The sequence below is a fragment of the Pseudoliparis swirei genome, chromosome 18 (genome assembly GCF_029220125.1).
Source record: "Pseudoliparis swirei isolate HS2019 ecotype Mariana Trench chromosome 18, NWPU_hadal_v1, whole genome shotgun sequence".
NCBI classification, from domain to species: Eukaryota; Metazoa; Chordata; class Actinopteri; order Perciformes; family Liparidae; genus Pseudoliparis; species Pseudoliparis swirei.
This window is the reverse complement of record NC_079405.1, coordinates 1,395,888-1,467,976: the sequence shown is the minus strand read 5'-3', so window position 1 is coordinate 1,467,976 and position 72,089 is coordinate 1,395,888. Positions and strand designations below refer to the sequence as shown.

The 72,089-nt window shown below is 49.8% G+C and overlaps 2 protein-coding genes and 1 pseudogene across 2 annotated transcripts; all 3 read left to right on the top strand.

Moving 5' to 3' along the window:
- The first annotated feature begins 16,477 nt into the window (after positions 1-16,477).
- On the top strand, positions 16,478-18,214 carry LOC130208051 (uncharacterized). The gene has a single exon (XM_056436934.1). It carries the CDS (start codon positions 16,502-16,504, stop codon positions 17,861-17,863), a length of 1,362 nt encoding a protein of 453 aa, XP_056292909.1. The 5' UTR covers positions 16,478-16,501; the 3' UTR covers positions 17,864-18,214.
- Positions 18,215-21,141: 2,927 nt separating this feature from the next.
- Positions 21,142-48,656, top strand: matn4 (matrilin 4). The gene is made up of 16 exons (XM_056436933.1): positions 21,142-21,326; positions 37,376-37,490; positions 38,289-38,464; positions 38,547-38,705; positions 39,108-39,339; positions 39,991-40,113; positions 40,581-40,703; positions 40,759-40,881; positions 40,966-41,088; positions 44,529-44,651; positions 44,751-44,848; positions 45,928-46,059; positions 46,227-46,410; positions 46,481-46,633; positions 47,040-47,144; positions 47,717-48,656. The coding sequence occupies exons 1-16, from the start codon at positions 21,147-21,149 to the stop codon at positions 47,773-47,775; spliced, it is 2,208 nt and encodes a 735-aa protein (XP_056292908.1). The 5' UTR covers positions 21,142-21,146; the 3' UTR covers positions 47,776-48,656.
- Positions 48,657-66,877: 18,221 nt separating this feature from the next.
- LOC130207833 (odorant receptor 131-2-like) overlaps positions 66,878-72,089 on the top strand; it is a 6,437-nt pseudogene continuing 1,225 nt past the window's right edge.

The window sequence follows — 72,089 nt, the reverse complement described above, 5'->3', positions numbered from 1 at the left end:
ACACACACACACACACACACACACACACACACACACACACACACACACACACACACACACACACACACACACACACAGACACACACACACACACACACACACACACAGACACAGACACACACACACACACAGACACACACACACACACACACAGACACACACACACACACAGACACACACACACACACACACACACACACACACACACACACACACACACACACACACACACACACACACACCATAATACAATCAATCAGTTTGTTTGAGACCTCCACCTCCACCTCTCTCTCTCTCTGCTCCACCCCCTCTCTCACCTCCAGCCCCGTGATGACAGGGAACGGCGTGACGGGGTTCTGGATGCAGGACGCTCCCTGCTTGAAGGTGAACTCCACGGCCTCCACCCCGATGATGGTCCAGCAGGACCCGTCGTTCAGCACCACTCCCTCGTGCTGGACGGGCCTGAGGAGGACGAGGACGGAGGAGACGTTTGACCGAAGGAGCCGAGGATGCGAAGCGAGGGCCGAGGCCACGGGAGGAGGAGTCTCACCTGGTGCAGGATGATGGCGTCGTTGGACAGACACAGGTAGGCCCGCGGGTCGTCTCTGAACTGGAAGGCACACTTGTGGAGCTGAGACACCGGCTCGTCCACCTCCAGGATGGCCTGCTGCTTGCTCACCTTCCGGATCACCTGGACCAGAACCAGCGGCTGAGAAACCCGATCGTCTTATTACGCAGGAGGGTCCTACGTCGGGGAGCGAAGCATGGAACACGACAGTAGGGAGCGAGTGAAAGAAGTAAACACGAACAGTAGGGAGCGGTTAGCGTAAACACGCATAGTAGGGAGCGAAGAAGCGAAACACTAACAGTAGAGCGAGTTAGCGTAAACACTAACAGTAGGGAGCAGAGTGAACACTAACAGTAGGAGCGAACAACACAGTAGGGAGCGAAGAAGCAACACGTAGGAGCAGTTAGCGTAAACACTAACAGTAGGGAGCGAAAGAAGGAACACCTAACAGTAGGGAGCGAGTTAGCGTAAACACGTAACAGTAGGGAGCGAGTTAGAAACACTAACAGTAGGAGTTGTTAGCGTAAACACGAACAGTAGGGAGCGAAGATGAACACGCAACAGTAGGAGCGAGTTAGGAAACACTTAACAGTAGGGAGCGAAGTTAGCGTAAACACCAACAGTAGGGGAGTTAGCGCAAACATTTACAGTAGGGATGGCGTAAACACGAGTAGGGAGCGAGAAGCGTAAACACAACAGTAGGGAGCGAGTTAGCGTAAACACTACAGTAGGGAGCGAGAAGCTGAAACACTCACAGTAGGGAGCGAGTTAAGTAAACACGAACAGTAGGGAGCGAGTTAGCTTAAACACTTAACAGTAGGGGAGCGAGTTAGCGTAAACGAACAGTAGGAGCGAGTTAGCAAACACGTGGCAGTAGGAGCGAGTTAGCTTAAACACGCAGTAGGGAGCAGTTAGCTTAAACACGAACAGTAGGGAGCGAGTTAGCGAAACATTACAGTGAGCGAGTTAGCGTAAACACGCACAGTAGAGCGAGTTAGCGTGAACACCTAACAGTAGGGAGCGAGCTGCACGTAAACACGAACAGATGAAACAGTAGGGAGCGAAGAGCAAACACGCACAGTAGGGAGCGAGCGAAAGTAGCGTAAACACGCACAGTAGGGAGCGAGTTAGCGTAAACACGAACAGTAGGGAGCGAAGCGTAAACACGTGCAGTAGGGAGCGGTTAGCGTAAACACCAACAGTAGGGAGCGAGTTAGCGTAAACACGAACAGTAGGGGAGCGAGAAGCGAAACACGTAACAGTAGGGAGCGAGTTGAAGCGAACACGAACAGTAGGGAGCGAGTTAAGCGTAAACACTAACAGTAGGGAGCGAGTTAGTAAACACTAACAGTAGGGAGCGAGCAGCAGGGAGCGAAAACACTAACAGTAGGGTACGAGTTAGCGTAAACACGAACAGTAGGGAGCGAGTTAGCATAAACACGCAGGTAGGGAGCGAGCTAGCGTAAACACGAACAGTAGGGAGCGAGTTAGCGTAAACACGTACAGTAGGGAGCGAGTTAGCGTAAACACGAACAGTAGGGAGCGAGTTAGCGTAAACACGAACAGTAGGGAGCGAGTTAGCGTAAACACGTACAGTAGGGAGCGAGTTAGCGTAAACACGTACAGTAGGGAGCGAGTTAGCGTAAACACGAACAGTAGGGAGCGAGTTACGAAACACAGGGAGCGAGTTAGCGAAACACGCAACAGTAGGAGCGAGTTAGCGAAAACACGAACAGTAGGGAGCGAGTTAATGCAAACACGCAACAGCAGGGAGCGAGTTAGCGAAACAGCAGTAGGGAGCGAGTTGGCTAACACGCAACAGTAGGAGTGAGTTAGCATAAACACGCAACAGTAGGGAGCGAGTTAGCGTAAACACGCACAGTAGGGAGCGAGTTAGCGTAAACACGCACAGTAGGGAGCGAGTAAACACATACAGCAGGGAGCGAGTTGGCGTAAACACGCACAGTAGGGAGCGAGTTAGCGTAAACACGAACAGTAGGGAGTTGTTAGCGTGAAACACCGAACAGTAGGGAGCGAGTTAGCGAAACACGCACAGTAGGGAGCGAGTTAGCGAAACACGCACAGTAGGGAGCGAGTTAGCGTAAACACGCAACAGTAGGGAGCGAAGAAGCGAACACTACAGTAGGGAGCGAGTTAGTAAACACGGTAAACACGTACAGTAGGGAGCGAGATGGGGAGCGAAAACACGAACAGTAGGGAGAGTTAGCGTAAACACGTACAGTAGGGAGCGAGTTAGCGTAAACACGTACAGTAGGGAGCGAGTTAGCGTAAACACGTACAGTAGGGAGCGAGTTAGCTTAAACACGTACAGTAGGGAGCGAGTTAGCGTAAACACGTACAGTAGGGAGCGAGTTAGCGTAAACACGAACAGTAGGGAGCGAGTTAGCGTAAACACGAACAGTAGGGAGTTAGCGTAAACACATACAGTAGGGAGCGCGAGTTAAGTAAACACGTACAGTAGGGAGCGAGTTAGCGTAAACACGTACAGTAGGGAGCGAGTTAGCGTAAACACGTACAGTAGGGAGCGAGTTAGCGTAAACACGTACAGTAGGGAGCGAGTTAGCGTAAACACGTACAGTAGGGAGCGAGTAGCGGAAACACGTACAGCAGGGAGCGAGTTAGCGTAAACACGAACAGTAGGGAGCGAGTTAAGCGTAAACCACACAGTAGGGACGGTTAGCGTAAACACGCAGACAGTAGGGAGTTAAGAAGCGAAACACGCACAGTAGGAGCGAGTTAGCGTAAACACGAACAGTAGGGAGCGAGTTAGCGAAACACGTACAGTAGGGAGCCAGTTAGGCGTAAACACGACAGTAGGGGAGCGAGTTAGCGTAAAAACACGTTAGTAGGGAGCGAGTTAGCGTAAACACGAACAGTAGGGAGCGAGTTAGCGTAAACACGTGCAGTAGGAGCGAGAAGCAAACACGCAACAGTTAGCGTAAACACGAACAGTAGGGAGCGAGTTAGCGTAAACACGTGCAGTAGGGAGCGAGTTAAGCGTAAACACGAACAGTAGGGGAGGCGAGTTAGCAAACCACGTACAGTAGGGAGCGAGTTAAGCGTAAACACGTACAGTAGGGAGCGAGTTAGCAAACACGACAGTAGGGGCAGCGAGTTAAGCGTAAACACGACAGTAGGGAGCGAGTTAGCGTAAACACGAACAGTAGGGAGGCGAGTTAAGCGTAAACACGAACAGTAGGGGAGGCGAGTTAAGCGTAAACAAACAGTAGGGAGCGGTTAAGAAACACGCATTACAGTAGGGAGCGAGTTAAGCGAAACACGCACAGTAGGGGAGCGAGTTAAGCGTAAACACGACAGTAGGGGAGCGCACGCAGTAGGGAGCGTAAACACGTACAGTAGGAGCGGTTAGCGTAAACACGCACAGTAGGGGAGCGAGTTATGCAGTAGGGAGCGAGTTAGGCGTAAACACGAACAGTAGGGAGCGAGTTAGCGTAAACACCTACAGTAGCGAGTTAGCATAAACACGAACAGTAGGGGAGCGCGAGTTAGCGAAACACCGAACAGTAGGGAGCGAGTTAGCGTAAACACGAACAGTAGGGGGCGAGTTAGCGAAACACGCAGTAGGGAGCGAGTTAGCGAAACACGCACAGTAGGGGAGCGTAAACACGGGGGCGGTTAGCGAAACACGTACAGTAGGGGCGAGTTAAGCGTAAACACGTACAGTAGGGAGCGAGTTAAGCGTAAACACGCAGTAGGGGAGCGAGTTAGCTAAACACGAACAGTAGGGAGCGAGTTAGCGAAACACGAACAGTAGGGAGCGAGTTAGCGAAACACGAGACAGTAGGGAGCGGTTAGCGAAACCCAACAGTAGGGAGCGAGTTAGCGAAACACGTACAGTAGGGGCGAGTTAGGCGTAAACACGCTACAGTAGGGAGCGAGTTAGCGTAAACGCATAACAGTGCAGGGAGCGAGTTAGCGTAAACACGTACAGTAGGGAGCGAGTTAAGCGTAACACGTGCAGTAGGAGGCGGTTGTGCGTAGCGCACAGTAGGGAGCGAGTTAGCGTAAAACACGAACAGTAGGGAGCGAGTTGCGTAAAACACGACAGTAGGGAGCGAGTTAAGCGTAAACACGCACAGTAGGGGAGCGAGTTGGCGTAAACACGCACAGCAGTAGGGAGCGAGTTAGCGAAAACACGTAACAGTAGGGAGCGAGTTAGCGAAACACTACAGTAGGGAGGCGAGTTAGCGTAAACACGACAGTAGGGAGCGAGTTAGTAAACACCAACAGTAGGGGAGCGAGTTAGCGTAAACACGAACAGTAGGGAGCGAGTTAGGCGTAAACACGCACAGTAGGGAGCGAGTTAATAAACACGTACAGTAGGGATGAAACACGCACAGTAGAGTTAAACGCAGTAGGGAGCGAGTTAAAAACACAGGGGAGTTTAGTTAGCAGCAAACACCAACAGCAGTGGGGAGCGAGTTAGCAAAACACAACAGCAGGGAGCGAGTTAGCGTAAACACCCACAGTAGGGGAGCGAGTTAGCTGAAACACGACACAGTAGGGAGCGAGAAGCAAATGGAGCGAGCACAGTAGGGAGCGAGTTAAGCGTAAACACGCACAGCAGGGGAGCGAGTTAGCGAAACACGCACAGTAGGGAGGCGAAACAATGTAAACACGCACAGTAGGGAGCGGTTAGCGTAAACACGCACAGCAGGGAGCGAGTTAGCGTAAACACGCACAGTAGGAGCGAGTTAGCGTAAACACGACAGTAGGGAGCAGTTAGCGTAAACACGTACAGTAGGGAGCGAGTTAGCGTAAACACGCACAGCAGAGCCAGTTAGCGAAAACACGACAGTAGGGGAGCCGAGTAGCGAAACACCCACAGCAGGGAGCGAAAGTGTTAAACACCCAACAGTAGGGAGCGAGTTAGCGTAAACACGACAGTAGGGAGCGGTTAAGCGTGAAACACGAACAGTAGGGAGCGTTAAGCGAAACACGCACAGCAGGGAGCGAGTTAAACACACTTGCAGTAGGGAGCGAGTTAAGCGTAAACACGCACAGTGAGGGAGGCGAGTTAGCGTGAAACACGCACAGTAGGGAGCGGTTAAGTAAACACGACAGTAGGGAGCGAGTTAGCGTAAAACACGAACAGTAGGGAGCGAGTTAGCGTAAACACCACAGTAGGGAGCGAGTTAGCGTAAACACTGCACAGCAGGGAGCGGTTAAGCGTAAACACGCACAGTAGGGAGCGAGTTAGGCGTAAACACACGAACAGTAGGGAGCGAGTTAGGCCGCAAAACACGTACAGTAGGGAGCGAGTTAGCGCAAACACGCACAGTAGGGGAGCGCAGTTAGCGAACACGCAACAGTAGGGATGAGTTAGCGAAACACGACAGTAGGGAGCGAGTTAGTGGTAAACACGCACAGTAGGGGAGCGAGTTAAGCGTAAACACGACAGTAGGGAGCGAGTTAGCGTAAACACGTAACAGTAGGGAGGCGAGTTAAGCGTGAAACACGTGCAGCAGGGGAGGGCGAGTTAGCGTAAACACGCACAGTAGGGAGCGAGTTAGCGTAAACACGCAACAGTAGGGAGAAGTTAAGCGTAAACACGTACAGTAGGGAGCGAGAAGCGTAAACACGTACAGTAGGGAGCGGTTAGCAAACACGCATAGTAGGGAGCGAGTTAGCGTAAACACGCACAGTAGGGAGCGAGTTAGCAAACACGCACAGTAGGGAGTAAACACGCACAGTAGAGCGAGTTAGCGTAAACACGCATTACAGTGAGGAGCGAGTTAGCGTAAACACGCAACAGTAGGGAGCGAGTTAGCAAACACGCAACAGTGGGAGCGAGTTAGCTAAACACGTACAGTGGGGAGCGAGTTAGCGAAACACGCACAGTAGGGAGCGAGTTAGCGAAACACAGCAGTAGGGAGCGAGTTAGGCGTAAACACGACAGTAGGGAGCGAGTTAGCGTGAAACACGCACAGTAGGGAGCGAGGTTAGCGTAAAACACGCAACAGTGGGGAGGGAGTTAGCGTAAACACATTACAGTAGGGAGCGAGTTAGCGAAACACGCAGTAGGGAGCGAGTTGGGTGGAGCGCGAACAGTAGGGAGGCGAGTTAGCGTAAACACAGACAGTAGGGGAGCGATTAGCGCAAACACGAACAGCAGGGAGCGAGTTAGCGAAACACGACAGTAGGGAGGCGAGTTAAGGCGAAACACAGCACAGTAGGGAGCGAGTTAAGCGTAAACACGACAGTAGCGAGTTAGCGTAAACACGCACAGTAGGGAGCGTTAAGCGAAAACACAACAGTAGGGAGCCAGTTAGCGTAAACACGCACAGCAGGGGAGCGAGTTAGCAAACACGCATACAGTAGGGAGCGAGTTAGCGTAAACACGCACAGTAGGGAGCGAGTTGAAGCGTAAACACTTACAGTAGGGAGCGAGTTATAAACACGCATGCAGTAGAGCGAGTTAGCGTAACACAGTACAGGTAGGGAGGCGAGTTAAGGTAGCGAGTTAGCGAAACACAACAGTAGGGAGCGAGTTAGCAAACACGACAGTAGGAGCGAGTTAGCAACAACACGCAACAGTAGGGAGCCAGTTAGCGAAACACGCATTGCAGTAGGGAGCGAGTTAGGCGTAAACACGAACAGTAGGGAGGCGAGTTAGCGCAAACACGCAACAGTAGGGGAGCGAGTTAGCGTAAAACACGCACACAGTAGAGCGAGTTAGCGAAACACGCAACAGTAGGGAGCGAGTTAGCGTAAACACGCACAGTAGGGAGCCAGTTAGCGTAAACACGCACAGTAGGAGCGAGTTAGCGTAAACACCTACAGTAGGGAGCCAGTTAAGCGAAACACGCACAGTAGGGAGCGAGTTAGCGTAAACACGCACAGTAGGGAGCGAGTTAGCGAACACATACAGTAGGGAGCGAAAGCACGTAAACACGCACAGTAGAGGAGCGAGTTAGCATTAAACACGCACAGCAGGGAGCGAGTTAGCTAAACACATTACAGTAGGGAGCGAGTTAGCGCAAACACGCAACAGTAGGGGAGCGAGTTAGCGTAAACACACAGCAGGGAGCGAGTTAGCGTAAACACCGCATTGCAGGGAGGCGAGTTAGCTTAAACACGACAGTAGGGAAGAGCGTAAACACACACAGTAGGGAGCGAGTTAAGGCGTAAACACGTACAGTAGAGCGAGTTAGCGTAAACACGACAACAGGGAGCAAGTTAGCGTAAACACGCAGTAGGGGCGAGTTAAGCGTAAACACGCACAGTAGGGAGCGGTTAAGCGTAAAACACGACAGTAGGGAGCGAGTTAGCGTAAACACCCAACAGTAGGGGAGCAGTTAGCGAAAACACGCAGCAGGGAGCCAGCGCAAACACGCACAGTAGGGAGGCGTTAGCGTAAACACGCATGCAGGGGAGCTTTAGGCGTAAACACGACAGCAGGGAGCAGTTAGCGTAAACACGTAACAGTAGGGAGCGAGTTAGCGTAACACGCGAGTTAGCGTAACACGAACAGGTGCAGGGAGCGAGTTAAGCGTAAACACCAACAGTAGGGAGCGAAGCGTAAAACACGCAGTAAGGGAGCGAGTTAGCGAAACACGACAGTAGGGAGCGAGTTGGCGTAAACACGTATACAGTAGGAGCGAGTTAGCGTAAGCAAACACGCACAGTAGGAGGCGAGTTAAGCGTAAACACGCACAGTAGGCGAGCAAACACACAGTAGGGGAGCGAGTTAGCGTAACACCTACGAACAGTAGGGAGCGAGTTAGCTAAACACGACAGTAGGGAGCGAGTTAGCGAAACACGCAACAGTAGGGGGCGGTTAAGCGTAAACCATTACGATGAGGGAGCGAGTTAGCGTAAACACGTACAGTAGGGAGCGAGTTAGCGTAAACACGTACAGTAGGGAGCGAGTTAGCGAAACAACAGTACAGTAGAGCGAGTTAGCGAAACACGCATTGCAGTAGGGAGGCGAGTTAGCGAAACACCCACAGTAGGGAGCGAGTTAGCGAAACACGAACAGTAGGGAGCGTTAGCTAAACACGACAGCAGGGAGCGAGTTAGCGTAAACACACGACAGTAGGGAGCGAGTTAGCGTAAACACGCACAGTAGAGGAGCGAGTTAGCGTAAACACGCACAGTAGGGGAGCGAGTTAGCGTGAAACACGCACATGCAGGAGCGGTTAGCGTAAACACGCACAGCAGGGAGCGAGTTAGCGTAAACACGCACAGTAGGGAGCAGTTAGCGTAAACACGCACAGTAGGGAGCGAAGCGCGTAACAGTAGGGAGCGAGAGTTAGCGTAAACACGCATACAGGAGCGCAATGTAAACACGCAGTAGGGAGCGAAACTAGCGTAAAACACGCAACAGTAGGGAGCGAAGTTAAGCGTAAACACGCACAGTAGGGGAGCGAGTTAAGCAAACACGCATAGTAGGGAGCGAGTTAGCGTAAACACGCACAGTAGGGAGCGAGTTAGCGAAACACGAACAGTAGGGGAGTTAAGCGTAAACACGCACAGTAGGGGAGCGAGTTAGCGTAAAACGCGCAGTAGCGAGTTGGGCCAATGAAACACCACAGTAGGAGTTAGAAGGAACACGCACAGTAGGGAGCGAGTTAGCGTAAACACGTACAGTAGGGAGCGAGTTAGCGTAAACACGAACAGTAGGGAGCGAGTTAGCTTAAACACGTACAGTAGGGAGCGAGTTAGCGTAAACACGAACAGTAGGGAGCGAGTTAGCGTAAACACGTACAGTAGGGAGCGAGTTAGCGTAAACACGTACAGTAGGGAGCGAGTTAGCGTAAACACGAACAGTAGGGGAGCGAGTTAAGCGTAAACACGTGCAGTGGAGCGAGTTAAGCGTGAAACACAGCACAGTAGGGAGAAAAGCGAGTTAGCAAACACGCAGTGGGGAGGCGAGGTTAGCGAAACACGTGCAGTAGGGAGCGAGTTAGCAGAACACGACAGCAGGGAGCGAGTTAGCGTAAACACGTACAGTAGGGAGCGAGTTAGCGTAAACACGAACAGTAGGGAGCGAGTTAGCGTAAACACGTACAGTAAGGAGCGAAGAAGCGTAAACACAGTAGGGAGTTAGGCGTAAACACGTACAGTAGGGAGCGGTTAAACAGCTTAAACACGCAGTAGTGAGCGAGTTAGCTTAAACACGAACAGTAGGGGGCGAGTTAGCGAAACACGCAGTAGGAGCGAGTTTGCGTAAACACGCACAGTGGGGAGCGTTAGCGAAACACGTAACAGTAGGGGAGCGGTTAGCTTAAACACGAACAGTAGGGAGCGAGTTAGCGTAAACACGTACAGTAGGGAGCGAGTTAGCGTAAACACGTACAGTAGGGAGCGAGTTAGCGTAAACACGAACAGTAGGGAGCGAGTTAGCGTAAACACGTACAGTAGGGAGCGAGTTAGCGTAAACACGTACAGTAGGGAGCGAGTTAGCGTAAACACGCACAACAGTAGGAGCGAGTTAGCGTAAACACGAACTAAACACGTACAGTAGGGAGCGAGTTAAGCGTAAACACGCATACAGTAGGGAGCCAGTTAGCGAAACACGACAGTAGGGAAGCGAGTTAAGAAACACGCATTGGGAGGAGTTAGCGTAAACACGCACAGTAGGGAGCGAAGAAGCGTAAACACGACAGTAGGGAGCGTTAAGCCAAAACATCGCATAGTAGGGAGTTTGTGTTACGTAAACACGCACAGTAGGAGCGAGTGCGAAACACGCACAGCAGGGAGCCAGTTAGCGTAAACACGACAGCAGGGAGCGAGTTAAGCTAAACAAACAGTAGGGGCAGCGAATGTTAGCAGGGTTGAAAACACGCTAACAGTAGGGAGCGGAAGAGCGTGAACACGCACAGCAGGGGAGCTTGTTAATGAAACACGCACAGTAGGGAGCTTACTAAACACCCAACAGTAGGGGAGCGGTTAGCGTAAAACACGCACAGTAGGGAGCGAGTTAAGCGAAACACGCATAGTAGGGAGCGAGTTAGCAAACACGATACAGTAGGGAGCGAGTTAAGCGAAACACGAACAGTAGGGAGCGAGTTAGCGAAACACACAGTAGGGGAGCGAGTTAGCTAGGAGTTAGCTAAACACGCACAGTAGGGAGCCAGCTAGCGAAACACCAGTAGGGAGCGCTAAACACGCACAGTAGGGAGCGAGTTAAGGAAACACGCACAGCAGGGAGCGAGTTAGCAAACACGCACAGTAGGGAGCGAGTTAGCGTAAACACGCAACAGTGCAGGGAGCGATGTTAGCAAACACGCACAGTAGGGAGCTTGTTAGCGTAAACACGCACAGCAGGGAGCAGTTAGCGTAAACACGACAGTAGGGAGCGAGTTAGCTAAAACACCACAGTAGGGAGTTAGTTAGCGAAGGCGAGTTCGTAACACGCACAGTAGGGAGCGAGTTAATGTAAAAACACGCATTGCAGGGAGCGAGTTAGCGAAAACACGCACAGCAGGGAGCGAGTTAGCTAAACACGCATAGTAGGGAGCGAGTTAGCCGAAACACCCACAGTAGGGAGCGAGTTAGCCGAAACACGCACAGTAGGGAGCGAGGAAGTAAACACGCACAGCAGGGGAGCGAGTTAGCGAAACACGTAGCAGTTGGGAGCGAGTTAGCGTTAAACACGCAACAGTAGGGAGCGAGTTAGCGAAACACGCACAGTAGGGAGTTACGTAACAGACAGTAGGGAGCGAAAGAAGCGAAACACCTAACAGCAGGGAGCGAAAGTTAGCGAAACACGCACAGCAGGCAGGGAGCGAGTTACGAAACACCTAACAGTAGGGAGCGAGTTAGCAAACACCCATAGCAGCGAGTTAGCCGCAAACACGCACAGCAGGGAGCCGTTAGTAAACACGCAGTAGGGAGGCGTAAAACACAGTTATAAACACGCAGTAGGGAGCGAGTTAGCGAAACACTAACAGTAGGGAGCGAAATTAAGCGTAAAACACAGTTAGCTGAAACACGCACAGTAGGGAGCTTAGCGAAACACGCACAGCAGGAGCGAGTTAAGTGAACACGTACAGTAGGAGCGAAGTTAGCTTAAACACGCATAGTAGGGAGCGAGTTGAAACACCTAACAGAAGGAGCGTTAGCAAACACGCACAGTAGGGAGCGAGTTAGCGTAAACACGCACAGCTTAAACACGCACAGTAGGGAGCCAGTTAGGAAACACTAACAGTAGGGAGCGAGTTAGCTTAAACACCCACAGTAGGGAGCGCAGTTAGCGAAACACGCACAGCAGGGAGCGAGTTAGCGATAGGGGAGCGAGTTAAGCTTAAACACGCATTGGGTAGGGGAGCGAGTTAAGCGTGAAACACGCACAGTAGGAGCGAGTTAGCGTAAAACACGACAGTAGGGAGCGCAGAATGCGAAACACTAACAGTAGGGAGCGAAAGTTAGCGAAACACGCAACAGTAGGGAGCGAGTTAGCGTAAACACGACAGTAGGGAGCCAGTTAATGCAAACACAACAGTAGGGAGCCAGTTTAGCGTAAACACGCAACAGTAGGGAGCCAGTTAGCGAAACACGCACAGTAGGGAGCGAGTTAGCGTAAACACGCACAGTAGTGGCGAGTTAGCGTAAACACGCACAGTAGGGAGCGAGTTAGCAAAACACGCATTGCAGGGAGCGCAGTTGAAGCCAGTAAACACCAACAGAGTAGGGGAGCGAAGTTAGCGAACGACGCACAGTAGGGAGCGAGTTAGCTTTTAAACACGCATTGGCAGGGTGTAGGGAGCGAGTTAATGTAAACACGCACAGTAGGGAGCCAGTTAGCGAAACACGAACAGCAGGGAGCGAGTTAGCTTAAACACGCACAGCAGGGAGCCAGTTAGCAAACACACCATGGGTAGGCGAGTTAGCGTAAACACTATTGGCAGGGAGGTTAGCCGAAACACGAACAGTAGAGCGAGTTATGCAAACACGCACAGTAGGGGAGCGAGTTAGCGAACACGCAACAGTAGGGTTGTTAGCGAACACGCTTACAGTGGGAGGGCTTGTTAGCCGCAAACACGCATTGCAGTGGGGGAGCCAGTTAGCGTGGAAACACGCACAGCAGTTAGCAGTAAACACGCAAGGGAGCGAGTTACGCAAACACGCAACAGTAGGAGCGCAGTTACGTAAACACGCAACAGTAGGGAGCGAAACATGTACAGCAGGGAGTTTAGGAAAATTATTGTAGCAGGGAGCTTGTGTTAGCGAAACACGCATTACAGTAGGGCAGCGAGTTAGCCGAAAACACCAACAGCAGGGAGCCGAGCTAATGGAAACACGCAACAGTAGGGAGCGAGTTAGCCGCAAACACGCATTACAGTAGAGCGATTAGCGAAAACACGCATAGCAGGGAGCGAGTTAATGTGAAACACGCACAGCAGGGAGCGAATAGCTTAAACACGTACAGTAGGGAGCGAGTTAGCGAAACACGACAGTAGGGAGTTTGTTAGCGAACACGCATAGGGGATGAAGTTAGCGAAACACTATTGTAGTAGGGAGCGAGTTAAGAAACACGAACAGTAGGGAGCGAAAGAAGCGCAAACACGGCAGTAGGGAGCGAGTTAGCGTAAACACGCACAGTAGGGAGCGAGTTAAATAAACACGCACAGTGGGGAGGCGAGTTAGCTCAAACGCACAGCAGTGGGGAGCAGGTTAAGCGTTAAACACGTGCAGTGGGGATGAGGTTAGGCGTGAAAACACCAACAGTGGGGAGCGAGTTAGCGTAAAAACACGGACAGTGAGGAGGCGAGGTTAAGTAAAACACGAGACAGTGGGGAATGAGTTAAGCGTAAACACAGACAGTGGGGAGCGAGTTAGCGTAAACACGCACAGTAGGGGAGCAAGTTAGCGAAACACGAACAGTGGGGAGCGCAGTTAAACAAACCTGCGTGCAGTGGGGAGCGAGTTAGGCGTGAAACCGCACAGTGGGGAGGCGAGGTTAGCGTGAAACACGTACAGTGGGAGCGAGGAATGCAAACACGCACAGTGAGGGAGGCGAGTTAGCGTAAACACAAACAGTAGGGAGCGTTAAACACCAAACAGTGGGGCGAGGTTAAATGAAACCACGTGCAGTGGGGAGCGGGTTAGCGCGATGCAACACCAACAGTGAGGGGCGAGGTTAGTAAAACCACGAGTTAGGGAGCGTGGCAAACACTAACAGTGGGGACGAGTTAAGCGAACACCAACAGTGAGGGGACGAGTTAAACCTAATTACAGTGAGGAGCGAGTTAGCTTAAACACGCAGACAGCAGGGGAGGCGAGTTAAGGCGTAAACCTGCATTACAGTGGGCGCGAAAGTTAGGCGGTAAAGCAACACGCATTACAGTGGAGGGAGTTAAGAAAACACACAGACAGTAGGGGAGCGAGTTAGCGTGAAACACGAACAGCAGGGGAGCGAGTTAGCTAAACACCTGCAGTGGGGAGAGTTAAGCGTAAACCACGGTACAGTAGGGAGCGAGTTAGGCTAAACACGTGCAGTGAGGAGCGAGGTTAGCGTAAACCACAAACAGTAGAGCGAGTTAGCCGCGAAACACAGGTAGAGCGAGTTAGCGTACAACAGGAAGACAGTTAGCAAAACACGAACAGTGGTAGGGAGCGAGTTAAGCGTAAACACGTACAGTGGGGCAGAGTTAAGCCAAAACACGCACAGTAGGGGAGCGCAGTTAGCGTAAACACGCATTGCAGGGAGATAGCCGTAAAACACATTGGTGAGGGTCGAGTTAGCGAAACACGATTGCAGAGGGAGCTAGGCGTGAAACGAACAGTAGGGAGGCGAGGTTAGCGTAAACACGACAGTAGGGAGGCGAGGTTAAGCGTAAACACGACACAGTAGGGAACCGAGTTAAGCAAACACGACAGTAGGGGAGGCGAGGGGTTAAGCGTAAACACTAACAGTGGGAGCGAGTTAAGCAAACACATTGGCAGTGGGGAGGCGAGTTAAGTAAACACTAACAGTAGGGAGCGAGTTGAAATACGCAACAGTAGGAGCGAGTTAGCGTAAACACGATGGTAGGGAGCGATTAAGCGTAAACACGCAGCAGGGAGCGAGTGGGGAGGCAGAGTTAGCGTAAACCACTAACAGTGGGAGGCGAGCGTAAACCACAACAGTGGGAGCAGTTAGCGAAAACCACGTGCAGTGGGAGCGAGAGCGTGCAAACCGCAACAGTAGGGGAGGCGAGTTAGGCGTAAACACGTACAGTAGGGAGAGGTTAGCCCAAACACAACAGTAGGGGAGCGAGTTAGCGAAACACGCACAGCAGGGAACGAGTTAAGCGTAAACCACGTACAGTGGGAGCGAGTTAAGCGTGAAACCGCGTACAGTGGGCAGCGAAGTTAAAGCAGCAGGCCACGAGTAGGGAGGCGGAGTTAGCGTAAACACGCACAGTAGGGGCGGTTAAAGCGTAAACCACAACAGCAGGGAGGCGGAGTTAAGCGTAAACACGTGCAGTGAGGGAGCGAGTTAGCTTAAACACGCACAGTACAGTAGGGAAGCGGAGTTAAGCGTAAACACGTACAGGGGAGCGAGTTAAAAAACGTACAGTGGGGAGCGCAGTTAAGCAAACACTACAGCAGGGCGAGTTAGCGTAAACTCCTGAACAGTATAGGGAGCGAGATTCAAGTAAACACGCAACAATGAGGGAGTTCACAGCGTAAACACGTAACAGCAGGGAGCGAGTTAAGCGAAACACCCATTGCAGTGGGAGCGAGCGTAAACACGAGACAGTAGGGAGCCAGGTTAGCAAACACGCATGTGTGGGGAGCGAGTTAAGGAAACACACAGTAGGGAGGTTGTTAGTGAAACCACCAACAGTAGGGGAGGCGAAAGTTAGCGTAAACCATTATTGGGTAGGGAGCGAGGTTAGCTAAACACGCAGGTAGGAGGCGGGGTTAAGCGTAAACACGCGAAGTAGGCAGCGAGTTAGCTTAAACACCAACAGTAGGGAGCGAGTTAAACACATGTACAGGGAGCGAGTTAAGCGTAAACACGCATTACAGTAGGGAGCGAGTTAGCAAACACGTACAGTAGGGGCGAGTTAGCGTAAACACAACAATGTAGGGAGCGAGTTAAGCTTAAAGCACGACAGTAGGGAGGCAGTTAAGCGTAAACACGCAACAGTAGGGAGCGAGTTAGCGTAAACACTGAACAGTAGGGGAGCGAGTTAGCGTAAAACACGACAGTAGGAGCTTAGAGACTTCGGCTTAAAAAATCAAAAGATGCCAGAAGTGAAATGTTTCAGTCTGTAAAGTTGTGTAACTCTCCAGCTGCTCATCCTGATGAACTGTGGATCATCTGGTCAGAGACTAACGGCCTCATAGTGTATAATCAATGCTCTGATGGAACCATGTAGTTTCATTCATATCTGGCTGTATTAATACTCATATTACTGTCATTTGTTAAGTGTTGAAAAAGTTGGTAAAAGTGAACCATACAGATGTTTTATTTATTACTATTATAGATAAATATACCAGTCTCGTAATTATGGTACCATATTGTTTGTATGGTGTATTGAATTCTGGTATCGGGTATCATGATAGTTATGGCAGGTATGTAATATGTATAGAAGTTATAATATGAGTATCGTGACAAACAGGTAGAGACAGAACAGATTCAGGAAAGTCCATGAGGACTGTTCAAGCAAAACAAAGGAAGTTGGTTCATGAATGACTTTAACCATATTATATATAATGACAATGTATATTTGTTATTACTATCATTATAGGGCTGAGTCAGAGCGGAGGACCTTTTGTTCTTAAACTGTTTATTATCATTATTTAGATTTGTGGTCAGAACAATAAAATGACTGTAGTTGTGGTTCTAAAAGCTTTGAGGCTTCAAACAACGTGGATGTGGTGTGGTGACAACAAACAAAAAAATCACCTGCACCCGTTGTCACCTTTTTCACCCCTCATGAGTTTGCAGGTATGAGTTTAACACCCTTCTCTGCTCTTCCATTCGAGCAGTTACCCACCCATGACTCTAGAGTAGAGACTGTGTCTGTCCCACGGCCACTTCAATTAAATAAATCAAAAGTAAGCAGAAGAGGAGTCGGACACAATAACCTTATACAAGTTAACACCATTATTTCAGCAGTGCAACAAAACAGGACTATTAAATGTGGACTCCTAAATATTCGATCTCTGTCATCTAAAGCTGTGTTACTAAATGATTTAATATCAGATAATCACATTGATTTATGTTGCCTAACTGAAACCTGGCTGAGCCATGAAGAATATGTCTGCCTGAATGAATCGACTCCTCCAAGTCATATTAATACTCACATTCCTCGAGGCACCGGTCGAGGAGGTGGAGTAGCAGCCATCTTTGAATCGAGCCTATTAATTAATCCTCAACCAAAATTACACTACACCTCATTTGAAAGCCTTGTTCTTAGTCTTTCACATCCAACCTGGAAAACACTACAGCCAATTCGATTTGTGATTCTGTACCGGCCACCAGGTCCATATTCAGAGTTTATATCTGAATTCTCAGAATTTATATCAAGTTTGGTTCTTAAAACTGATAAAGTTATTATTGTAGGAGATTTTAATATCCATGTGGATGTTGATAATGATTGCCTTAGTGCTGCATTCATCTCCTTGTTGGACTCGATTGGCTTCTGTCAGAGAGTACAGAAACCCACTCACAGCTTTGGCCACACGCTTGATCTTGTTCTTACTTATGGCGTTGACATTGAGCATTTGAACGTCTTCCCACAGAATCCTCTTCTGTCAGACCACAACCTCATAACTTTTGAATTTATACTACCGGAGTGTACTCCGTTAGTCAATAGTTTCTACACCAGATGTCTAACTGACAGTGCTGTAGCTAAATTTAAAGAAGCGATTCCTTCTGTATTTGATTCGATACCACGTCTCAATATAACAGAGGACTCCTGGTCTAACTTTAGTCCGTCCCAGATGGATCATCTTGTTGACAGTGCCACAGGCTCTCTGAGAATGACACTGGACTCGATAGCCCCTCTGAAGAAGAAGACAGTGAGGAAGAGGAGGTTTGCTCCCTGGTATAACCCTCAGACCCACAAACTGAAGCAAACGTTACGAAAGCTTGAACGCATATGGCGTTCAACTAATCTGGAAGAATCCCGCTTAGTTTGGCGAGATAGTCTTAAAACATATAAGAAGGCCCTCCGTAATGCCAGAGCAGCCTATTACTCATCAGTAATAGAGAAAAATAAGAACAACCCCAGGTTTCTCTTCAGCACTGTAGCTGACAGAGAGTCACAGCTCTGTGGAGCCGAGCATTCCTATAGACCTCAGTGGTAATGACTTCATGAACTTCTTTAATGAAAAGATTTTAACTATTAGGGACAAGATTAATAATCTCTTGCCCTTAACCAATGCCAATCTGTCCTCAAGTGGAATGGCCTTGGAAACCGCTGTATGCCCTGGTGTATATTTGGAGGGCTTTTCTCCCATCAACCGTGACCAATTATCTTCAACGGTTTCTACTTCGAACACGTCTACCTGTCTCTTGGACCCCATCCCGACGAGGCTGCTTAAAGACGTTTTGCCTTTAATTGGCGGCTCTCTATTAGATATTATCAATGTGTCTCTGCTAACAGGCCACGTACCACACTCCTTCAAAGTGGCTGTTATTAAACCTCTCCTGAAGAAGCCCACTCTGGATCCAGAGGTGTTGGCTAACTACAGACCGATCTCTAACCTCCCTTCCTCTCCAAGATCCTTGAGAAAGTGGTCGCAAATCAGTTGTGCGACTTTCTACATCATAATAGTTTATTTGAGAAATTTCAATCAGGATTTAGAAAACACCACAGCACCGAGACAGCACTGGTGAAAATTACAAATGACCTCTTAATGGCAGCAGATAAAGGACTCCTCTCTGTCCTGGTCTTGTTAGACCTTAGTGCTGATAGAGGACTCATCTCTGTCCTGGTCTTGTTAGACCTTAGTGCTGCATTCGACACCATTGACCATGACATCCTGTTACAGAGACTGGAGCAGTCGATTGGCATTTCAGGCACGGCACTAATTTGGTTTAAATCCTATTTATCAGATCGATCTCAGTTTGTATTTGTAAACGATGACGCCGATAACCACCAACGTTAATCACGGAGTTCCACAAGGTTCTGTGCTTGGACCAATTTTATTTACCTTATACATGCTTCCTTTGGGCAATATTATCAGGAAACACTCCATAAACTTTCATTGTTATGCAGATGATACTCAACTATATTTATCGATAAAACCAGAGGAGAGCAACCAACTCGGTAAAATTCAAGCATGTCTTAAAGACATAAAAACATGGATGGCCTGCAACTTCTTGATGTTAAACTCAGACAAAACCGAAGTAATTTTAATCGGCCCTGAGCACCTCAGAGATCAATTATCTGGTGATGTGGATTCTGTAGACGGCATTGCCCTGGCATCCAACACCACTGTAAAGAATCTTGGCGTTATCTTTGATCGGGACTTGTCCTTTAACTCCCACGTAAAGCAAATCTCAAGGACTGCATTCTTTCATCTACGTAATATTTCAAAAATCAGGCACATCTTGTCTCAAAAGATGCAGAAAAATTGGTTCACGCGTCACATTACTTGAGACTGGATTACTGCAATTCCTTATTATCAGGCTGCTCTAATAAATCTCTTAGGTCCCTCCAGTTGATCCAGAATGCTGCAGCTCGTGTTCTCACTAAAACTAAGAAAAGAGATCACATCACTCCTGCACTAGCTGCTCTGCACTGGCTCCCAGTAAAATCAAGAATCACTTTTAAAATTCTTCTCTTAACCTACAAAGCCTTGATTGGTGATGCTCCATCATATCTTAAGGAGCTTGTAGTACCATATTGCCCCACTAGAGAGCTACGCTCACTAAATGCGGGACTACTTGTAGTTCCTAGAGTCTTATAAAGTAGAATGGGAGCCAGAGCCTTTAGTTATCAAGCTCCACTTTTATGGAACCAGCTTCACCTTCAGTCCGGGAGGCAGACACAGTCACCTCGTTTAAGAGTAGACTTAAGACCTTCCTCTTTGACAGAGCTTATAGTTAGGGCTGAATCAGGTTCACCTGGTCCAGCCCTTGATATGCTGCTATAGGCTTATAGCTGCCGGGGACGTTAGGATGCACTGAGTACCTATCTCCTCTTTTTCTCTCCTTAAGGATGAATTTTCATCTCTCAATCACACGTTACTAACTCTGCTTTCTCCCCGGAGTCCTTTTGACTTCACGTCTCATGGGGTCATCGGACCCTATGAGACGGCATAGATCCTATCTGCTGATGGATCATCGAGGTCTGGGTCGTGGAATTCCTGCTCCTGACTACACCACTGTCCTGTTGAGACTCCGCCCACTGTTGAGACTCCGCCCACTCCTCCTCCCCACCGCCATCTGCCTGATGGATCGTGGAGGTCTCCATCGTGGAATATGCCTACTATGAACTACTCATACACTCTGTCATATTCATTGAATGTATTTTAACTCTAATCTGTCCTTCTGGTCACATGACATCTATTGTTCTGTCCATCCTGGAGAGGGATCCTCCTCTGTTCTCTCCTCAATGTTTCTTCCCTTTTTTTCCCCCTGAAGGGTTATTTGGGAGTTTTTCCTGGTCCGATGTGAGGTTTTGGGGCAGGGATGTCTATGTGTACAGATTGTAAAGCACTCCGAGACAAATTTGTAATTTGTGAAATTGGGCTATACAAATAAACTGAATTGAATTGAATTGAATCTATTGTTCATCTGGTCACATGACATCTATTGTTCATCTAGTCACATGACATCTATTGTTCATCTGGTCACATGACATCTATTGTTCACCTGGTCACATGACATCTATTGTTCATCTGGTCACATGACATCTATTGTTCATCTGGTCACATGACATCTATTGTTCACCTGGTCACATGACATCTATTGTTCATCTAGTCACATGACATCTATTGTTCATCTGGTCACATGACATCTATTGTTCACCTGGTCACATGACATCTATTGTTCACCTGGTCACATGACATATATTGTTCACCTGGTCACATGACATCTATTGTTCACCTGGTCACATGACATCTATTGTTCATCTGGTCACATGACATCTATTGTTCACCTGGTCACATGACATCTATTGTTCACCTGGTCACATGACATCTATTGTTCACCTGGTCACATGACATCTATTGTTCATCTGGTCACATGACCTCTATTGATCATCTAGTCACATGACATCTATTGTCCATCACACACGTACCCAGCGTGATGGTGAAGGCGGTCCACTGTCTGGCGCTGGCGATGAAGGCCCCTCGGTCCACCGACAGGTATCTGGTGCTGACCGTCTGAGAGCGGAGGCGGTTGAATAGAGCTACTCTGGAGCAGGAGGAGATACACACTGCACACACACACACACACACATTATAATAATAATAATAATGTAAACTTTTATTTACCCACTTTATTGGGTAACTTCTTCCCTGTATTTGGCCCATCCTTAGTCATTAAGGAGCATCTGGGGGTGCAGTGTGTTGCTCAAGGGCACTTCAACATGCAACTATGTGGAGAATGTCACAACGTGACTCACGGTCGGCGTTCTTCATGGACTGCCTCTTCTGGGACGGCTTGGAGATGACTTTGATCATCCGGCTCTGGAACGAACCCACTTCCTGTCTGCTGCCCAGGAAGAGACGCAGCAGCAGGCAGAAGTGCTTCCTCTTGTCCTGGTCGGAGATGAACAGAGACTTGGCCGCCGCGAACATCTGGACGGAGACAAAGGAGGTTAGTGACGTCTGCAGAGAGGTGAGGGGCGTTCAGGGACCACCAGGGGGCGACTCCTCTGGTTGTATAGAATTCTATGCTTCATGTGGTAAAGCTGCATTCTCTCTCCTGACCACCAGGGGGCGACTCCTCTGGTTGTATAGAAGTCTATGCGTCATGTGTTAAAGCTGTATTCTCTCTCCTGACCACCAGGGGGCGACTCCTCTGGTTGTATAGAAGTCTATGATTCATGTGTTAAAGCTGCATTCTCTCTCCTGACCACCAGGGGGCGACTCCTCTGGTTATACAGTCTTTGCTTCACGGATACAACTGGACTGCTGTTGTCTGGAGAGGAATTTAAACGAAGGCCAGTCAGAACCTCCAGATAACTTGTGTCTCCTCATCAAAGGGACTTTGACAGACGTGTGGAGACAGACGGGTGGAGACAGACGTGTGGAGACAGACGGATAGGAGACAGACGGGTGGAGACAGACGGGTGGAGACAGACGGGTAGGAGACAGACGGGTGGAGACAGACGGATAGGAGACAGACGGGTGGAGACAGACGGGTGGAGACAGACGGGTAGGAGACAGACGGGTGGAGACAGACGTGTGGAGACAGACGGATAGGAGACATATGTGTGGAGACAGACGTGTGGAGACAGTCGTGTGGAGACAGACGGGTGGAGACAGACGGATAGGAGACAGACGGGTGGAGACAGACGTGTGGAGACAGACGTGTGGAGACAGACGGGTGGAGACAGATGGATAGGAGACAGACGTGTGGAGACAGACGGGTGGAGACAGACGGATAGGAGACAGACGGGTGGAGACAGATGGATAGGAGACAGACGGGTGGAGACAGATGGATAGGAGACGACGGGTGGAGACAGACGTGTGGAGACAGACGGGTGGAGACAGACGTGTGGAGACAGATGGATAGGAGACAGACGGATAGGAGACAGACGGGTGGAGACAGACGGGTGGAGACAGACGGGTGGAGACAGACGGGTGGAGACAGATGGGTGGAGACAGATGGGTGGAGACAGACGGGTGGAGACAGACGTGTGGAGACAGACGTGTGGAGACAGACGTGTGGAGACAGACATGTGGAGACAGACGTGTGGAGACAGATGGATAGGAGACAGACGTGTGGAGACAGATGGGTGGAGACAGATGGGTGGAGACAGACGGATAGGAGACAGACGGGTGGAGACAGACGGGTGGAGACAGACGGGTAGGAGACAGACGGGTGGAGACAGACGTGTGGAGACAGACGGATAGGAGACATATGTGTGGAGACAGACGTGTGGAGACAGTCGTGTGGAGACAGACGGGTGGAGACAGACGGATAGGAGACAGACGGGTGGAGACAGACGTGTGGAGACAGACGTGTGGAGACAGACGGGTGGAGACAGATGGATAGGAGACAGACGTGTGGAGACAGACGGGTGGAGACAGACGGATAGGAGACAGACGGGTGGAGACAGATGGATAGGAGACAGGAGACAGACGGTGGAGACAGATGGATAGGAGACAGACTGGTGGAGACAGACGTGTGGAGTCAGACGGGTGGAGACAGACGGGTGGAGACAGACGGATAGGAGACAGACGGGTGGAGACAGACGGGTGGAGACAGACGGGTGGAGACAGACGTGTGGAGACAGACGGGTGGAGACAGACGGGTGGAGACAGATGGGTGGAGACAGACGGGTGGAGACAGACGTGTGGAGACAGACGGGTGGAGACAGACGGGTGGAGACAGACGTGTGGAGACAGACATGTGGAGACAGACGTGTGGAGACAGAAGGATAGGAGACAGACGGGTGGAGACAGACGGGTGGAGACAGACGGTGGAGACAGACGGGTGGAGACAGACGGATAGGAGACAGACGGGTGGAGACAGACGGGTGGAGACAGACGGGTGGAGACAGACGTGTGGAGACAGACGGGTGGAGACAGACGGGTGGAGACAGACGTGTGGAGACAGACGGGTGGAGACAGACGGGTGGAGACAGACGGGTGGAGACAGACGGGTGGAGACAGACGGGTGGAGACAGACGGGTGGAGACAGACGTGTGGAGACAGACGGTGGAGACAGACGGGTGGAGACAGACGGGTGGAGACAGACGGGTGGAGACAGACGGGTGGAGACAGACGTGTGGAGACAGACGGGTGGAGACAGACGGGTGGAGACAGACGGGTGGAGACAGACGTGTGGAGACAGACGGGTGGAGACAGACGGGTGGAGACAGACGTGTGGAGACAGACGGGTGGAGACAGACGTGTGGAGACAGACGGGTGGAGACAGACGGGTGGAGACAGATGGGTGGAGACAGACGTGTGGAGACAGACGGGTGGAGACAGACGGATAGGAGACAGATGGGTGGAGACAGATGGATAGGAGACAGACGGGTGGAGACAGACGGGTGGAGACAGACGTGTGGAGACAGACGGGTGGAGACAGACGGATAGGAGACAGACGGGTGGAGACAGACGGTGGAGACAGACGGGTGGAGACAGACGGATGGAGAGACAGACGGTGGAGACAGACGGTTGGAGACAGACGGGTGGAGACAGACGGGTGGAGACAGACGTGTGGAGACAGACGGGTGGAGACAGACGGGTGGAGACAGACGGGTGGAGACAGACGGGTGGAGACAGACGGGTGGGAGACAGACGGGTGGAGACAGACGTGTGGAGACAGACGGGTGGAGACAGACGGGTGGAGACAGACGGGTGGAGACAGACGGGTGGAGACAGACGGTGGAGACAGGCGGGTGGAGACAGACGGGTGGAGACAGACGGGTGGAGACAGACGGGTGGAGACAGACGGGTGGAGACAGAGGTGGAGACAGACGGGTGAGACAGACGGTGGAGACAGACGGTGGAGACAGGCGGGTGGAGACAGACGGTGGAGACAGACGGGTGGAGACAGACGGGTGGAGACAGACGGTGGAGACAGACGGGTGGAGACAGACGGGTGGAGACAGACGGTGGAGACAGACGTGTGGAGACAGACGGGTGGAGACAGACGGGTAGAGACAGACGGGTGGAGACAGATGGGTGGAGACAGACGGGTGGAGACAGACGTGTGGAGACAGACGGGTGGAGACAGACGGATAGGAGACAGACGGGTGGAGACAGACGGGTGGAGACAGACGGGTGGAGACAGACGGGTGGAGACAGACGGGTGGAGACAGACGGATAGGAGACAGATGGGTGGAGACAGATGGATAGGAGACAGATGGGTGGAGACAGACGGATAGGAGACAGACGGGTGGAGACAGACGGGTGGAGACAGACGGGTGGAGACAGACGGATAGGAGACAGACGGGTGGAGACAGACGTGTGGAGACAGACGGGTGGAGACAGACATGTGGAGACAGACAGGTGGAGACAGACGGATAGGAGACAGATGGGTGGAGACAGACGGATAGGAGACAGACGGGTGGAGACAGACGTGTGGAGACAGACGGGTGGAGACAGACGGATAGGAGACAGACGGGTGGAGACAGACGGATAGGAGACAGACGGGTGGAGACAGACGGGTGGAGACAGATGGATAGGAGACAGACGGGTGGAGACAGACGGATAGGAGACAGACGGGTGGAGACAGACGGGTGGAGACAGACGTGTGGAGACAGATGTGGAGACAGACGGTGGAGACAGAGGTGTGGAGACAGACAGGTGGAGACAGACGGGTGAGGAGACAGATGGGGGAGGAGACAGACGGGTGAGGAGACAGACGGGGGAGACAGGCAGGTGAGACAGACGGGTGGAGACAGACGGTGGAGACAGACGGTGGAGACAGACGGATGGAGACAGACGGTGGAGACAGACGGTGGAGACAGACGGGTGGAGACAGACGGTGTGGAGACAGACGGTGGAGACAGACGGGTGGAGACAGACGTGTGGAGACAGACGGGTGGAGACAGACGGGTGGAGACAGACGGGTGGAGACAGACGGGTGGAGACAGACGGGTGGAGACAGACGGGTGGAGACAGACGGGTGGAGACAGACGGGTGGAGACAGGCGGGTGGAGACAGACGGGTGGAGACAGACGGGTGGAGACAGACGTGTGGAGACAGACGGGTGGAGACAGACGGGTGGAGACAGACGGGTGGAGACAGACGGGTGGAGACAGACGGGTGGAGACAGACGGGTGAGGAGACAGACGGGGGAGGAGACAGACGGGGGAGGAGACAGACGGGTGAGGAGACAGACGGGTGAGGAGACAGACGGGGGAGGAGACAGACGGGTGAGGAGACAGACGGGTGAGGAGACAGACGGGTGGAGACAGACGGTGGAGACAGACGGTGGAGACAGACGGTGGAGACAGACGGGTGGAGACAGACGGGTGGAGACAGACGGGGGAGACAGACGGGTGAGGGACAGACGGGGGAGGGACAGACGGGTGGAGGCAGGCAGGTGGAGACAGACTGGTGGAGACAGACTGGTGGAGACAGACAGGTGGAGACAGACGGGTGGAGACAGACGGGTGGAGACAGGCGGGTGGAGACAGACGGGTGGAGACAGACGGTGGAGACAGACGGGTGGAGACAGACGGTGGAGACAGACGGTGGAGACAGACGGGTGGAGACAGACGGGTGGAGACAGACGGGTGGAGACAGACGGGTGGAGACAGGCGGTGGAGACAGACGGTGGAGACAGACGGGTGAGACAGACGGGTGGAGACAGACGGGTGGACCCAGACGTGTGGAGACAGACGGGTGGAGACAGACGGGTGGAGACAGACGGGTGGAGACAGACGGGTGGAGACAGACGGGTGGAGACAGACGGGTGGAGACAGACGGGTGGAGACAGACGGGTGGAGACAGACGTGTGGAGACAGACGGGTGGAGACAGACGGGTGGAGACAGACGGGTGAGACAGACGGGTGGAGACAGACGGTGGAGACAGGCGGGTGGAGACAGACGGGTGGAGACAGGCGGGTGGAGACAGACGGGTGGAGACAGACGGGTGAGACAGAGTGGGAGACAGACGGGTGGAGACAGACGAGTGGAGACAGACGGGTGGAGACAGACGTGTGGAGACAGACGTGTGGAGACAGACGGGTGGAGACAGACGGGTAGAGACAGACGGGTGGAGACAGACGGGTGGAGACAGACGGGTGGAGACAGACGTGTGAGACAGACGGGTGGAGACAGACGGGTGGAGACAGACGGGTGGAGACAGACGGGTGGAGACAGACGAGTGGAGACAGACGGGTGGAGACAGACGAGTGGAGACAGACGGGTGGAGACAGACGAGTGGAGACAGACGTGTGGAGACAGACGGGTGGAGACAGACGGGTAGAGACAGACGGGTGGAGACAGACGAGTGGAGACAGACGGGTGGAGACAGACGAGTGGAGACAGACGGGTGGAGACAGACGGGTGGAGACAGACGGGTGGAGACAGACGGGTGGAGACAGACGAGTGGAGACAGACGGGTGGAGACAGACGGGTGGAGACAGATGGGTGGAGACAGACGGGTGGAGACAGACGGACTTCCACTCACCCGGGAGTCCGGCTGCTCATCGAAGGCCAGCTTGAAGGCGTCGGCCTGAGGCTGAGTGGAGCTGTCCAGACACATGTAGCCACCGAGCCGGTGCACCGCGTCTCCACCGTGGCCGGAGGCTGGGGGGGGGGGGGGGGCAGACTTCTTCAACAAACAGCCGTATTCAAAAAATGTCTCAACACTGGACTATATTTGAGTTCCTTCACCTTTCAGGTGGTCCTGCATGACCCTCCATCCATCACCGCTCAGGTAAACACAAGGAGGCGGGCAGAAGAACCTGAAGGTCACGACACAGGTCACACTTCACCCAATCAAACACCATGACACAGCGTGATGAAGAGCCCCTTTGTGCGTCGACGATGAATGTTCATCACGTCGGAAACGTTGGACTGATCAATCAATCCTTTTCCTCCCGAGCCGATCGAACCTTTTCTCGTTGCCGTAGGACTTCTGGGCGACCTTGGCGTGCAGGATGGTGACGCTCTGGTCGGCGTGAGCTTCTCTTCCCGGTTCTCCCGTTGCTCCCAGTAACTGACACTGGAACTCCAGCTCCAGGCTCCTGATTGGACGAGAATGACATCGGCTCACAAACAACCGGGATGTAACGTCTTTGAGCGTGTGTGTAACGGAGCATTCCTCCTGGTGGCCAACGGTGGAACTGCAATGACATAACTGAACTATTGATCTATTCTGAACCTTCAAACCGTGACGACTGGAAGCATGACATGAACTTCTGCTCTGAATGTGAAGGTGGAGAAGTCTACGGGAGTGTAGCATGCTAGCCAGTCTTGTAATACAACTTGTTACCTGGAGAGGCGATAGTGAGTCACTGGAGCGTCCAGTGGGTCCACTATGAGAGGTCCAGCTTTGTTTATTCAAACCTCCAACGAGAATAAAGACACCACAAAGTCCTGTGTGTTTGACTCTCTCCAAAGTCACTTTATGCTCTTTAACACCATTACAGTCTTGAAATAAGTGTGTGTGTGTCACCAGGTTGCCAACCGAAGTCTAAATGAGACCTTTGCCTCCTGAAAGGTCAGAGGTCAGCAGCTCAGAGCTTCTGGTATTTCACACCGGGAACACAGAATGAACAGAAGAAAGAAAAGAGGGGGAGGAACACACTTTCCCCTCCCGCTCATCTTCTGGTTCAGAGGTCGTCCTGCTGGAAAGTTAAAGGACTACAATCACCTTTAGTTTGACTCAACAGGTGTTGAGACCAGGAGAGGACCAGGTCTCCAGGTGTCTCACTGCCCAGACCAGACAGCAGAGGGGTCAGGACAAACGCAGAGAAAGACTTAGAGATGTTGGTTCTGGCCCCCCTGTGGTCTAAAGTGGTAGTGTTGGTTCTGGCCCCCCTGTGGTCTAAAGTGGTAGTGTTGATTCTGGCGCCCCCTGTGGACTAAAGTGGTAGTGTTGATTCTGGTGCCCCCTGTGGACTAAAGTGGTAGTGTTGGTTCTGCTGCCCCCTGTGGTCTAAAGTGGTAGTGTTGGTTCTGGTGCCCCCTGTGGACTAAAGTGTTAGTGTTGGTTCTGCCCCCTGTGGACTAAAGTGGTAGTGTTGGTTCTGGCGCCCCCTGTGGACTAAAGTGGTAGTGTTGATTCTGGCGCCCCCTGTGGACTAAAGTGGTAGTGTTGGTTCTGCTGCCCCCTGTGGTCTAAAGTGGTAGTGTTGGTTCTGGTGCCCCCTGTGGACTAAAGTGGTAGTGGTGGTTCTGCTGCCCCCTGTGGACTAAAGTGGTAGTGTTGGTTCTGACGCCCCCTGTGGACTAAAGTGGTAGTGTTGGTTCTGGTGCCCCCTGTGGTCTAAAGTGGTAGTGTTGGTTCTGCTGCCCCCTGTGGACTAAAGTGGTAGTGTTGGTTCTGGCGCCCCCTGTGGACTAAAGTGGTAGTGTTGGTTCTGATGCCCCCTGTGGACTAAAGTGGTAGTGGTGGTTCTGATGCCCCCTGTGGACTAAAGTGGTAGTGTTGGTTCTGATGCCCCTTGTGGACTAAAGTGGTAGTGTTGGTTCTGGTGCCCCCTGTGGACTAAAGTGGTAGTGGTGGTTCTGCTGCCCCCTGTGGACTAAAGTGGTAGTGTTGGTTCTGGCACCCCCTGTGGACTAAAGTGGTAGTGTTGGTTCTGATGCCCCCTGTGGACTAAAGTGGTAGTGTTGGTTCTGATGCCCCTTGTGGACTAAAGTGGTAGTGTTGGTTCTGGTGCCCCTGTGGACTAAAGTGGTAGTGTTGGTTCTGATGCCCTTGTGGACTAAAGTGGTAGTGTTGGTTCTGCTGCCCCTGTGGACTAAAGTGGTAGTGTTGGTTCTGCTGCCCTGTGGACTAAAGTGGTAGTGTTGGTTCTGGTGCCCCCCTGTGGACTAAAGTGGTAGTGGTGGTTCTGCTGCCCCCTGTGGACTAAAGTGGTAGTGTTGGTTCTGCTGCCCTGTGGACTAAAGTGGTAGTGTTGGTTCTGATGCCCCTGTGGACTAAAGTGGTAGTGTTGGTTCTGCTGCCCCTGTGGACTAAAGTGGTAGTGTTGGTTCTGCCCCCCTGTGGACTAAAGTGGTAGTGTTGGTTCTGGCGCCCCCTGTGGACTAAAGTGGTAGTGTTGGTTCTGGCGCCCCCTGTGGACTAAAGTGGTAGTGTTGGTTCTGCTGCCCCCTGTGGACTAAAGTGGTAGTGTTGGTTCTGACGCCCCCTGTGGACTAAAGTGGTAGTGTTGGTTCTGGCGCCCCCTGTGGACTAAAGTGGTAGTGTTGGTTCTGGCGCCCCCTGTGGACTAAAGTGGTAGTGTTGGGTCCCTTTAGAACACCTCTCATTTTACTGCAGCAGGTCTGACACTCTGCGCTCTCAGTCCTGGTTCTGGTTCTCTCAGTCCTGGTTCTGGTTCTCCCGTGCCCCCCTTCCCTCCAAAGGGTCCAGCAACACGTTCTGACTCTCCAGCACCGTGGTGTCGGCTCCCAGAGAGGCGCAGCTCTGCTCCTGGAGGAGGAGGAGGAGGGGGAGGAGGAAAAGGAAGAGGAGGAGGAAGAGGAGGTTTTGGTGAACCTGCATGACGTCATCCGACCCGGTGACTCCAATGAGGAGCTTTAAGAAGAACTCTATAGAACCAGACCATTTTCTCTCTGGTGGTCTGTTTACTGATAGAGGTCATATAGAGGACCAGGACTAGACGTAGGTCATATAGAGGAATAGGACTAGACGTGGGTTATATAGAGGACCAGGACTAGACTGAGGACCAAGACAATAGACTGAGGTCATATAGAGGACCAGGACTAGACGTGGGTCATATGGAGGACCAGGACTAGACTGAGGACCAGGACAATAGACTGAGGTCATATAGAGGACCAGGACTAGACGTATAGGTCATATAGAGGACCAGGACTAGACTGAGGACCAGGACAATAGACTGAGGTCATATGTCATATAGAGGACCAGGACTAGACGTATAGGTCATATAGAGGACCAGGACTATAGACTGAGGTCATATAGAGGACCAGGACTAGACGTATAGGTCATATAGAGGACCAGGACAAGACATATAGGTCACATAGAGGACCAGGACTAGACTGAGACTAGTTCAGGAGCAGATAACTCACAGTAACATTAAAGTCAAAGACTCTAAACAGATTTAAGTTCAAACATGTTACGACTTTAACGGGGAAAATAAACTGAAAACAGTTCCATGATGCCGTGTTCCCCACCAAACCTCTCCTAACCTCTCCAACCCTCTCCTAACCTCTCCAAACCTCTCCAACCCTCTCCTAACCTCCCCAACACTCGCCAAACCTCTCCAAACCTCTCCTAACCTCTCCAACCCTCTCCAAACCTCTCCAACCCTCTCCTCACCTCTCCAAACCTCTCCAAGCCTCTCCTAACCTCTCTAAACCTCTCCTAACCTCTCCTAACCTCTCCAAACCTCTCCAACCCTCTCCTCACCTCTCCAAACCTCTCCAAGCCTCTCCAAACCTCTCCTAACCTCTCCAAACCTCTCCAACCCTCTCCTCACCTCTCCAAGCCTCTCCTAACCTCTCCTAACCTCTCCTAACCTCTCCAAGCCTCTCCAAACCTCTCCAAACCTCTCCAACCCTCTCCTCACCTCTCCAACCCTCTCCAAACCTCTCCAAACCTCTCCAACCCTCTCCTCACCTCTCCAAACCTCTCCAAGCCTCTCCAACCCTCTCCAACCCCAACCCTCTCCAAACCTCTCCTAACCTCTCCAAACCTCTCCAAACCTCTCCAACCCTCTCCTCACCTCTCCAAACCTCTCCAAGCCTCTCCAACCCTCTCCAACCCCAACCCTCTCCAAACCTCTCCAAACCTCTCCAACCCTCTCCAACCCTCTCCAAACCTCTCCAACCCTCTCCTAACCTCTCCAAACCTCTCCAACCCTCTCCTAACCTCTCCAACCCTCTCCTAACCTCTCCAAACCTCTCTAAGCCTCTCCTAATCTCTCCAAACCTCTCCTAACCTCTCCAAACCTCTCCTACCCTCTTCAAACCTCTCTAAGCCTCTCCTAACCTCTCCAAACCTCTCCAAACCTCTCCTAACCTCTCCAAACCTCTCCTAACCTCTCCAACGCTCTCCAACCCTCTCTAAACCTCTCCAAACCTCTCCTAACCTCTCCAACCCTCTCCAAACCTCTCCAAGCCTCTCCAAGCCTCTCCTAATCTCTCCAAGCCTCTCCTAACCTCTCCTAACCTCTCCAAACCTCTCCTAAACCTCTCCTAATCTCTCCTAACCTCTCCTAATCTCTCCTAACCTCTCCTAACCTCTCCTAATCTCTCCAACCCTCTCCAAACCTCTCCAAACCTCTCCACCCTCTTCACCCCTCTCCTAACTGGACCCCATCCCCGCTGTTCGGGTTTCAGGAGGCGGGGGTGGGGTCTCTGCCTCCTCCCGTCGGAGTCCCTCCACCTCGGAGGTCACGGAGCGAGAGGCGCAGAGCGGTCCCACCGACCTGAGCGCATTCTCACATCCACGCGCTCATTCCTCGCGACACGTGAGACTCCTGCGTCCGGGATAAAGGACGAGCAGCGCGTGACCTCTCTCACCGGGACACCGTGCGCGCGTAGCGGGACCGTACCTGTCCCATCCGCCGGTCCTCGGAGCGTCGTGTCCGGCCAGCAGCGTCCCCAGGTGAGTGAGCGGGCACAGGGGGGCCGGGTAGGACGGGTCCGCGGGCCCGGAGGCCCCGGGCCGGGCCGGGGCTCCTGCCGGGAGGAGAGGACCTACATTTAATGACATTAGACTACATGATGCCGCGGAGGGATATCTGCGCTGCGCCCGGTCACGTCACAGCTTCTCTTTTTCGTTCTCTGACATCACGTGACGCCAGCTCGTTCATTTAGGAAATATTAATCAACAGAAGCTGCTGGTTCCTCCATGAAGTTCGAGTGAGGAACTTTCTCTAAAACAACTTCTTCATGTTGGAGAAAGTACTGAGAATAAAATGTTTATACATATTATACATATTATACATATTATCATCTCTGATCAGGAAGAAGTTAAAAAGATATTTCTGCACAAGTTTAGAAAAGAGAGAAAGAGATAAAGACAGATAGAGAGAGAGACAGAGAGAGAGAGAAAGAGAGAGAGAGACAGAGAGAGAGAGAGACAGAGAGAGAGAAAGAGAGAGAGAGAGGGATGTATTTTTAAAATAATATGAAAGAATCCAAAGTGAATGATTCATTAGGTGTTTCCATGGTAACAATCAATGATGCTGTGGATCAGCTGATGGAGAGACAGGCATACACACAGGCAGACAGACAGACATACAGACAGACAGGCAGACAGACATACAGTCAGACAGACAGACATACAGTCAGACAGAGAGACATACATACAGTCAGACAGACAGACATACAGTCAGACAGACAGACAGTCAGACAGACAGACAGACATACAGTCAGTCAGACAGTCAGTCAGACAGTCAGACAGGCCATCCTGCAGTGAGACATGGACATCTGGTTCTAATCTGGTCTCTAACAAGAATACCTGTGTGTTCTCAGCTGTCACTCAGTCTGTCTGAACACAGACAGGCTCCTGTATCTGGAACCCTCTTCTCCTTCCCTTCTTCCCTCCTTTCCTCCTTACCTCCTTCCCTCATTTGCTTCCTGTCATGGCCCTGCTGATGTGCCCCCCCCCCCCCTTCTGGACCATGGTCCATGCCGAACATACAGTTTGTCATATACATTGAATGTGTTGTAACTCTGTTCATCTGGTCACATGACATCTATTGTTCATCTAGTCACATGACATCTATTGATCATCTGGTCACATGACATCTATTGTTCATCTGGTCACATGACATCTATTGTTCATCTGGTCACATGACATCTATTGATCATCTGGTCACATGACATCTATTGATCATCTGGTCACATGACATCTATTGTTCATCTGGTCACATGACATCTATTGTTCATCTGGTCACATGACATCTATTGTTCATCTGGTCACATGACATCTATTGTTCATCTAGTCACATGACATCTATTGTTCACCTGGTCACATGACATCTATTGTTCATCTGGTCACATGGCATCTATTGTTCATCTGGTCACATGACATCTATTGATCATCTGGTCACATGACATCTATTGTTCATCTGGTCACATGACATCTATTGTTCATCTGGTCACATGACATCTATTGTTCATCTGGTCACATGACATTTATTGTTCATCTGGTCACATGACATCTATTGTTCATCTGGTCTCATGACATCTATTGTTCATCTAGTCACATGACATCTATTGTTCATCTGGTCACATGACATCTATTGTTCATCTGGTCACATGACATCTATTGTTCATCTGGTCACATGACATCTATTGTTCATCTGTTCTCATGACATCTATTGTTCATCTAGTCACATGACATCTATTGTTCATCTAGTCACATGACCTCTATTGTTCATCTGGTCACATGACATCTATTGTTCACCTGGTCACATGACATCTATTGTTCATCTGGTCACATGACATCTATTGTTCATCTGGTCTCATGACATCTATTGATCATCTGGTCACATGACATCTATTGTTCATCTAGTCACATGACATCTATTGTTCATCTAGTCTCATGGCATCTATTGTTCATCTGGTCACATGACATCTATTGTTCATCTGGTCACATGACATCTATTGTTCATCTAGTCACATGACATCTATTGTTCATCTGGTCACATGACATCTATTGTTCATCTGGTCACATGACATCTATTGTTCATCAGGTCACATGACATCTATTGTTCATCTGGTCACATGACCTCTATTGTTCATCTGGTCACATGACATCTATTGTTCACCTGGTCACATGCCATCTATTGTTCACCTGGTCACATGACATCTATTGTTCACCTGGTCACATGCCATCTATTGTTCACCTGGTCACATGACATCTATTGTTCATCTAGTCACATGACATCTATTGTTCATCTGGTCACATGACATCTATTGTTCATCTAGTCACATGACATCTATTGTTCATCTGGTCACATGACATCTATTGTTCATCTGGTCACATGACATCTATTGTTCATCTGGTCACATGACATCTATTGTTCATCTAGTCACATGACATCTATTGTTCATCTGGTCACATGACATCTATTGTTCATCTGGTCACATGACATCTATTGTTCATCTGGTCACATGACATCTATTGTTCATCTGGTCACATGACATCTATTGTTCATCTGGTCACATGACATCTATTGTTCATCTAGTCACATGACATCTATTGTTCATCTGGTCACATGACATCTATTGTTCATCAGGTCACATGACATCTATTGTTCATCTGGTCACATGACCTCTATTGTTCATCTGGTCACATGACATCTATTGTTCACCTGGTCACATGACATCTATTGTTCATCTGGTCACATGACATCTATTGTTCATCTGGTCTCATGACATCTATTGATCATCTGGTCACATGACATCTATTGTTCATCTAGTCACATGACATCTATTGTTCATCTAGTCTCATGACATCTATTGTTCATCTGGTCACATGACATCTATTGTTCATCTGGTCACATGACATCTATTGTTCATCTAGTCACATGACATCTATTGTTCATCTGGTCACATGACATCTATTGTTCATCTAGTCACATGACATCTATTGTTCATCTGGTCTCATGACATCTATTGTTCATCTGGTCACATGACATCTATTGTTCATCTAGTCACATGACATCTATTGTTCATCTAGTCACATGACATCTAGTGTTCATCTGGTCACATGACATCTATTGTTCATCTGGTCACATGACATCTATTGTTCACCTGGTCACATGACATATATTCTACTGTCCATCCTGGAGAGGGATCCTACTTTATTGCTCTCCTAGTATCATCGTAGTATCACCAACACGCCGTTAGCTCAGCCTGCTAGCTATCGTAGCTCTGAAGATCACGTTTTATCACCCGATGTCTTTTCATCGTCATTTACGAACTTCTCGTTGTTTGCTAACAGTAAAACGATCTTTTCGATCAAAAAGCTTGTCGGTGTAATTCATGGCTCCGGGACATTTTGAGTCTCTCACCTTCGCCTCCGGGACGCATCGTCTCCGCGCCGACGTCCAGCCGGTCCAGCCGGTCCATGGCGTCTCCCCTGACACTAGGAGGCGGAGCTCCTCGATCCCATCGTGGACTTAGAAACCCAAAACAAACAGGAGCAAACTGTTCTGGAGGACTACAACTAGGTCAGCTGTGTTTGTGGGTCTGTCGGCGTGTAAGAGAACCAAACCTGATCCACAACACCCACAGGACGACACAAAGCCTTCATCAACGTCCACCGCCTGGTTAAGTGATGTCACATCTTCCTCATCCTCATCCAGCTCGGTCCAAAAAAGTCTACTGACCAGTGAGACCAGTGAGACCAGTAAGACCAGTGAGACCAGTGAGACCAGTAAGACCAGTGAGACCAGTGAGACCAGTGAGACCAGTAAGACCAGTGAGACCAGTGAGATCAGTAAGACCAGTGAGACTAGTGAGACCAGTAAGACCAGTGAGACCAGTGAGACCAGTGAGACCAGTGAGATCAGTGAGACCAGTGAGATCAGTGAGACGTACAGTAAGAGAGGCTGTATGTGTGTGTGTTAATGTTTGTCCTCCATCCTGGATCTGTTATCTGACCACTGTGTGTGTGTGTGTGTGTATAGGGAGATAATCACCTGTTGCCGGGCGGCAGGTTTCTCACACACACCTTGCTTCTCTCAGTTTGTTTCCTCTCTTCTGATTGGTTCAAAAGGCGACGTGTTTTATTGTTGTGTGAAAAGAAAGTACTAAAAACACCAGTTGTGTGAAATCACACATATGTTTATATATATGTATATATAAATATATATATATATGTATATATTTATATATATATTTATATAAATATATATATATATATAAATATATTTATATAAATATGTATATTTAAATATCTATGTATATATTTATATAAATATGTATATATATATATTTATATATATATATACGGCAGCACCTCCAGGCCTCATATGGACTTGTTAAGCCCCTCCTCCACCACAGGAACCTTGAGAGGAACTCACTGGGCTGGGACAGGGTGTGTGTGTTTGTGTGTGTGCGTTTGCGTGTGTGTGTGTGTGTGTGTGCGTGTGTGTTGGTGTGTGTTGCACGTGCTCAGTAGCAGCATGATGGAGTAGATTGGAGTTCAGTGAGGGAGACAGGAAAAGGGTGTTGGGGGGGCGGAGGGGTACAGGAAGTCATACTGAGGAGTCTTTGTTCCACACCCACACACACACACACACACACACACACACACACACACTGGTTTCTTTTCTTTAAAACCTCCTGACGGATGAACAGGAAATTATGAATGAAACAATATTTGTTTTAGTTCAGAAACAGTTGAACTGGGACGTTTTGTTTGGTAAATACGGTTCAGAAGGTCAACCTGTGAGGTCCCGTCAGGTCAGAGTCCATCCCATAATAATCAGGTCAGAGTCCATCCCATAATAATAACGCCTGAGTTCACCTGGAATATTATTCACAGAGAAACAGAAAGACGGAAAGTATTTGTTTCACAATCCTGAGAAATGTTTTCTGGCTTTGGGACTTCCTGCTGATGAGGGAACCAGCTGAGCCCGGAGCCAATCAGACTGCGTCACGAGAGTGGGCGGAGTCAATAACGCCTGCGGGCGGGGCTTCCCTTCAGACACTCAAACATGAGCTCTTCTGGAATATGATCCATCTCCATAAGAAGAGAGAATCAGCGAATAATAATGACATTAATAATAACAATAATAATGATAATAATAACAATAACATTAATAATAATAATAATAACACTAATAATAATAATAATAACAATAATAATAATAGCAATAATAACAATACTACTAATAACATTAATAATAATAATAACAATACTACTAATAACATTAATAATAACAATAACAATAATTAGAATAATGATAATAATAACAATAATAACATTAATAATAACAATAATAATAATAACAATACAACTAATAACATTAATAATATTAATAATAATAATTCCTCTTCCTGTCTCCGTCCTCACAGGTCAATCCGGTTCCAGCTGCCGTCTGTTGGATGATGATGAAGATGAAGATGACACCGCTGAGTGGCTTCATGCTGATGAGTCTGGCCGTCCTCGCCGCCGCCAGACCCAAAGCAGGTCAGTCTGGGTTCTGGGACCGCTTCAGAGGCTCCTCCTCCCTAAGAGAGACCGGTTAAGAGGCTCCTCCTCCCTCAGAGGGACCGCTTCAGAGGCTCCTCCTCCCTAAGAGGGACCGCTTCAGAGGCTCCTCCTCCCTAAGAGGGACCGGTTCAGAGGCTCCTCCTCCCTAAGAGAGACCGGTTAAGAGGCTCCTCCTCCCTAAGAGAGACCGGTTCAGAGGCTCCTCCTCCCTCAGAGGGACCGCTTCAGAGGCTCCTCCTCCCTAAGAGGGACCGCTTCAGAGGCTCCTCCTCCCTAAGAGGGACCGGTTCAGAGGCTCCTCCTCCCTCAGAGGGACCGGTTCAGAGGCTCCTCCTCCCCAAGAGGGACCGGTTCAGAGGCTCCTCCTCCCTAAGAGGGACCGGTTCAGAGGCTCCTCCTCCCCAAGAGGGACCAGTTCAGAGGCTCCTCCTCCCTCAGAGGGACCGGTTCAGAGGCTCCTCCTCCCTCAGAGGGACCGCTTCAGAGGCTCCTCCTCCATAAGAGAGACCGGTTCAGAGGCTCCTCCTCCCTAAGAGGGACCGGTTCAGAGGCTCCGCCTCCCTCAGAGGGACACATATGAGCCTTCTGGACGTTTGTGTTCAGGGGTTCAGCCGTCGTCATGGAAACATCTGGCAACAACATTTATTAAAGAATAAAGCAGATGTTGTTTTATTGGTTCTCGTGTCGCCAGAACAACACGTCTGTCCGTCACATCGATGTAGTCCTGTATTTCACACTGAGCTGGTCTTCCTCTCCGGTTCCCCCTCCCGCCAGGTCCGGAGCAGAAGTGCCAGTCCGGCCCGGTGGACCTGGTCTTCCTCATCGACAGCTCGCGCAGCGTCCGGCCGCACGAGTTCGAGACCATGAGGAAGTTCATGATCGACATCCTCAGCACGCTGGACATCGGCCTCAACGCCACCCGGGTGGGCGTGGTCCAGTACTCCAGCCAGGTACTGGGACCAGGTCTTCATCCCGTCCTGTTCTGTGTACCTGATGATGATGATGGTGATGATGATGATGTTTGGTCTGCAGGTCCGCAGTGAGTTCTCCCTGAAGAGCCACGCCCACCTGGAGGCCATGGTGACGGGCATCAACCAGATCGTGCCCCTGGCTCAGGGAACCATGACCGGGCTCGCCATCCGATACGTGATGAGCGCCGCCTTCATCCCCGAGGAGGGGGACCGGCCCAAGGTAAGGCGGCGCCCGCCGACCCGGCTCGTCCCCGGTCCCGGTTCGGGTCCTCGGACTCGTTTGCGATCCAGAAAGGTCCGGAACGCTCGATCCAGACCGCGTTCCTGGAGACCCTTTCATCGTAGATTCTGATTGAAAGCGGAAGTTCTGGTTTTGTTCGGCAACCCTGGGATTCAAACCCCCCGCGGCCGAAGGTAGCGCGGCAACCGGTCCCGGGGTTCAGTTCCTCGGACTCGTTAGCGATCCAGAAAGGTCCCGAACGAGAACCCCATCCCAACCGCGTCCCTCCTGGAGACCCTTTCATCGGAGATTCTGATGGAATGTAGAAGTTCTGGTTTTGTTGGCCCCCCCCCCCCCGCCCCACCTCACCTCCGATCCGGAACCCTCTTCTCGTCCCTCCAGGTGCCCAACGTGGTCGTGATCGTGACGGACGGCCGCCCTCAGGACCGCGTGGCGGAGGTGGCGGCCGAGGCCCGGGAGAAGGGCGTGGAGATCTACGCCGTGGGCGTGGCCAGGGCCGACATGGCGTCGCTGAGGGCCATGGCGTCCCCGCCCTTCGAGGACCACGTCTTCCTGGTGGAGTCCTTCGACCTCATCCACCAGTTCGGGCTGCAGTTCCAGGACAAGCTCTGCGGTGAGACCAGAACCGTGAGACCAGAACCGTGAGACCAGAACCGTGAGACCAGAACCGTGAGACCAGAACCCCCGCCGGTCGTCCTGCAGGGACAAGGCCAGCTGGAAGTTCAGGCTGGATCTTCAGGACTTCTGGAATGTGAAGACTTCCAGGAGCAGAGAGACGGGCCTGAGGGGGGCCGGCGTCGGCCGGGCGCCGGCGGGTCTTTTATTAGTCCCAACACTCGGCCCTTTGTGCCTCCAACACAACGATCCTCATAACCTCCACCAAGCCTCTCAGAGGGGGGCGGTCCACCGCCGCTGATACCCTAGACCCCAGAGAGAGAGAGAGAGGGGGGGGAGGGGAGAGGGAGAGAGAGGGGGAGAGAGAGGGGGAGAGGGAGAGAGGGGAGAGAGAGAGAGACGGGGGAGAGGGAGAGAGAGAGAGACGGGGGAGAGGGGGGGGGGAGAGGGAGAGAGAGGGAGAGAGAGAGAGAGAGAGAGAGAGAGGGGGGGGGGAGAGAGAGAGAGGGAGAGAGAGGGGGGGAGAGGGAAGAAGATGAAAGAATAAATAACCACACTCTGAAACTTCATGACGTCACATGATCATGTCTTCAATCCCTAATTATAGTTCAATGCAGTAATACATGCCCCCCCCCCCCTGTGCCTGCAGGTGTGGACCTGTGTCTGGAGGCGGAGCCTAGCTGCGAGCACCTGTGTGAGAGCTCCCCAGGCTCCTTCCACTGCCTCTGTCTGCCCGGCTATGCTCTGAGGGCCGACGGCAGGACCTGTGCAGGTAACCCAGAGGCCACGCCCCCCCACCAATCAGGAACCACGTGGGGAGAGAGGGGAGGGGCGGGGGGAGACAGCTGAGACCACTTTAGTACTGTTTTACTGTTTCCCTTGTTGGCACATTTGCACCTTTTGAACGGCCTAGAATCAGCTGTTAGAGGCCCCTAGTGGAAGGTTCAGGTACTGCAGGAATAAGGAGAATCTAATTCATCCTGACAGGAAACCAGGAACGAAAGCCAATAAACTCACACGATCAATGATGAATAAGGTGGTTATGCAATAATGCATGTGTGTGTGTGTGTGTGTGTCTGTGTGTGTCTGTCTGTGTGTGTGTGTGTGTCTGTGTGTGTGTGTGTGTGTGTCTGTGTGTGTGTGTGTGTGTCTGTGTGTCTGTGTGTGTGTGTGTGTGTGTGTCTGTCTGTGTGTGTGTGTCTGTGTGTGTCTGTGTGTGTGTGTGTGTGTGTGTTACAGCCATCGACCTGTGTATTGAGGGGAAACACGACTGTGAGCAGATCTGCATCAGCTCTCCGGGCGTCTTCAGCTGCGACTGCAACAAAGGGTTCAAACTGAAGGAAGACAAGAAGACCTGCGCAGGTAGAGACACACACACACACACATATACACACACACACCTGACCCCCCTCTCCAGTGATAGACTACTGCTCCTTCGGGAATCACACCTGTGACCATCAGTGTGTCAGCGAGCTCAACGGCTTCAGCTGCCGCTGCCGCCGCGGTTACCGGCTGCTGGACGACGGCAGGAGCTGCCGGGGTGAGTGCCAGAGGTCACGACAGGAGAGTGTGCGTGTCCTTAACACGCACACACACTCATGAACTGAATGTGTGTGTGTCACAGCCATCGACCTGTGTGTTGAGGGGAAACACGACTGTGAGCAGATCTGCATCAGCTCTCCGGGCGTCTTCAGCTGCGACTGCAACAAAGGGTTCAAACTGAACCGGGACAAGAAGACCTGCGCAGGTTCTCTCTGGTTCCGAAGTCACTTCCTGTTGTTGTTGTTGTTGTTGTTGTTGTCATGTTGTCGTGTTGTCATGCAGAGCTGCAGGATGAAGTGAGGACCACCAGGTGTTTGACTCACATGACTTCTGTGAGAAAACTGGGTTTCAGTCCAATTGTCACAAGATCACCTCCTAACTTCCTCCGTCTGAGACTCCTGGGTCTCGGGTGACCCTGGTGAACTTCCCTGAAGTGGAACCGGTACCGTTTCATCACGTTCACGTGGCACACTCTAGTCCTTCGCCTGCAGTCTGGAGTTTGAACCACGTAATTTGTCTCACTGAGCTTCCTCTCCACAACACAAGGACCGGAACACCTAGTGGAGAGAGCAGAACCAGGTACAGTCAAAAGAATCAGAACTCTGCCACCTGGCAGAGGCCGATGGGTGACCGCTCCGTGGTCAGATCTCTTCATCATTGCCTGGGAGGAGGTCAGGGCCTCCCTATCTAGAGACCGAGCTAGGTGGAGATGCTCTTTGAGCTTGTGGACGTTGTCCGGAATACTTCGGAGCTTCTTCTTGAGTGTGACCAGTTGATCTTTAAGAACCTTCGGAGGAGCCCTCACTTCATGTCATAAACCAATTCAGCAGCACTGAAACCTGGGGACTCCTGTACAGCTTCGCTGGTAGAGAACATGACTAGTGGGACCCCGTCATCCCAATCCCTCTGATTCATGACAGAGGTTCCGTAACATTGACTTCATGGCCAAGAGAAGTCTTTCCAGTGCACCTTGGCTTTCTGGACGGTAAGGACGAGACGTGACATGTTTAATATCCAACGTTCCAAGTGCCTGGGCAAAGGCTTTGGATTTGAAGTTGGTGCCTCGATCGGTTTGAACTACCTTTGGTCGACCAAACAATGAAAATCATTTGCCCAGAGCCTTTGTGATAACTGGAGCAGTTCTCCTTCGTAGGGGGTCGGCCTCGGGGAACCTAGTGGAGGCACACATGACAGTCTTAGTCTTTGGCAACGACCCAACAACATCCACAATCATCCTTCCAAACGGCTTTACATTGCCAGAATAGGGCAGAGGGGCGAATCACTCGACACACATGACAAGTACGACAATGACTAACGACGTCAGATTTGAGTCATGGCCAAAATAAATGTCGGAGGACTCGTTCATACGGTTGAGTGATCCCCACGTGTCCTGACCATGTGACCATGAGCTAAAGACAGTACAGAACGACAGGATGAAGGCACTACAACCTGGTAAGTCTCACTCCAATCCACCTCTGAGGCTCCACGAGTCCAGCGACGCACTAACGGGCCATCATCAAAAAAGGAGGACATGAGCTTTTTCTTGGCCAAGAACAGAGGAATTACATTTGACGAGTGTGACGTCTGCTCTTTGGGCTGCAATGTCTCTGGTGGCCGGCAGTTCTAGACCCTCTGGACTGGTGAGAAAAGACCCAGTGTCATCAGCAGGCTGGACCTCAGGCTGACTTTTGGGCCTTAGGAAACTGCTCTGTGACCAGAAAAGAGTCAGACAAGTAAAGACCATGTTTCTGTCAGGAAGTCCCTCGGCCATGTCCTCAGGCCGGTCGAGTAATTCAGGCACTAGCACAACTGGGCTTCCTCAAGTTGTTTCCCAAGATGAAGTCCAGCCCTCTAGTGGGCAATGCTGGTGACACAGCAACTAGAACCCACTGAACATGAATGCTCTGCAAAGGGCCGGCATGAAGCTCATGCCAACACCTTGAACAGCTGCACTCGAGGGACACGAGGAGACGGACGACAACGGTAACATGTCTTCCCGAATAATCGATCGGGACCCTCGCGGGTCCCTCAGTATCTCTACTGGCCGATTGGTTCTCAGGTTTGAAGTGAAGATAAACACCAGTGAACGTTGTACAGTGTGTGTCCAGTGTGTGTGTAGTGTGTGTCCAGTGTGTGTCCAGTGTGTGTACAGTGTGTGTCCAGTGTGTGTCCAGTGTGTGTACAGTGTGTGTCCAGTGTGTCCAGTGTGTGTCCAGTGTGTGTCCAGTGTGTGTCCAGTGTGTGTTGAGTGTGTGTCCAGTGTGTGTCCAGTGTGTGTCCAGTGTGTGTCCAGTGTGTGTTGAGTGTGTGTCCAGTGTGTGTCCAGTGTGTGTTGAGTGTGTGTCCAGTGTGTGTCCAGTGTGTGTACAGTGTGTGTCCAGTGTGTGTCCAGTGTGTGTCCAGTGTGTGTACAGTGTGTGTCCAGTGTGTGTCCAGTGTGTGTGTAGTGTGTGTACAGTGTGTGTCCAGTGTGTGTACAGTGTGTGTCCAGTGTGTGTCCAGTGTGTGTACAGTGTGTGTCCAGTGTGTGTCCAGTGTGTGTACAGTGTGTGTCCAGTGTGTGTACAGTGTGTGTCCAGTGTGTGTACAGTGTGTGTCCAGTGTGTGTCCAGTGTGTGTACAGTGTGTGTCCAGTGTGTGTCGAGTGTGTGTCCAGTGTGTGTCCAGTGTGTGTCGAGTGTGTGTCCAGTGTGTCCAGTGTGTGTAGTGTGTGTCCAGTGTGTCCAGTGTGTGTAGTGTGTGTAGTGTGTGTAGTGTGTGTCCAGTGTGTGTTCAGTGTGTGTACAGTGTGTGTGTGTAGTGTGTGTCCAGTGTGTGTGTAGTGTGTGTACAGTGTGTGTCCAGTGTGTGTCCAGTGTGTGTCCAGTGTGTGTACAGTGTGTGTCCAGTGTGTGTACAGTGTGTGTCCAGTGTGTCCAGTGTGTGTCCAGTGTGTGTCCAGTGTGTGTCCAGTGTGTGTCCAGTGTGTGTGTGTGTGTGTCCAGTGTGTGTCCAGTGTGTGTCCAGTGTGTGTCCAGTGTGTCCAGTGTGTGTCCAGTGTGTGTGTGTGTGTGTGTGTGTGTGTGTGTGTGTCCTGAGTGTGTGTGTGTAGTGTGTAGTGTGTCCTGAGTGTGTGTAGTGTGTCCTGAGTGTGTGTGTGTAGTGTGTGTAGTGTGTGTCCTGAGTGTGTGTGTGTGTAGTGTGTGTGTGTGTGTGTGTGTGTCCTGAGTGTGTGTAGTGTGTAGTGTGTGTCCTGAGTGTGTGTAGTGTGTGTGTGTGTGTCCTGAGTGTGTGTAGTGTGTGTAGTGTGTCCTGTGTGTGTGTGTGTGTGTGTGTAGTGTGTGTGTAGTGTGTGTAGTGTGTGTGTGTGTGTGTGTGTGTGTGTGTGTGTGTAGTGTGTGTAGTGTGTGTAGTGTGTGTAGTGTGTGTCCAGTGTGTGTAGTGTGTGTAGTGTGTGTAGTGTGTCCAGTGTGTGTAGTGTGTGTAGTGTGTCCAGTGTGTGTCCAGTGTGTGTAGTGTGTGTAGTGTGTCCAGTGTGTGTAGTGTGTGTAGTGTGTAGTGTGTCCAGTGTGTGTAGTGTGTGTGTGTAGTGTGTCCAGTGTGTGTAGTGTGTCCAGTGTGTGTAGTGTGTGTCGTGTCCAGTGAGTTGTGTTTGTGTGTCTGCAGACATGCAGCCGTGCAGCACCGTGCAGCACGGCTGTGAGCACCAGTGTGTGAGCACCCCGGGGTCGTACTACTGCGTCTGCCCAGAGGGGGCGCTGCTGCAGGACGACGGCCGGAGCTGCGGCAGTGAGTCCAACACGGCTTCATGAAACTCACCAACGGAACACATTAAAAAATGATGTCTGCGAATTAAAAACACAAGTTAACACAAGTTGTTTCTTTCAGCCTGTAAGTCGGCCAACATCGACCTGGTGCTCGTGATCGACGGCTCCAAGAGCGTTCGCCCTCACAACTTTGAGCTGGTCAAGAAGTTCGTGAACCAGGTGAGACGTCCCAAACTCATTGTGTGTAAACCAACAGGCACATGTTCATGACAACCTCATCTTGTCTCTGCAATAACCAATCTGAATCACCAGCTGGAGTGCTAACATGCTAACATGCAGCAGATTAATGAACTGTATCAGTCACACAAACCCAAACAAGAGACAACCACTGGTTCTGGAGAGTGAAGTCTGCATTCTCTCTTCTGACCACCAGGGGGCGACTCCTCTGGTTGTATAGAAGTCTATGCGTCATGTGTTAAAGCTGCATTCTCTCTTCTGACCACCAGGGGGCGACTCCTCTGGTTGTATAGAAGTCTATGCGTCATGTGTTAAAGCTGCATTCTCTCTTCTGACCGCCAGGGGGCCACTCCTCTGGTTGTATAGAAGTCTATGCTTCATGTGTTAAAGCTGCATTCTCTCCTGACCACCAGGGGGCTCCTCTGGTTGTATAGAAGTCTATGCTTCATGTGTTAAAGCTGCATTCTCTCTCCTGACCACCAGGGGGCGACTCCTCTGGTTGTATAGAAGTCTATGCTTCATGTGTTAAAGCTGCATTCTCTCTTCTGACCACCAGGGGGCGACTCCTCTGGTTGTATAGAAGTCTATGCGTCATGTGTTAAAGCTGCATTCTCTCTTCTGACCGCCAGGGGGCCACTCCTCTGGTTGTATAGAAGTCTATGCTTCATGTGTTAAAGCTGCATTCTCTCCTGACCACCAGGGGGCTCCTCTGGTTGTATAGAAGTCTATGCTTCATGTGTTAAAGCTGCATTCTCTCTCCTGACCACCAGGGGCGACTCCTCTGGTTGTATAGAAGTCTATGCTTCATGTGTTAAAGCTGCATTCTCCCTCCTGACCACCAGGGGGCGACTCCTCTGGTTGTATAGAAGTCTATGCGTCATGTGTTAAAGCTGCATTCTCTCTTCTGACCACCAGGGGGCGACTCCTCTGGTTGTATAGAAGTCTATGCTTCATGTGTTAAAGTTGCATTCTCTCTCCTGACCACCAGGGGGCGACTCCTCTGGTTGTATAGAAGTCTATGCGTCATGTGTTGAAGCTGCATTCTCTCTCCTGACCTCCAGGTGGTGGATTCTCTGGACGTGTCGGCTCAGGGCACCAGAGTGGGTCTGGTTCAGTACTCCAGCCGGGTCCGGACAGAGTTCCCTCTCAACATGTACCACACCGCTGCCGAAATCAAAGCTGCCGTTATGAAGGTGGAGCTGGTTTGTTTTTTGTCTCTTTCATATCATCAGTCCAGGCAGTCGGCTCCTGTTAGAGGACCAAACAGTCCAAACCCTAATAGTGACGTGGATCCTGCAGCGGTCAGCGCTCTCAGCCAAAGTGAAAGACGAGCCAACACTTACCTGCTGTCCTGGTTTAGGTGGACTACATGGAGAAAGGCACCATGACGGGTCTGGCCCTGAAACACATGCTGGAGACCAGCTTCTTAGAGTCCGAGGGCGCTCGACCCTCAAGCCGCAACATCCCTCGGATCGGACTGGTCTTCACTGACGGACGCTCGCAGGACGACATCACGGAGTTCGCCAAGAAGGCCAAGGAAGCCGGTAAGACTCAGGACCAGGTCTACGGTCTGTCTTCTGCAGGCCCCTGATACAGGTGTGTGTGTGTTTGCAGGTATCACCATGTACGCGGTGGGGGTTGGGAAAGCGGTGGAGGACGAGCTTCGTGAGATCGCGTCAGAGCCTGTGGAGAAACATTTCTACTACACCACCGACTTCACCGCCATCAGCACCATCGCTGAGAACCTCAAACTCAACGTGTGCCCAGGTATCAGACCTGGGATGGAACTACTTTACCCCCCCCCCCCCCCCAGAGCTCCTGGATATCTAGTTTACTTTGTACTTCTCATTGGCTGTAGTCATATTAGCACGATGCTAAAAATACCGCTTATGTCAACAATATGATACTATTTGATATTTATATTTAATATCATACACATTATTTTATTAGACAGCCCTATTTATGTGGATATAATACTCACACTGACATTTGTCAGTATGCCATGATGTCATGATGGCTCTTTGGCTCCATCTGCCGACAGAAGGACAAAGGTTGTAAATCAGAGGTTGAACCTTTGAGCACACTGCAGCATTGTGTCACATTATACGATGAACTCATTCCTGCTTCTGAAAGACAGCATGTGTTGAATGATTTGTTTCTGGTGTTTCTGCAGCGGAGAGTCAGGGAGAGATCGAGGTGAAGGATCCGTGTGACTGTGAGAGTCTGGTGGAGTTCCAGCAGGCCACCATGAGCAGCATGGAGCAGCTCACACAGAAACATATCCTTCTTTTAAAGTCTTCATTCAAACACAGAGAAATCAATATTGTCATGGTTAATGAAAATGAATCATTAATATTTCTGTTTAGATAATCCCGAATCTCTCGAGTTTGAACAAGAGCGCCCCAAACTCCTCAGGTTTTATCAGGAGCACCCCAAACTCCTCAGGTTTTATCAGGAGCACCCTGAACTCCTCCAGTTATACCAAATGCCTTCCGAATTCCTCGGGTTTGAAGAAGAGCGCCCCGAACTTTAGGAGCGCTCTGAAAGCCTTAAGTTGAATAAAGTTGAACTCAGACCAGAGGGTGTTAATGTGGTAACTTTGCTGAGACACGTGGAGTCATGAGACTTTACCAACAGTAGTCACAGGACCTGAAAACATCACGGGTATTTTAGTTTTCTACATGAGATTTCAAATTCATTTAAAGAGTACGACAATCTGCTGGGTTTCATACAACTCATGGTTTGTATTATTAATACTCATTCTGTGAGTTTAAAAAAAGAATCAAACTGTAAACATGATCAGATATGAATCATAACAGGATTAAACATCTTCCTTAATCAAGTGTCTACTATCAGTGATGACGGCTCGTCTGGAGCAGCTGGAGAACCAGCTTCTCTCCAGGAAGTGATCCCATCTTCATCACATCGAGGTAACGGGCGAGATGCGACAGAAGAAGAGGAGCAGAGTGATGAAGAAGAAACCAACGGGCTAAACAAAGTTGTCCTTTGACACAAAACCTGTGTGGCCTTCCGTCGGTTCTTCAGGAGGACCTTTAATACAGGATCACGACATAAAACACGACCATTGAGGATGAATCCAGGCGATTGTATAGACCTGGTGTTATTGGCCCGTTATGCAGCTGTTGTAACAGTCACAGTATATGTATAAATGTAATCTATGTACTGTAGATATTATCAAACATAAACACAGCGTTTTCATCTCACTCAGCATCGGCGCTCTGTTGTCCTTGGTCTCTGCTGTCGTTTAATGTGATGTATTTATAGCAGATGGTTTGGTTTTCTACTCCAGAATAGAACAATCAAATACTAAATAAAAAAGTGTTGCTGCCACTCATGATATGAGCTTTTATATAAACTCCTGGCGTCTGATTGAAGAGGAACGCATTTAGATCTCAAACAAAAAGGGAAGTAAAGCTGTTTATTCACCACTGAGGTCACTGCGGCTTCCCTCGCATAAATCTGATCTTGTTCTCCACTCTGCACTTTTATAGATTTAGACCTGAACACGTCTGAGTATTATTAAAATGACCTTCATCTCCTGAGCAGTCAGCCAGTAACATTACACCGGAGGAAACGAGAGGCCCGAAAACTATGAATAATCTGGTTTCTCTCGGGTAGTTTTGTAGAATCAAAACTAAAAGAACACGTAAACGTCTTTATATATGAACGCCTGTATGTTTTTGTATATTTTATAACATCTGTACCTTTTTGTATTTTTCTGATGAATCTGTGTCTTACAGCACAGACAGCAATAAAAGAGTCAACTTCTCCCCTTTGAGCGCTGTGTCGTTCCTTTGGCCTCGCTATGACACAATATGACCAATACACTGTGTCTACAGATGTGTTATTCATTTAAGAAGTTTACTGGAAACAACTACGTAACTTGGTACGAAGATGCATTTAATCCAAAGAAATATTTTCTATTTACGTGGAATTATGGTTTAACCGCAGAAAAACATTTCAGCTGATCTGCTGTGCATTAAATACATAATAATATACCAATTAAAAACGGTCTACATTCCCTATAATTACATACTTAGAGAACATGTAAGTATTATTAATACAATTATAAATATTGGATCAGATTTGGTTGGTTTGTATTTTTGGAGTTCAGAATATCGAACATCATGTTTGTGTTGTTGAGTAATTCTTTGTTTTTGATACGTTGTTTATGTTTCACGTTGTTTACATTTCACATTGTTTACATTTCACTTTGTTTACGTTTCACGTTGTTTACATTTCACTTTGTTTACGTTTCACATTGTTTAAGTTTCACTTTGTTTAGGTTTGATGTTGTTTACGTTTCACTTTGTTTACATTTTACGTTGTTTACGTTTCACTTAGTTTACATTTCACGTTTACATTTCACTTTGTTTACGTTTCACTTTGTTTACGTTTGACGTTGTTTACGTTTCACTTTGTTTACATTTGACGTTGTTTACGTTTCACTTAGTTTACATTTCACGTTGTTTACATTGAACTTAGTTTACATTTCACGTTGTTTACATTGAACTTTGTTTACATTTCACGTTGTTTACATTTCACTTTATTTACGTTTGCCATTGTTTACGTTTCACGTTGTTTACGTTTCACGTTGTTTAAGTTTCACGTTGTTTAAGTTTCACGTTGTTACAGTTTCCCTTTGTTTACCTTATTTTTCACTAACATGCACGAAAAGGTTTGCTCACATGCACTAACATGCACTAAAAGACATGCTCACGTGCACTTTGTTTTTTGATACGTTGTTTACGTTTCACTTTGTTTACATTTCACGTTGTTTACGTTTCACTTTGTTTACGTTTCACTTTGTTTACGTTTCACTTTGTTTACATTTCACGTTATTTACGTTACACTTTGTTTACGTTTCACTTTGTTTACATTTCACGTTGTTTAAGTTTCACGTTATTTACGTTTCACTTTGTTTACGTTTCACTTTGTTTAAGTTTCACTTTGTTTACGTTTCACTTTGTTTACGTTTCACGATGTTTACGTTTCACTTTGTTTACGTTTCACATTGTTTAAGTTTCACTTTGTTTACCTTCTTTTTCTTTCTTCTTTCAAAGAACTGAACTCACAACATTTCCACTAAACTTTTCTCCGTCAGATGTTCTTCCTCTTGAAAGGTGACGGGTTCCCTGGTGAGTTTGTCCTCCGCCGATCGTCAGTCGGGACCCCTGGAGGTTTGAGGTGGAACAGCAGCTCCACGGGGATCCGCTTCATTACCGACGATGACCTTCAGTCTTAATAAAACTTCAGTCTCAATAAAACTTCAGTCTTAATAAAACTTCAGTCTCAATAAAACTTCAGTCTTAATAAAACTTCAGTCTCAATAAAACTTCAGTCTCAATCAAACTTCAGTCTCAGTGAAATATGAATATATATTTTTAGGATTATCTTTGAACGGATGAATCTGTTCAAAATAAAATAAAAACCTTTGAGCTGTTACCAAAGGTGCAAAGGCCTCGACGGCTCCACTGTGCTAGCATGCTCACGTGCACTAAAATGTTTGCTCACGTGCACTAATGTGCACTAAAAGGTATGCTCACATGCACTAAAAGGTTTGCTCACGTGCACTAAAAGGTATGCTCACATGCACTAACGTCTACTAAAAGGTATGTTCACGTGCACTAATAGACATGCTCACGTGCACGTTAGTGCACTAAAAGGTATGTTCACGTGCACTAATAGACATGCTCACGTGCACGTTAGTGCACTAAAAGGTATGTTCACGTGCACTAATAGACATGCTCACGTGCACTAACATGCACTAAAAGGTTTGCTCACGTGCACTAATAGACATGCTCACGTGCACTAACGTGCACTAATAGACATGCTCACGTGCACTAAAAGGTATGCTCACGTGCACTAACGTGCACTAAAAGGTTTGCTCACGTGCACTAATGTGCACTAAAAGGCATGTGAACAAAGAGAAGCTCAGAGACACAGAGAGACACTTTACTCCTCCAGATCTTTACAGAGATGGAAGTTATTGATGAGATATCAATGATCTGACATTACAATATATATATATATATGTGTATATATATATACACATATATATTTATTTCGTAAGGCGAGCGCTCCTGTTCGGTCTCCCCTCCGATGAGACACGAGACGGAGACTGAAACCTTCTCTCAGGTCTGGATGAAGGAAGTCGTCTCGTCTCTGGAGATAATAAAGTTTTATAAACATTAATAATATTATAATATTATTACTTCTCTACTCTTCAGAGTTCACACAGCAAGAAATATAAAGTAACTGAGCAAAGTTGTGATCGCAAACAAACCAGGTAATTAGTCTCAGAGTAAAAGTTGATAACGGAGTCAGTGATGAAGACGATGAAGATGAGTCCGCAGGGTGGCCCGTTCTCCATCGAGGATGCTGCAACTCGTTGTTGATCCAGACTCTCTGAGGAGGCTCCGCCCACTTCCTGAAGTCACCGAGGACTGGGTAAAGGTCAGGAGGTCCCAGGGAGCCAATCAGCTCTCAGGAAGGAGAGAGGGAGCGAGAGGAGAGGACAGAGTCAGTGAAGGTGTTGATGCTGAGTTCATGGAACATTAATTAAGATGTTCTATTGAACTGAGATGACAAATATAGAAAAATAATTCTATATATTATATAACAATAAGTGTTATTCATAACTAAATAAAATGATACATATTTCATTGAAATGTATTAATAAATACAATTAATAGTAATATAACATTTGTAATTATAACACAAGTAGTTATAATATGAATAATTAAGTACACAGCTATGAATACATATACATTATAGGAAAAATAAGAATAGTAATAATAATATTTTTGGATTACGGTTATTTTTTACAACCAGTAAACAGGAAGTGGCCATATCTGGACTGGGGAGTAACACAGAGACCTGTCAATCACCTGTAGCCCCGCCCCTAAAGCGCCCCCTGCTTCATGGTCTGACTCTAAATGACCATAAAGTATAAATGATGACATCATGCTGTATAGAAGAAGACTAGAAACTAGAGACTGAGACATAAACTCATGTTTACAATGTTTACTGAGGGAATACATCAAGAGAGAAGTAGAGTCACTTATATAGACTTCTATACAACCAGAGGAGCCCCCTGGTGGTCAGGAGAGAGAATGCAGCTTCAACACATGAAGCAGAGACTTCTATACAACCAGAGAGTCGCCCCCTGGTGGTCAGGAGAGAGAATGCAGCTTCAACACATGAAGCAGAGACTTCTATACAACCAGAGAGTCGCCCCCTGGTGGTCAGGAGAGAGAATGCAGCTTTAACACATGAAGCATAGCCTTCTATACGACCAGAGGAGTCGCCCCCTGGTGGTCAGGAGAGAGAATGCAGCGTCAACACATGAAGCAGAGACTTCTATACAACCAGAGAGTCGCCCCCTGGTGGTCAGGAGAGAGAATGCAGCTTTAACACATGAAGCATAGACTTCTATACAACCAGAGAGTCGCCCCCTGGTGGTCAGGAGAGAGAATGCAGCTTTAACACATGAAGCATAGACTTCTATACAACCAGAGAGTCGCCCCCTGGTGGTCAGAAGAGAGAATGCAGCTTTAACACATGAAGCATAGACTTCTATACAACCAGAGGAGTGGCCCCCTGGTGGTCAGGAGAGAGAATGCAGCTCTCTTCAGTTCTTTCTGCTAAGTGAACATGCAGCTGGTGTAACGTTCAAACATACAGCTGTTACACATCCATGTGTTTACAAACTCGCATATCTACATATCTGAGCCACTGCTTTTTAATTGGGGTTGATGTTTATTTTGAAACTTAATTTGATTTTCATTTGAATGATTACATATTGATTCTGTCCGTCTCCTAAAACCTGGTCAATGATGACATGCATAGCCGCATGTCATCATTCAACCGCTGGTTGTCAAGGTGGTGCCCAGCTAACGATGTGGGCTACGTAGATAACTGGCAGACTTTCTGGGGAAAACCTGATCTGATGAAGAGAGACGGCATTCATCCACTATGGATGGAGCGCGTCTCATTTCTGAAAACATCACCAAGTTAATCAACAGACTTTGAGCACGACAGAAGCAGTCCGGGGGGCGAGACGGAGGGCGGCCAACAGGCGTATTGACGTATTCCTGGGGACGGGCAGGAGGGCGGCCAACAGGCGGACGGACGTGCTCCAGGAAACGGGGCTCTGGGGAACCGGGTTCATGAGCATCAGGTGCCAAAGAAACACCAGGGTCTTAAGCCGGAAGCAACGAGACACGGGAAGCCAGGGGCTGAGAACGAGCATGGGTCGGCGATGGGACTGTGACAGTGTTGCTGCCTCTGTACGGTCCGAGAGTCACAGGCTAACGGAGGAAAGCGTGACACCACTATTTCAGCAGTGCAACAAAACAAGATAATTGTGGCAGCTGCCTCCAATTTGGCCTCGGCTGCTGGTGATTGGCAATCAGTCAGCAGCCTGCACTTTCGTCTCGTTACTGTCTCATGTCGTACACCTGTTTCCCCCCCCCCCCCTATATTTTGTGCCACTCTTTCGCTTGTCTCTTGCTGGATTGTTGTCTTTTTTCCGTAGTCCTGTCTTTCATGTTGCTAGCATGTATGCTACCTGTTCTGACCCAGCTTACCTGCCCTGACTGCCGATCCTCTGCCTGCCCTTTTTTGGACCTTGTTGTTTAAAAAAAAACTTTTGGACCTCAGTAAAGAGCACTTTTTGTTAAGTCCTGTCAATTCCTCTGTGCATGAGCTCCTGCACCTCGCTACCCGTGACGCCAGCCATGACAGAACAATCCAGCCATAAACGAGCTCAGCAGAGGACAACAACATGTTTACAGCTCTCCAGATGCCAGAAGGGTCACAGGACTCCAACTGCTCTCGGGCCAGCAGGCTTGAGCAGTTTCTCAACGGTCTGCTGACCTGGGAGGCTATAGTGGCGGACATGCCACCTAGTCGCAGCCCCGAGTCACAGTCCCTGCCGGTTCCCGCTGTTGCCACCAAGCCTCAGTAGCCCAGCTACCCTTCTCTCTACCAGACCCAGCAGCCCGGCTTTCCGCCAGTCTATCAATCCAAGACCCTGGAGCCCGGCTACCGGCCATTGATCTTTCCACCATGGCAGCCCACGGCGGTTTTCGCTGCTGCCTCCGTGCCACAGGCCCCGGCAGTTCCCGTGTCGACCCCAGCTCTCGGTATTCCAGCGCAGAGTATCCTGTCACCAGCACCATTCCCCGGCACCCGGGCCGGGTCAAGTTCCCAGTTCCCCTTCGCCAGTTCCAGTATCCAGTACCCCTTAGAAGTCCTTTTGCCGGCCCCAGTTCCCTGTGACCATTGCCGCCCCGGCCGGTCCTGTTTCTCTGTGCGCCACTGGTTCCCTCTGTCCCATCTCCGTCCCTGCCGGTTCCAGCTCTTCCCGTTCCGCTCCTGGCTCCCCCTGTCCTGTTGCCCGTCGTCCCAGCTGGTTCCACCTCCCCCTGTCCTGTTGCCCGTCGTCCCAGCCGGTTCCACCTCCCCCTGTCCCGCTGTCGGTCGTCCCAGCCGGTTCCACCTCCCCCTGTTCCACTCCCGGCTCCCCCTGTCCTGCTTCCGGCTGTCCTAGCGCCGGCTTCCCGGTTCCTCGTTGCCCGTTGCAATCTCGTCCGGCTTTAGTTCTCAGTCTCCCGGTTGGCTCTAGTTCCCCATGCCCCGGTTACCCGTGTCCCGCCGTCGTCCCTTTCAGCTTTAGTTCCCCGTGTCCCGGCTGGCTCCAGTTCCCCGTGTCTCGTCGCCTGACCCCGGACTCCCAGAGCCCCCTCCTCCTGTACCTGGTTCCCCAGAGACTCCCTCTCCTGAGCCAGGTACCTCAGTTCCCCATTCCTGTCCTCAGGCCCGCCCCCCGGAGCACATCCTTTCGCCTGGTGGATGTCCTCCGGCCCACCCGCCGGACTGCCTCTGCCATGGTCCTTCCTCCGGCTCCCCTCCACCCACCCTTGTTGATCACTTGGGATGTCTGGAATCCATCTCTTGAGGGGGGCTACTGTAAGGCCCTGTTCTGTGTCTCCTCTGTCATCCCCTTCACCTGCCCTCAGCCACTCTTGTCTTGTGACTGTCTCATGTTGTTCACCTGTTACCCCCCAATATATTGTGCAACTCTTTCCCTTGTCTCTTACTGGATTGTTGTCTTTTTTCCGTAGTCCTGTCTTTCATGTTGCTAGCGTGTATGCTGCCTGTTCTGACCCAGCCTGCCTGCCCTGGCCGCCGATCCTCTGCCTGCCCCTTTTTGGACCTTGTTTTTTTGTAACTAATGACTCCACGGCCATCACCCGTGGGTTTCCCCCCAAAGCACCAAGGATTTGCCATGACCATGGTTCGGTTCAGTTACATTCTTTTATTCACTTCAGCAAAGCAGACCGCACAACGGCGCCTCTGCTCACTCTCTACTCCTTCCACTCTCTGCTGCACTTTTATGGGTGCATCGTCGGCTGCTGACTGATTACCAACCAGCCAGCAGCCAAGGCCAATTACAGACCCCACCCCCACAGCTGCCACACACCCCCACCGCCTGATTTAGGCCGGGGCTCCATCCGGTCTAACCTACTCCCCCTCCCCTCCATGAGAGCGGGGCCGGAGGAGGGGGTTCTGGGGAACCGGGCTCAGGACGAGGGGGCTCTGGCGGAAGGTTGCTGCAGAGCGGATCATTCTGTGTATGTGTGTGTGTGTGGTTTGCTGTGACCTTAGGGTGCTCAGACTCCTCTCGAGAAAAAAGGGAAACGATTTTTTACAAAGAATAGATTGATACATATATGACGGTAAAACCTACGTAATCGATAAATTAGATAACGTTTAAAATCTTAAACTCAAGTAGTAGGTAGATACAAAATGAATTAAATGTATTCTGTATTTTAAGTAACGCATGATAGAGATGAAAATATTCTGTTAAACTGTGGAAGACTGTGGGCGACTATGGGTGAGTGGGTAGCAGTTCTGTCTTTCAATCAGGGGGTTGCATCTACAGTGAATGAATGTAACAGTATTGTAAGTCGCTTTGGATAAAAGCGTCAGCCAAATGACATGTAATGTAATGTAATGTAATGGAAGACTGTGTGTGAGAGACTGTGTGGGAGCTGACCGATGGTCAGTCAGAACTTTGGGCTTTTATCAGCAGGTGTGGATAGGAAGCTTGAAACGATTTGTGGAGTTTCCTCATGGTCTGTGTGAGTAGGCCTTAGAAGACTCAAATAGTTCAGAGCTGTGCTGTGTCAGATAAATGGGACAGCTGTGTCAACAATCCGTTAGTTTGAAAATCCGGTGAATTTGGTCTAATCAATTTCAGAAAAGTTTAAAGTTGCATGCACACACGCTTCTTAGCTGATAAGACAGGAGAAATAGGGACAAATAGCAAATAGCACCTCTCTAAGCAGTTCAGATAAGGAGAAAACTCAGATAATGGTTAATGTTTCGAAGCTAATGATGATGCCACCACTGGATGGTGAGGGAGGAGCAGCCTATTTAGGTAGAATCAGAGAGTTGTGGAATGATAGATAGATAGATAGAGAGATAGATATATACTTTATTAATCCCCAAGGGGAAATTTGTCGTGACAGTAGCAGCAACACACAAGAATAAAAACAAAACACAAAATATAAGAAACAGGGATGAAAGATATATGTAGCAGGCCTGAGGCCGCCACCCGTGGGTTTCCCCCCCCAGCACCAAGGATCCGCCAGACAGCACGACGTTTCGTTCAACGACATATTTATTGGCGCACACACACGACACCGAGCAGACCGCAAAACACGTGCCTCTGCTCACCTCCCCCTCTCCACTCTCGAGTGGGAGCTTTTATAAGGGTGGCCTCGGCTGCTGAGTGATTGCCAATCACCAGCAGCCGAGGCCAAATCAGACACAGCTGCCACAATATAGAAGTATACAAGTAAAATAAAAGTAAAATACAAAATAAAATATATATGTAAATATACAACACACATGCATACACAACACACAACAACACTGACAAATCAAATACAACAAATATTAAATATAGACAGAGTGCAAAAAGCAAAGTGTGTGTATGAGTGCAGAGCAAATGAAATGAAATGTGTGTGTATGTGTGTAGTGGAAACAAATGAGATGTGTGAAGTGCAGATCAACATAGTGTAAGTATTCAGTTATTGCACTATGATCTGGCAAGAGGTGATCTGTTATAGAGCCTCATAGCCGTCGGCAGGTTCTCCTGTATCTGTCCTTGTGGCAGCGGAGCGTGAGGAGACGTCTGGAGAAAGTCCTCCTCTGGCCCTGTAGGAGGTGGTGGAGAGGGTGGTCCGGGTGGTCCGGGTGGAGAGGGTGGTCCGGGTGGTCCGGGTGGAGAGGGTGGTCCGGGTGGTCCAGGTGGTCCGGGTGGTCCAATATGGACACAAGTTTCTTCAACGTCCTCCTCTCCACCACCTGTTCCAGGTGCTCCAGCTGGCAGCCGATGATGGAGCCAGCCTTCCTCACCAGTCTGTTAGACGGCTGGTGTCACCGGCTCCGATGCTGCTCCCCCAGCAGACAATGGCAAAGTGCAGCACACTGGCCACAACCGACTGGTAGAATAACTCCAGCATCTTGCTGCACACGTTGAAGGATCGAAGCTTCCTCAGGAAAAAGAGTCGACTCATCCCCTTCTTGTACACAGCGTTGATGTTGGCCTTCCAGTTCAGTCGGCTGTCGATGGAGACGCCCAGGTACTGGTCCTCCTCCACCAGGCACTGGTCCTCCTCCACCAGGTACTGGTCCTCCTCCACCAGGTACTGGTCCTCCTCCACCAGGTACTGGTCCTCCTCTATCAGGTACTGGTCCTCCTCCACCAGGTACTGGTCCTCCTCCACCAGGTACTGGTCCTCCTCCACCATGTACTGGTCCTCCTCCACCATGTACTGGTCCTCCTCCATCAGGTACTGGTCCTCCTCCACCAGGTACTGGTCCTCCTCCACCATGTACTGGTCCTCCTCCACCAGGTACTGGTCCTCCTCCACCAGGTACTGGTCCTCCTCCACCATGTCCACGTCCACTCCCAGGACACTCAGAGGGGGAGGAGCTCTTCCTCCTGAAGTCCACTACCATCTCTCTGGTCTTGGCCACGTTCAGCCGCAGGTGGTTCTCATCGGCCCACTTTACAAAGTCACTCACCACTGCCCTGTCCTCCTCCTCCCGTCCATCCCTAATACACCCGACCACTGCAGAGTCATCAGAGTACTTCTGCAGATGGCATGACTCTGTGTTGTACTGGAAGTCACTGGTGTACAGGGTGAAGAGGAAGGGAGACAGAACAGTTCCCTGTGGGCTCCAGCATCACTGACCCCCGTTCAGCACACGGCCCATTCTGACAAACTGTGGTCTGTGAGGTAGTCAGTGATCCAGGAGATGGTGGACGCGTCCACACCGACCACCCGCAGCTTCTCACTCAGCAGCAGTGGCTGGATGGTGTTAAATGCACTGGAGAAGTCAAAGAAAGTGACTCTCACAGAGACACCGGTTCCATCCAGGTGCGACTGAGCTCGTTGCAGCAGGTAGATGATGGCGTCGTCCACTCCCACATGAGGCTGGTCAGCAAATTGCAGAGGGTCCAGCGACGATTTCACCTGCGGCCGGAGGTGGGCCAAGACCAGCCTCTCCAGCACCTTCATCACATGGGAGGTGAGGGCGACCGGTCGGTAGTCGTTGAGGCCAGATGGTGCTGACTTCTTGGGGACAGGGACCAGGCACGACGTCTTCCACAGCACCGGGACCTCCCCCTGCCTCAGGCTGAGGTTGAAGAGGCGCTGCAGGACACCAGACAGCTGGGTGGCGCAGGTCTTTAGGACCCTGGGGCTGATGCCATCAGGACCTTCAGCTCTGCGCTGGAGTAGTTTCTCCAGCTGTCTTCTCACCTGGTCAGTCGTCACAGAGAGAGGGGGGAGGGTGGAGGAGCCCATTGTTATAGATAGATAGATAGATATATACTTTATTAATCCCCAAGGGGAAATTTGTCGAGCCAGTAGCAGCAACACACAAGAATAAAAAAACAAAACACAAAATATAAGAAGGGTTAGGGTGATCTGGCAAGAGGTGAACTGTTGTAGAGCCTCATAGCCGTCGGCAGGAATGTTCTCCTGTATCTGTCCTTGTGGCAGCGGAGCGTGAGGAGACGTCTGGAGAAAGTACTCCTCTGTCCCTGTAGGAGGTGGTGGAGAGGGTGGTCCGGGTTGTCCAATATGGACACAAGTTTCTTCAACGTCCTCCTCTCCACCACCTGTTCCAGGAGCTCCAGCTGGCAGCCGATGATGGAGCCAGCCTTCCTAACCAGTCTGTTAGACGGCTGGTGTCACCGGCTCCGATGCTGCTCCCCCAGCAGACAATGGCAAAGTGCAGCACACTGGCCACAACCGACTGGTAGAATAACTCCAGCATCTTGCTGCACACGTTGAAGGATCGAAGCTTTCTCAGGAAAAAGAGTCGACTCATCCCCTTCTTGTACACAGCGTTGATGTTGGCCTTCCAGTTCAGTCGGCTGTCGATGGAGACGCCCAGGTACTGGTCCTCCTCCACCAGGTACTGGTCCTCCTCCACCAGGTACTGGTCCTCCTCCACCAGGTACTGGTCCTCCTCCACCATGTCCACGTCCACTCCCAGGACACTCAGAGGTGTAGGAGCTGTCGCCTTCCTCCTGAAGTCCACCACCATCTCTCTGGTCTTGACACGTTCAGCCGCAGGTGGTTCTCATCGGCCCACTTTACAAAGTCGCTCACCACTGCCCTGTCCTCCTCCTCCCGTCCATCCCTAATACACCCGACCACTGCAGAATCATCAGAGTACTTCTGCAGATGGCATGACTCCGTGTTGTACTGGAAGTCACTGGTGTACAGGGTGAAGAGGAAGGGAGACAGAACAGTTCCTGTGGGCTCAACATCACTGACCACCGTTCCAGACAGCACACGCGCCATTCTGACAAACTGTGGTCTGCCTGTGAGGTAGTCAGTGATCCAGGAGATGGTGGACGCGTCCACACCGGCCACCTGCAGCTTCTCACTCAGCAGCAGTGGCTGGATGGTGTTAAATGCACTGGAGAAGTCAAAGAAAGTGACTCTCACAGAGACACCGGTTCCATCCAGGTGCGACTGAGCTCGTTGCAGCAGGTAGATGATGGCGTCGTCCACTCCCACATGAGGCTGGTAAGCAAATTGCAGAGGGTCCAGCGACGATTTCACCTGCGGCCGGAGGTGGGCCAAGACCAGCCTCTCCAGCACCTTCATCACATGGGAGGTGAGGGCGACCGGTCGGTAGTCGTTGAGGCCAGATGGTGTTGACTTCTTTGGGACAGGGACCAGGCACGACGTCTTCCACAGCACGGGACTTCCCAGCCTCAGGCTGAGGTTGAAGAGGCGCTGCAGGACACCAGACAGCTGGGTGGCGCAGGTCTTTAGGACCCTGGGGCTGATGCCATCAGGACCTTCAGCTCTGCGCTGGAGTAGTTTCTCCAGCTGTCTTCTCACCTGGTCAGTCGTCACAGAGAGGGGGAGGGTGGAGGAGCCCATTGTTATTGAGGGCTCGGTGGATGTGCAGCTCAGCAGGGGGACAGAGGGGAGGTGTTTGGGAGGTGTGATGTGTGGAGGAGACAGGAGGGCTGTGAACTGAACCTGTTGAAGAAACAGTTGAGCTGGTTGGCCTCTCCAGGAGCCCCTGGCTGTCTCCCTCCCACCTTGAAGCCAGTTATCTGCTTCATCCCAGACCACACCTCCCTTGTGTTGTTCAGCTGGAGTTTGGCCTCCAGCTTCCTCCTGTAGGAGTCCTTGCCTCCTGAGCTTCACCTTCAGGTTGCGCTGGGCTCTCCTCAGCTCATCCCTGTCTCCAGACCTGAAAGCAGCTTTCTTCATGTTAAGAAGCGCCTTCAGGTCCCTGGTGATCCAGGGCTTGTTGTTGGGGAAGCAGCACAGTCCGTGATGGGATGGTGGTGTGTTCACAGAACTTGATGTATTCCGTGATGCAGTCGGTCATACTGTTGATGTCCTCCCCATGCGGTCCACACAACACATCCCAGTCCGTTGACTCGAAGCAGTCCTGCAGAGCGTCGTCAGCCTCCAGAGACCACCTCCTCACAGTCCTGGTGGTCACAGCCTCTTCACCAGAGGAACAGACCTGGTGTCAGCCGGACCAGGTCATGATCAGATTTCCTTGAGGCTAGCAGGACGGATCTGTTGTTCAGGATGTCAATAGAATCATCTGTGCCTGTGACATAAAGACTGAGCTGAAAGGGACGGTAGGACTAATGGACATGAACTTCTATGACTGGGAAGCTCAGGTCAGACGCCATATAGATACAAATAAACAGAGCAGGAAAAAGATGAACCTGACCAAAGCAGAAGCAAAACAAATGCCACAAACCTCGGTGCAGCAGACACCAGCACAAACACTTGGACCTTACGTCTTGCATAATCCGTATCCAGCCACTCCGCCAAATCCATATCCACTGATCTATCAAAAGCCACAGCAAGCCGCGTTTGCACCGCCTCAAGCTCAGTTCCCTCAAACCTTATGTCCCGCAGCAGCCATAACTGGGGCATCACCGTACGGATGGGATAGACAACGGAGAAGACGGTGGGTGAGGGGAAGTTAAGGCAACGGAGGCTTTAGACACAATATTACTAACTGTTTCCATTGTAGTCTGGCTGGACATTGGGCTAATGTTTGTCCTTATCCGCCACAGGGTTAGCAGTCTCAGTCAGGACCGCTTCAGTGCTCCCATAATGTCTACCGCGCCATAACAAGCACCCAACACACAGCCACAAGGCAACAGTGATCCACGGCACCAGGCCCGGATCAGAGACGCAAATTAGGGGTGCCCAGATCCAACAGCTGACAGCGAACTGTATCCACCGAACAGAAATGTGCCACGCCCACTAGCCAGCCAATGATTCAACTGGAGACTAAAGAGACACTGAAAAGGAAGCAGTCCAGTGGTGAAAGCAGGGGTTGAGGCTACTGACTGGGCGCCCACACAAAATAAACACTTGCATTACTCCACATTTGAGAACATGTTCAGAACTGCACACACATCAGAGGTCCAGTTAATCCCAGAGTTACATGCTTAGACACATGATTAGCCGCACACATGGTAGAGAGAACACTGATCATGGGGACACTGACAACATGCTTAGCTTATTCCCAGACACTTTTTGGACTTATGGTATGTTCACACCGGACGCGTCGAAATTTCGACGAGCGTCGAGATTACATGCAAAGTCAATGCACAGCTGCGTAGAAGCTGCGTAGAAGCTGCGTAGAAGCTGCGTAGAAGCTGCGTCGCTGCGTATTTCCCAGCGAGCAGCGCGTCAGACGCGTTTGAAGCAGCAGAACAGAGCGTTAGCCGCGGGGCGAACAGCGCGAACAGACGCAGCTCGTCGACGCGTGAGTTGAAATTTCCCAACTCCGGCAGCAAAAACGCGTGAGTCATAGTTGCGTCAACCAATCAGCGTTGAGCAGCTCCGCTCGTCATCGTCCTGCCGGTTTAGAAAATGGAGGAAAAGATTATTGTCGCCGTTTGTGGGCACCCCGAACTTTATGACACGCCTCTTTTTACTTACCGAAACGTCGCTATAAAGATGAAGCGTGGAAGAAGGTCGGAGAAGCCGTGGGACTACCTGGTACGTTTTGAATGTATGTATTTACTTTTATTCTATCTATTTGTTGTACTTTACTATCAACCAACCGCCGGCATATGTGTTTCATGGCAGGAGATCTGCCGCCGGAGGTGGAAAAGTCTCAGAGACACGTATCAAAGAGAGAAGAAGAGAGAGAGAGAAGCGCAGTGGGGAAAAAAGAAAACTATTTTTCACGTAAAGAAGCGGGAGCGATAAGCCACGCCCCCGACGCGTCGCGATGCGTCTGGTCTGAACACACTTTTCTTCGACGCGCGTCGAGATTGCTGCGTCAGACGCGTCGAGAATTTTTTCGCCGCGTCCGGTGTGAACGCACCATGACGGGTGAACTGATGTGTGACTGATTCCGATGGCTCCTGTAGAGATAGAGTTAAACCCGGATACGATTCCAATTTAATTGTCACCAGCATCCCCTAAGGATGGAACAGACTGTAGGAATTTCTAAAACCATAGAATGGCTGTTATAGGCAGGTGTACTGGAGGGGACGAGGGGCCCCTGGAATACATCAATTTATCCGGTTCTTAAACCTGGACTACTGGATGGGCCTTGATTTGGGGCCAATAAAGTTCTAATGCCGACTCATGACATTCCTAACCCAAGCACAATGATGAACGCTGTGGGTCCAGACAACACATGGTTCTCCTGCATTGATTTGGCAGATGCATTTTTTCTTTTTTTTTTCCTTCTTTTCTTCTAGCTGTTGACTAATTATTAGTATTATTATTATTGAAAAGGACGGATTTATGAATTCCATCCTGTTTCAGAAGGGGGATGGGAGCGACTTAACATGTGTTTAAGACTGAGAGGGTGAGAGGAAGATGAAAGGACAGAAAGAAAAGTGTGTTTTTGACCTAGAAGCTGGCTCGACAATCTATGTTGACGCCAGAGTACGCAGAGGAGGGCCAGACGAGTACAGACCAATAGATCAGATAGTAGGTTTAGAATCAGTGACCCCAACGAGAACAAAAAATACAAATGTGGACCGTCTAAAACTATGTGCATTTCAACACCTAGACATGACCGACATGACCGAAAGGAGTGCAAGGACAGCTAATGACTTATTAGAACAGGATGGCACTCGATATGTTTTGAGCAAAAGATGGAGGAGTCTGCTCCAGCTTTGGCCAAAGTTATGGCCCCCTTTATTCCAGATAACGGCCCCAGATGATGTTTCACCCCTGCCTTAGACGGTCTCAGAGCAACGTCCCATGAATTGGCAGAACACTCAAAGAAACCCCCTAAATAATCTGCTTGGTAAGTGGAAAGACGTAATCATATCTGTGCTCCTTCCCAGAGTTCTAGTGATAGTAGATAAGGTTCGACGTCGACGGATCCAAAGAACAGATCGAGTTGGACCCCATCCCTGTGCACATAACTTGCTACTGTTTGACCATATCCCATATGGTGCACACACGCACACACTTAAGGAGGCGGGGGACTGTTATGATAGGGTGATTTTATATCAAGTTTTTTTCTACTGTTATGCCACACTTATTTAGCTTCATATAAATTGCTTAGACTGTTTAATATTTCCACTGTCACTGATATTAGTTACACTACACTTATTTAGCCTGATATTATACTGTTAACATTTCCACCCTGACAATGATAGAAGACATATTTTTAGATTCGTATTGATTTCTTAGACTGTCAAATAAGTTACACACATAGTTATGAACTGATAGAGCCCATTCTTCTAGATTTATATTAGTGTTTAGTTACATAATGAATTATGTAAAAAGGGGGACTGTTAATAATAATCTGAATTATTGAATTGGACTGTCCTGTCCAGGTCCTTCAAACCTCAGAATAAACAGCGCGTAGCAGCTGAAGATTGTGCTGATACGTGTTATGTCTGCCCCTCGAAGGTTAGCTACTCCGCCTCACCCAAAGCAACACACACACACATCATGTTGTGACAACGAGAGAGGGGGACGAGGGCCCCCTCCTGTGGAGACGAGCAGATCCGAGGTCAGGACCACGTCACGGAATGTGGGTGCTTGAAGAGCCGGACTTGTTTTAGGAAAGGGAGAGTCGTTTTGGGTTTTGACATGTGCTGACCGAGAAGGACTCAGCACATGTCAAGCGCATCAAGCTTGTATTTGACCTTTGATCAGAGAATAAATCCTCCCGTTGGAGAGGAGAGAACGAGAGAAGGTTGTTGGCTGAATTATTACTTTACCAGACATATAATTTTGAAAAGCGCTCCACCGCCCCGGCCGGTCCTGTTTCCCCGTGCCCCTCTCCGTCTCTTCCGGTTCCGGCTCCCCCTGTCCTGCTTCCGGCTGTCCTTTCGCCGGCTTCCCGGTTCCTCGTGGCCCGTTGCCATCTCGTCCGGCTTTAGTTCTCAGTGTCCCGGTTGGCTCTAGTTCCCCAAGGCCCCGGTTCCCCGTTTCCCTTCGCTGTCCCGGCTGGCTCCAGTTCCCCGTGTCTCGTCGCCTGACCCCGGACTCCCAGAGCCCCCTCCTCCTGTACCCGGTCCCCCAGAGACTCTCTCTCCTGAGCCCGGTACCCCAGTTCCCCGTTCCTGTCCTCAGGCCCGCCGGACTGCCTCTGCCATTGTCTTGGTCCCTCCTCCTTCTCCACCCACCCTTGTTGATCACTTGGGACTTGGTAATAAGCCAGTTGCTCTGGTTGATTGGCAATCAGCCAGCAGCTGACGTGGCTCCCATAAAGGAGCAGTGGAGTGAGCAGAGCTGGTAGCCATGCGGCTTTGCTTCAGTGTTAGCCGGCCAGAAAAAAACTTAGCGGCAAACTCCCGAACAATTTGTAGTGCTGTAGTTGGCCAAATTCGACCACACCTGCAAAGGCAGCTGCTGTAGAAACAGTTCAACAAACATAACCTCCTGCTTGTGTCTACCCAAAAGAGCTAGCATATGTCTGGTCGCCAAGGCCGTTAAGCGAGCGCAGCCGGCGAGCCCGCTCGGAGTCCGACACTCTCAACGCCTTCAACAAGTTTTCAGAATGACGTACTGACCGCTGAACGGGGGATTCTCGAGGATGCTCACCACTCTGTGCGCTGTCGGACTGCCGAGAGATGCCACGACATTATAATATTTCGTAGTGTCCCTGAAAGAAACCGTAAGTATGTGTACAGGCAATGATTAAACCGGAAGTACCGCCACAGTGTAATATGAACAGAAAATCTATATTGTTACTAATTATCTTTTCGTCTTCAAATAACAGCAACTATTAATTCACTAGAAAACAAAATAAATACTTTAAGGGCAACACACATGTTTCTTCTTCGTAAAGTATTAATACAAAAGTGTATTAGCATTAAAACATATTGAAAGTACCAACACTAAAGGTTTTCGTTATTATATTAGTTTATCATATTATTTTACTACCATTATGATTACGATTTTGTAAAGTAAGTAAAGTTCTTAAATACATTTAGTGGAGTAAAGAGTCCAATATTAATAATAGATTATCTGAGTTTATGGAGTGAATAAGTAGAAAATTGCAGAAAAGTACAAATATTCAAAATTGTATTTCCCTAAATACTTCTACCAACCTATTTAATACTAATACTCATCACCAACAACACATGTTTTCAACATAATAATGAATCTGAAAACTAAACAGATTTGTTTAATTGATTGTGCGATCAAAAGCATGAAAATAGAGTTCATCAAAACAACAACAGCTGTTATTCATAACCACAGGTGAAGTCATTGAGGTCACAGCTCCTGATGCCGCTTCATAAAAAGAGATGAACTCTCCTCACGCTCATTTCATAACGGTGAAGGTGGAAACCGGAGCGCATCACCTGAGGTACGAATGTCTTTGATGCTCACACAGTGTTAGCGCAGCATTGTTATCACGGTTGTTGTTTTATTTTGTATTTTAATATTATTTTATTTTTTATATTTGTTTCTTACTATTATATTTGTTTTTGCCGAGACTCTCTGTAGAGCACTTTGTTTTTAAAGGTGCTATATAAATAAAGTTATTATTATTATATTTTAACCATTTTGAAATTTATGGAATTATTATGCAATTTACTACTACAAAAAATAACAAAGAAAATATAAAAAACTATATACCTGTATATATATATATATATACATCCACATGCATCTTCCATATAAATACATTTCAATCACACTTATAACTCTCAAGAATTGTTTTATAAATAATTCCTTTGAAAATCAAAAATGAGTTGACCATTCTTATATCCATTTTAACATTATTCCATAATTCCATAATTTAACCAGGAGTGAATTGCTTGAAGATTTATTTTCATTCTCTATTAACTTGTTCACAATGTATTTCTGCTTAGATGTGAAATATGTTTTATAGGACGAACACGTACACAGTTCACATTTGGGCTTTAAATGTTCCTCAGAGGCTTTGCAGGATCCTCCGGCCGGCTCGATGAATTTGTCTTCCGGCTCCAACGGGTCGACTCTGACGTACCGCGACTCCTACAGGACGGTGGTGGCCAAGAACCTGATCGTGGTGTCTCTGGGCCTCATCATCAACTACGTCAACGGCACTCTGATTCACACCTTCCGGAAGCACCAGGTCAGAACGCCCTGAGTATATGTAATCCCATAACACACAGCGGCACGCCGACGGCACTGGCTGCGTTGGCTTTGTTATATGATGTCAGTGTTAGGTTGTAATAGTTTATCTTGATTCTGTAGTCTTGAGCTTTAAATGAATACATATAGAAAGATATTATAATAGGAAATATTCGGGAGATTATTAATATGAATGTGTTATAAAGCATAGGGGGACTGTTTCCTCTATGCAAATGTTCAAATGTAAATGGCAAGAGGTAATGTTGTGTATGTGCATGGAGTGAATGTTAGTTAGTATTTCAGATTGCAGAAGCCGGTTGAAGCCCGTGAAGTGACTTTAATGAGGACGATAACAGACAGGACTTTTATTGTGAAAATACTTGTTTAGCGACTTGACCGGAAGTGACGTTTTGACCCGGGGGTCGTGACCTTTGACCTCTCCATTTTGATAGCGGGACTTTTGTCTAACAGGAAGCTGTTAGAGGCTGAACTCCCTTTGAGAGGAGCTGATTGGCTGATTTGCGACTAATACTCTTTGTACTGGGGAAACATCGCTCTCTTTGGTCTTGACCTGGTCAGACAGCAACACCTGCTTGCTTCAGCTCGGACCTGTGGAGCCCGCATCACCACCAAACCCACGGGCCTGAGCCGCGATTGTTTGTTTACACTTCTTGCCATTAAATATATTAAACCTTTTTGTAATCAAATCTATTATTGTTTTTTGAGATATGCACATGCAAAGTAAAATATGTAAACACTGTGCGTACGCAATGGTACTCAGACAAATAAAAATGAATATATATATAAATACGGTATACATGGACACATATTGACATTTATATGCACATACTTGCATACCCTAGTACATAAACACACATACATAATGTAAATGTACCCCCCTCCGACTGTTGGCGACCCCCCCCCCCCCTAATACATCTCCAACTATTATAAAAGGGAATGTATTATATTATGTTACAGTTATATATATTGTTGAAGCCGTGGACCAGGTTGAGACGGATATTTCTTTGTCACCGTGTATTCTGGCCATTGATAGTTCCATATTCACGACATCAAGGTAGCTAGCTAACCACGGGGGTTTCGTAAGAGTGTGCGGAGGACTCCATCGCATCGTTAGCATTTAAAACAAATATAAATTGTTAAACTGAATTCACGCGCATCCGGAGCCTGATTTCCATCATCTGCCTTGTGCCCAGTTCCTGAACTCTGACACATAGTTCTATCTATGCAGTTAGACAGAGAAATGCAAGGAACTATTACTTCATAGTCCAGATGGCGCGGCTGTGTCCAGACGCCGTCGAGGTAGCTCCGCGGAGATTGTGCGCTCTTTTAGTTTTTGTGTTTATTTTTAATGTTTTCTTTGCCACAAACACATCGGCACTAACAGCATACGACCGCAGCACACTTTTGGACATAAACTTTTGCGCAAAACAAGGGTTTTTGTCCACTTTTTCCATCGATCCAGCGTGGCCGGCAGAGATCGTACGAGCGAACCACAACAACAACAGTGGAGCCGCTACTACGGGGAGACGACGAAAACATCGAGGGAAACGGAGCGGAATTCGGAACAGACTGAGAGTTCAAGCCCACCGCCCACCTCTGCCCAGCATCCTTCTTGCTAACGTCCAGTCTCTGGACCAACGTCCAGTCTCTGGACCAACATGTGGTGCGACCCCAAGAGCATTAAGACTCTTTCTCGTTCCTGCTCGCCGAACCTGGAACATCTGACGATCTCATGCCGTCCATTCTACCTTCCCCGGGAGTTCAGCTCGGTCATCACCACAGCCGTCTACATACCACCACAACGTCCAGTCTCTGGAAAATAAGATGGATGACTACTGCAACTCCCTCCTGGCTGGTCTACCTGCTAAGGCCATCCGACCCCTGCAGCTCATCCAGAATGCAGCAGCTCGACTGGTCTTCAGCCTCCCGAAATTCACCCACACCACTCCGCTCCTCCGCTCTCTCCACTGGTTACCGGTGGCTGCTCGCATCCGCTTCAAAACACTGGTCCTGGCGTACCGTGCTCTAGACGGATCGGGCCCCGTCTACATCCGGGATATGGTCACACCGTACACCCCGGCACGTTCGCTCCGCCGCAACAGCCAATCGACTTGTCCCTCCTGTACCTCGAACTAATCACTGAAATCCAGACTGTTTGCTGTCCTGGCTCCTCAGTGGTGGAACGAGCTCCCCACTGACATCAGGACAGCAGAAAGTCTCTACATCTTCCGTCGGAGACTGAAAACACACCTTTTCCGACTATATCTGGATTAAAACACAGATTAGCACTTCAGTGGCACTTAGATAGCACTTACTTATGGTACTTTTGTAGTTCGACTATGTTGAGGAAATGTTACTTCCTGTATTCTTGTTGTTCTTAGTTTGTACTCTAGGTTGAAATGCACTTATTGTAAGTCGCTTTGGATAAAAGCGTCTGCTAAATGACATGTAATGTAATGTAATGTTAGGGCAAGGATCAGATTCCAACGGGACATGAGGGACTGTAATATCTTTTGTCTGACGGAAACGTGGCTGACCCCGCTGGTGCCGGATCGAGTCATATGCCCAACCGAGTCCTTCTCTGTTTTCCGTGCAGACAGAACGGAAGAGTCTGGTAAATCTAAGGGTGGAGGGGTTTGCTTCATGACGAACAACATGTGGTGCGACCCCAAGAGCATTAAGACTCTTTCTCGTTCCTGCTCGCCGAACCTGGAACATCTGACGATCTCATGCCGTCCATTCTACCTTCCCCGGGAGTTCAGCTCGGTCATCACCACAGCCGTCTACATACCACCACAAGCGGACACCGACGTCGCACTATCGGACCTACATGATGTGTTATGTCGGCATCAGAACAAGTATCCCGACGCGGCTGTGGTGGTGGCTGGGGACTTTAATAGGCTAACCTAAAAAGTCATGCCGAACTTTCACCAGCACATTACGTGTGCTACCAGAGGGGAAAGAACGTTGGACCACTGCTATACGCCATTCAAGAGAGGCTACAAGGCTGTCTCTCTCCCTCCGTTCGGAAAATCAGACCATGCCGCCATTTTTCTGCTTCCGGATACCGGCACAAGATCGCGCGGGAAGCGGTAGTGACGAGGAACGTGAAGCGGTGGTCTGACCAATCAGAGGCTGAGCTACAGGACGCTCTGAGTATCGTCGACTGGGACATGATCCAATCCAGTTCCAGTGACGTCAGCGAGTTTATGAAGTAGCAATGAGCCTCATAGCAACGCTAACGGACACCATCGTCCCCACGGTAAAAGTTAGGGTCTTTCCTAACCAAAAGCCGTGGGTTGATAGATCCATCCGTGAAGCTGTGAACGCCCGTGCTGCTGCCTATAACTCCGGTCTTGTATCCGCAACATGGACGAGTACAAGGCAGCGGTCTATGGACTGAGGAGGCGGTGAAGAAGGCCAAGAGGAAGTACCGAGACAGAGTGGAATCACAGATGGAGCAGCGCGACACCAGGCGCCTATGGCAGGGGCTACGGACTATCACAGACTACCAGAGCAGACCCCGCTATGGTGAGTGCCGACGCATCCCTAGCGGACGACCTGAACTCATTTTATGCACGGTTTGAGGCTAGCAACAACAGCGCTAGCTCGCCGGCTAACAACAACACCGTTAGCGTAGCCGAGGTGAGTTCTACCGCTGGGGATGAACACACACTCTGTGACCGAGCACAGTGTGAGGAGGGCTCTGTTGAGGGTGAACACCAGGAAAGCTGCAGGTCCAGATGGCATATCTGGGCGAGTACTGAAGACCTGTGCTAACCAGCTAGCTCCAGTGTTCACCACAATATTCAACCTCTCCTGGCTGAGTCCGTGGTCCCCGCCTGCTTCAAGAGATCCACTATTGTCCCTGTGCCCAAGAATGCTTCTCCAGCATGTATGAATGACTACCGACCGTGGCCCTCACCTCGGTGGTCATGAAATGCTGAGAGGCTGATAAAGGACTACATCTGCGCCTTCCTCCTTCCTCCATGGACCCGCTGCAGTTTGCTTATCGCCCAAACAGATCCACGGATGATGCTGTCTCCCAGGTACTGCACACCACACTCTCTCATCTGGACAGCCAGAGGGGGCTATGTGAGACTGCTGTTCATTGATTATAGTTCAGCTTTCAACACCATAGTCCCCTCCAGACTGGCCGGCAAGCTGATTGAGCTGGGACTGAACACCCCTGTGTGCTTGGATCCTGGACTTCCTGACCGCCAGGCCACAGGTGGTCAGGGTGGGCAGACACACCTCAAATCCCTCACCCTGAACACAGGATCCCCCAGGGTTGCGTCCTCAGCCCCTACTGTACTCCCTGTACACACATGACTGTGTGGCCAGGTTCAGCTCAACACCATCATCAAGTTTGCGGATGACACAGTGGTGGTGGGCCTGATCTCCGACAACGACGAGAAGGCCTACCTGGAGGAAGTTGCTGATCTGTCACTCTGGTGCCAGGACAACAGCCTCATCATGAATGTCACCAAAACTAAGGAGCTGATTGTGGACTTTAGGAGGGTACAACAACAGAGGACGTACTCACCACTGGGGATTAACGGGACTACTGTGGAGAGGGTGAGCGGGTATAAATACCTGGGAGTCCACATCACCGAGGATCTGACATGGTCAACAAACACAGACACTCTGGTGAGAAAGGCAAGGCAGCGCCTCTACCACCTCAGGCAGCTGAGGAAATTTAAAGTTTCCCAGAGGATCCTTCAGTCCTTCTACTCTGGAGCTGTAGAGAGCGTCCTGACAGGAAGCATCACAGCCTGGTTTGGCAACTGCTGCCGGCAGGACAGGAAGGCTCTCCAGAGAGTAGTGCGTTCGGCTGAACGCACTTTTGGAACTACACTACCCACCCTGCAGGACTTGTACACCAGGAGGTGCAGAACCAGAGCCGGCAGGATCATGAAGGATCCTCACCACCCCAACAACAGACTGTTTCAGCTGCTGCGGTCAGGCAGGCGCCTCCGTAGTCACGCTGCAAGAACAGAGAGACTGAGACGGAGTTTCTTTCCTCAGGCCATCAGGACTGT

Bases quoted from the DNA above. Each gene is read 5' to 3' on its own strand.
- LOC130208051 (XM_056436934.1), top strand. From the start codon at position 16,502: ATGAGTTTAACACCCTTCTCTGCTCTTCCATTCGAGCAGTTACCCACC.
- matn4 (XM_056436933.1), top strand. From the start codon at position 21,147: ATGGACTGCCTCTTCTGGGACGGCTTGGAGATGACTTTGATCATCCGG. The intron at 40,704-40,758 runs GTAGAGACACAC...CCCCCTCTCCAG, and splicing joins AGACAAGAAGACCTGCGCAG to TGATAGACTACTGCTCCTTC. The intron at 44,652-44,750 runs GTGAGTCCAACA...TGTTTCTTTCAG, and splicing joins CGACGGCCGGAGCTGCGGCA to CCTGTAAGTCGGCCAACATC.